Here is a 60,948-nt window from a genome sequence, read left to right on the forward strand (position 1 = left end):
GGTGCTGAAACATTCAGTAGATTATCTACTCTGAATTTCATATCACTTCCTGTCACTTTTCATGGTGTACTCACTTTTTCACTGCACTCTGCCAAACACTGCACAAAATGAGTTAAAAAGAAACCATCATGGTGCGGCTGCTGTAGAAAACAGTATGGCAGTTCCTCGAAATATTAAAGATACAATTACCATATGATCCAGCAATTCTACTTCTAGGTATACACTCAAAAGAATTGAAATCAGGGACTCAAACAGATACTTGTACACTCATGTTCACAGAAGCATTATTCCTAATAAACAAAAGGAAGAAGGAACCCCAGCATCCATCCACAGATGACTGGAAAAGTGGAAGACACACACACAATGAAATATTCTTCAGCCTGATAAAAGAAGGAACTTCTGACACATGCTGCTACATGGATGAAACTTGAGGACATTATGCCAAGTGAAATAAAACAGTCACAGAAGGACAAATAGTATATTCCACTTATATGAGGTACCTAGAGTCGTCAAATTCATAGAGACAGAAAGTAGAATGGTTGTTGTCAAGGGCTGGGGGAGGGAGGAATGGAGAGTCATTGTTTAATGGGCGTGGAGTTTCAGTTTTGGGAGATGAAAAATTTCTGAAGATGAATAATAGTGATGGTTGCACAACAATGTGAACGTACTTAATGCCACTGAACTATACATTTAAAAATAGTTAAGATGGTAAATTTTGTTATGTATATTTTATCACAATTTCTTAAAATATTAAACACATTTAAGAATGTAATAGAAGAAAATGTTCCTGAAATAAAGAAATATGGGGGAAAAAAAAAAGAAATCACCCCTCTTCTGGAAGCAGGTATTAAAAATTCATAGCAATGATGCAGACACAGAGCAAGACACACAAAGAGACCACAGGCCCGAGAAGAATCTTGTTGACCTCGATGGAGTTAAGCGTGTCTAGAGCATTACAGCTAAGTGTTTCAGCCTTGCTGTCATTATCACAGCCCCTAAGGAGCCTTTGTGGACATTTCTTCCCTAATTGTCTCCTGATGAAAGTTTAAAACCACAGATACTCTGCTGTTCTATGGTCCTTTAGAGGGTCCAAAACCATTGTAATATCTAACATATTCCCCCCAAAAAAACAATTTTCCCTCTTGGGGACAATATCACCCTTTTTGAGACAGCATGATTTACAGTATTAGCCAATCTAGACAATGAGTGTTATGACAAATAGCAAATTTGACTAAAATAATCAGAGGACTGTGGAGGCACACATACTAACCAAAGCTAAAATGTGTCCAAAAGTCTTACACCAATCTTAAAAGCATCTGCCCACAGCTAAACATCTAAACAAAAAGTGAGAAATTCATTTTTAATGTCTCTAAACATCTGGATCGTATAGATATAACATCGTATAGATATATAGATGTAACATATGTAACGTATAGATATGGATCTATATCATATAGATATAACATCCAGGTGATTAACAGAATTTCGAGAAGTTAAATTCAGATATTTGGTATCATTTATATAGAATGTAGCATTACCATTGTTGTTTATAACAATGACAGAATTTACTTTCCTACATGGTAAAATGACATATGCAGATTTTATAGAAAAACAGCATAATTTTTCTTATTAACTGGAACTTAAGGAGCCTTATAATTTTGCTTTTCAAAGTGTAGACCTTGGGCCAGCAACATCAGCATCACGTGGGAGATTGTTAAAGATGCAGAATTATAAGCTCCACCCTAGACCATCTGAAACAGAATCTGTAGTTCAACAAGATCTCCAGGTAATACTTACACATATTAAAATTTGAGAAGCACTGCCTTAAAAGATGAATATCAAAGTCTTTCTTAATTCATGGGAGCATTTTATTTTTTCAACCATCCAAGTAGATTTATTTATTACTGCACTCATCTTACACTATAAAGTCTATAGGAAATGCAAACTAGAAAAGTATAATGCGAAATTTAAAAAAAAAAATCACCAGATACAAAACATGCAAATTTCTACCCTGGGGGCTACCTCTGACAGAAGTTAATTTGGGGAGTTAGTAACTCACTCTGCAATAGCAGGGACGGTAGAGAGCAGGTGAATGGGTCTGCCAGGTGCCCACAGCTCCTCTCTTCAGAAGCAGCAGCAGGGCCCTTCAGCAGGGGTGTGACTAGAAATGCCCTTCCAAGCCTCAGCTTTCCCGCCTGGAAGGAATTGTCCTGCAAGAAGCCAGTGACTGAGCAGCAGGATTCCCCTTTCTTTATAATCCCAGCTGTTGTGTCCAAAAATGGCCGAATAAGTCAGAGGCTGCCTCTCCCCAAACATCAGCCCAACCACTCCCAGCAATTCCACCATATTGCTTCACTCTTTGAGGTATGAAAGATTGCCCTGTGGTCTTCTTAAAATATGAAAGGTTATGTATGTATCAACTAAAATTTTCTCAGTTAAATCTGAACAGGGAGTAGGCGTTAGCCAGGTGGGAGCCAGGGAAAGGGAAGGACCCCAGGGAAATCAGAGCCCTGGACAGAGGTTGACCTCTGTTAATATCCCAGCGGCCTGGCAGCAATGGCACTGGCTATAGAGAGAAGGCCCCTCAGATTCAAATCTAAGCTCTGCCACTTACTATCTGGGGGACCTTGAACCAACTGCTCAATCCTTCTGAGCCTCAGTTTCCTCACCTATAAAATAAGGCTAATTACATCTACCTCAGATGCTATTCTGAGGGCTAAATGAGACCGAGCTGGTCAACTCCCAAAACAAGGGTTTAATAAGTGTTATTTCCCTATCCGGTAACTCCTCCGAGGAGCAGTGAAATATTTTCACCCACTAACTTTGGAGGGAAAGTGTTTTACCTCACAGACGGTCCTAAATTAAAAGAACAGGAAGTGCTTTACTCAGAAACCACATTTGCCGGCTTCAATGAGTGAATGAGTGTCTTCACCGAAACTGCAGGGGGCACGACGCTCTCTGAGCCTGTTGAAGATTACATAACTCTGAAACTGTCAGCACAGAGCTGAATTCCCCTCTTAGACGTTTTCATGTGTCCTCCTCTCACAGAAAACAGTGGAAATTCAAATTGGTTCAAAAAGATGCTAACCCACCAAAAATTCCTAGTTCACAAGAAATCACAGTAAAATGCCTATAAGTAAAATTCATAGTAGCTTTGAGACCATTTCAAAATTGATTGATTTAAGAGATCCAAGAATCTTAGAAACTTTAGAAAACATCACACTGCCCATTTTGACGACATCGGCCAAGGCCCAGGTAGCATCGGATCCTATTTGTTTAGAAATATCTGCCTTTCTCACCCTCAGGAGTTCAGCATCAGGCCAAGAAAGCCAAAAGGTGACGTTCAGCCTCCTGGTCTTCCCGTTGACCTGGGGGAAAATTAAGAGACCGCCAGATCAGTGCCAGCTATGAGCCAAAAAGAAATGGTTTTCTCAGGAGCAATCCATTGTGGGTCTCAGAACACTTGGAAAATTGTCCCCTTCGGTAGTGCTCTCCACGGCTCTTCAAATTCTGAGAGTGGGACTTCTTTCAGGACAAAAGAGAATGAGAAAGGTTTGCCTCCATCTCCTCGGTGAGGAAAAGCCTGTCTCCAGACTAGATTATTCTGACCATGTCATCACCACCATTCTGGAAAGGATGCTGCCAAATGTTTAACATTATATGGGTTGCGCCTGATTTCTTGGGCTAACTGATCCCAGACTCACTCTTCAGTCACCCCCAGGGCTCCTTACTTGCACCCTGCCCAACTGTCTCTTCAACCTAAACAAAACGATGTTAGAAAAACGATGGGGAAGGGTCGTGGATCATACATTGTATTCTGAAGCCAAACAAGACTTGAGGGTGATCTGCTTGTTTCCATGGTCCGGGTGGCTGATCCCTCCTCTATCAGGGACTCCCATGGTCCAGGTGGCTGATCCCTCCTCTGTCAGGGACTATGGAAGGTAGTGAACAAGCCTGGGAAATTTTCCTCTCCTTCGTCTAAACAACCTACTGTCTAAGAGGGGTAAAAAATATCCCACCTGACCAGATAATATATGTCTTTAGATGCCAGATTTAAAGTGGGGGAATATACATTACCAGGGGCATAAAATTTACATAATAACTGTCATCCTCTTCGGGACACCCCCACCACACTACAGCCAGTTCACTAATCCCTGGGAGAGAATCTCTAATCCATCATACCTAGAAATGTGCTTTTATTAGCACAAAATCCCTTAAAATACTTTATTCAGATTGCTATAAATCTGAGGATCAAGTCATCAAATTTCAGGTTGTCCTCATTCATAAAATGGTCTTGTAATACTTTAATTTTACGGAAGTAATATAAGAATAAATGAGAATATTCTGTATAACATTTCCATCTACTCAGATATATTTTTCCCTAAGATATGGTTTTATGCCAAGCCTTGGTGAGAAAGTAGGCCTCTAAATCCACACTCCAATCTCCTGGGACATTTCTGCCTTGAGGCATCACAGTTGTACATGACTGACAGAACATAAATTGTTACACTGCTTTCATCACCCATCCTATCTACCTCCTCCATCAGCATCCTAGTCCTTCCTGGGCCTTAAGGCAAACAGACATGATTCATAGTCATTACTGAACTATAAAAACATCCCAGATTTTGTTACCCCAAAAAACTGCCCCCCAATATTTTGCCCCCAAACAAATATGATTACCCAAATATCAGAAAGTGACTCCAAAGGAAAGAATTTGAATATGGGGGTGGGGGGAGGGGAAGCTTAGCATTTAAGATACTTTTTCATACTAAATATCAAATAATAAAAATATACCTCTGTTTGAAGAGTCAAGTCATACAAATACGTAAAGGCAAATCAATTGTTTCCAGTTGTGATCAGCGATAATCGCCCAAGTACGTGAGAGCATGAGAGAGACGATCAGTTTCCTTTTGAGGTTACATGATAAGCAGAGCAGCTAAGCAGCCTTTTTCTCTAAGAACTCGTGGCCAGAGGAGGCCAGCCCCGCTCCCCGGCCCCCTTTATAGGGTTCCTGCGTGCTCTAGGGGGTGGGGGCGGGGAGAGCTGGGGACCCGTTTCTAAAACACAGTAGACGGTCAGACTCTGGTTGGAACCGGGGTGCGTGGGCACAGAGGAGGCGGGAGAGGCAGCAAGGACGAGGTTCTGGATTTTTTTCTGCACTCTGGAAATTCCCAGGCCGAAAAGGTACCAACTCGAGTCCGGACATTCCCCGCGAGGGCTGGCTCCAAGACCCGGACTGGAGCCGCGCACAGGAGTCAGCAGCCCATCTACAGACGTTTTTCTTAGGGATGCCTTTTGAAAATGTCTCCCGGAGTCCACTGCCGGGCATTACGGTTGCCTCCACATTAGATTCACCTTCTTCTCCTTTCGCCTTTTCTGTAAGGCCCCTAAATGTGCGCGCGGGGGCGTGGGGGAGGGGGCAGGTACTTTCTACAACACAGCTTTTTAAACGTGGCAATCGAAAGGGAGGATCGCTGTCTCGCGCCTTTACTGACAAATCAAAGGACCAGGAATCTGTGACATAAAAAGCAGCGGTCCTACAACGTGAAGATCACGTAATTTTCATGGGGGAGGGGGAGAAGGGGCGAACTTAACAGAATGAATGATCCATTGCACGACAATGAAAGGATTTCTCCTGTGACATTTAGTTTCACTGTGGCTTCTTTCTATTTTGGGACACTTGCTCCTGTCGTCTCTGTACTGCTGCCTTTTCTCCCTCAGGCAGTGTTAGAATCCAGCTTTACAATAAAGACCAGAAATGTCTGGCTTTCCTACAGGAATGGGCATCTAGAGCCAAACATCAGGTCCTTAAAACTTCAACACAACAGAAGGTCCTTCTCAAAGAAGCCTGACTTCCTCTCATTTAATGCAGAATACTGAAAAGCAAAATATGGCACACTTAAGGGCACACTTTTTAAAAACCTTAAAATGTAAGTGCACTTTCAAGAGACAGGTTAGACTGAAGCTGGTGAGGAGCGTTGTACCCTCCTACCTTCTGTATCTCAGAAACTTCTGCCCTCAACAACCCTCGCATCTACCGCCATCCCCCACACGCCCAGGATTCCTAAGTGACCCTAGCACACAGGCGGGTACTGCGGTCTTTTTCACAGAGAAAACGAGCACCTTCGAGGGTCCAGCCTGTGGCCAAGTAAAGTTCCATGTGCTCCACTTGGGCGGCCCAGGTTTGCAGGCTTGGATCCCGCGCGCCAACCTACTCCTCTCATCAGCCCTGCTGTGGAGGTGTTCCACGTACAAAGTAGAGGAGGATTGGCACAGATGTTAGCTCAGGGCGAATCTTCCTCACAAAAAAAAGAGCACTCTCGAGATCACGTACTTACTGCACACTGAGTCGTCAGGCGCTCTAAGTGCACGAGACTCCACCGTAGGCATAGACTCCGGGGAGAATAATGCTTAACACAAGAGAATGAAGATACTTCAAGTGGAATTTCTGCCATAAGCAATTACTTAATGTTTAACAGCTGAATTCACCTGGACCTGCAAAGATAATCCTGAGCAGCTTTTTTGGGGGGGAGGGGGGAGCTTGTTTCTGCTGTTTCCTTTGGGTGTTTATTTTCCTGTACCTCTCTTGGAAATTGCTGTTTCCTTCAATAGACCCACCAGAAACAGACTCACCTCTGGCATATTAACACATAGACAGGTACAGGCTTACCATATATATTCTTGTCAAGCACCCCAATGTATCATTCTGAAACTTAATACCGGGAGCCAGGAAGTGTCAGTCAATTGGTATTTAATAAAATGATGGTTGTTCAAAATAATAAAATGGATCATATTGGAACACCAAAGGTCTGTTTTCTATCTGCTAAAGAAATGTTACTTTTAATAGGATAACTTCTATGAAATCTAATTTGCATAGAAGGACCTTATTATGGATTCTGTCTTTCACAAGTAGCATCAAATCAATCATTTGAGTTCTAGAATATGAGGAGATCCACTAAATGAAATTAATGCTGTTGTTCCAAAATAAAAATCCATATGCCAACCCATGAAATTGTATATAAACCACTGTTATAATATCTTATTATAAACCTAAATGTCCAACCATAATGGCCAACTTATGTAAATAATGGTAACATCATTAGCTGAACTGTTAGGCAGATTTTTATAATTAAGTTATGAAAAAATACTTGTATGTTAAATTAAAAAAAACAGATATAAATTACATATTCCCTGTGATTATAGCTATGTGGTCAAAAAAACCGGGAAGAAAATATACTCAAGTGCCAATGCTCATTGCATTCAGATGACAGAATTATGGATTCTAGTCATAGATTTTCTTCCTCTAGATTTTAGTTTTTAAAAATTATGATGCCCTATATATTTACAATGGAAAATATATACTTAAAACAAACTATGTTATATGGCTGGCATGCTAATATTCACAACTATGTGGTACTGGCCTAAAATAAACTTTTCAGAAGAAATTAAAATATTGTATCTAGTTGTCTAAATCTGAGATAGATTTAGGTAATATTCCAAACTCCACACTTAGGCATTTTTTTAAAACCTCCACACCAGACAGTAGAAAGACAAATAAGAAGAGGGACAGAAGTGAATGAGAATACTTCAAGAAACTATGTCATCAAATCTTTAGGACCTTATGTCACTAAATCAAAAAATAAAAAGTGGACAGGGTTACAAGAAATCATTTGCACAAACAAGTAAAATTACTCCAAAGCCCTGGAGAGGAAGTGGAAATTGAAATTCCCCTGGGAAGATGATGACTCAGCCTCCTCTGGCAATGCTTTAGAAAATGCTCAGAAGTTCTTTCATGAAAAAGAAAACCTCTCTTTACAAAAGTCAACAAGTTGTAGCTGAAAAGGACTATGGACTCTCACCCACCTTAGTTCAAATCCAAACTCGAGTTCCTTGTCTATAAAATGGAGCTAATGTTACCTGTGCTATTAGATCATGACAGAATTAAACGTGATGGGGAAAGCCCCTGAAACTATAGAGAAGCAGTATTATTTCTTTAGTTCTATCTTTTCTCTCCCCTTAGTGTCTCTTCAAGTGTAGAATCCCACCATTCCAGCAGAAGCACCCAAATTCTTCGACTCATTCTTCTAAAGAGTACATTTTTTCATCTTTAAGCATCTATCTTCTCTCTAAAGCCTCCCCAGTTTCTGCACATGTCCATTTTGGGATAAGAAGACTAGACTGTAACTGTGGCTCAAAAAGAAAAGAGTACTTACTAAATGGCCCCAATTAACTTAAACTCATTTAAAATTAATAAGATAAAGATAGTCAAGTAAAATTGATAATTCAGTTATTTTAAGATAGCCAGTAGGAATAGCAGCTTTTTACTTCCAAGCATGAGAGAATGTGTGCCTTATGCCCAAATCAAGAAATACCTGCCCTAGATTTCAATATCTAACTTTAATTTCCAATTAAATTGTAATGGCTAATTTTAGTATGCAATTCAAAATAACCGAAAAAGAAACACTTGAAACTGATGGAAATAATTTCCACAACTTTATAACAAACAATAGCATTCTTTACATAAAAGTCAATTCTTAAAACCCTCAAACTTCAGAACACAAAAATAGATTTCCCTTTATTGATTCCCCCCTTCCAGTTCCAAAAGTGGTTATTTTAGAATAAGGATTCATCACGTAAAGTTTAGCTGAATCAAATAAATAATAATCACCCGATGCAAATGTCAATTCAATGCACAGTTTTTACACGTACTTCTTTCACATTTCCCTTTTGCTTCTTTTCCAGACAAACACAGAACTGTGTAAATATTCTCACTATAAAATTCTGACCAAGGACACTGGCCTTTGCAAGTAATTCAGAAAAAGCGGGTCAAGAGAAACTCCCGAGACCCAGAGTCTTCAGTGTGGTACAGGAGCCACTGACTATGAGCCTCGTTAGTTCACCCCGAGAAGGTGGACCGACTGTGCTACTCATGCAGATGTGCACAATTTCCTCTACCAGATAACCTACCCACTCTCCACTGCCAGTCAAACATGTCCCTTCCAGTTGGGTCAGAACATTTCTCGTACGTTTTAGCCCGGTGATTTCCCCTCCAGGAGAAGCTAGTTCCAACACACTCCCTAGCATCTTTGGTACAAGGGCATTACAGTGCAGATGCTGTTAATAGTAGTTCTCCTAAGGCTGAGCCAAGATTGGAAAAAATCCTATAGGTAGATATAAACGTAATCTGCATTTTCTAAGCTCCTTACAAGTAATTAAAGTCCACCTCTTTTTGAAATTTTGTACATATCAATGGCAGCCATCTCTCCATGGGGCCACTCATAAACTTTCTGTAATGCAGGTGGTAGAGGTCACTGAATGTGATTCCACCAGTCTCCTCAGGCAGGCTAGGTCTCCAAGGGGCACACAAAGGACAAGAACATGTCCAGTTGGTTCTTCACAATAACTTCATCTGGATGTAGCTTGTGGGGTAGATAATGGGCCAGGGTCATCTCCCAGGCATCAACAAGATATACTCCAACCCCTGAGAACATCTTCCGAAGGATGGTATCCAGCTGAAAGTTGTACCAGTCGCTGTTGAAAAGGCTCACCTCAGGCCCCAGCTCTTGGGCGTTGGCTGTCCGGATGACTACCACAGTCTTAGGGCTTCGATCCAGGAGCTGGACCACTGCTCGACGGATGTTCCTGAGCCGCCGGATATACACTTCCAAGGGGAAGGTGCTGAAATGAGACCATACAGCTATGGCCACCACCGTGTTCTTCCCTCCCACGATGCCATTCAGCTCATTTGCCACATAACGGAGCTCATTGCTAAAGACGGTAGTGAAGCGGATGGGGGGACCGTGGCAGCGGTATCTGAGCAGGATGTTGTGCTTCTGGTCCACTGCAAGGAAGGGCCCCACGTTCTTGGGACTACCCAAGTTAAACTCCACCAAATCTGAAACGAGGAAAACTCAATTCATAAAATTGTTCAAACCAAGCACATATATTTTGATTATTCTTAGTGGCTTCAAAGAACAGTTTTTAAAACAAAAGTACAACAGAAAGGTACAATACAAAATGCACAGGGAACACCTACATTCCTTCCTCCTGGCCCCCTGGCCTGCATTGGCCCTAATTCTAACGTTTATTATTTAAATCACTCCATAAACATGACATTACAAGTAATACCATCAGGGATAGATTCTATACCAATGTCAATACCTCAGAAGCAAATCATCTGTTTACCTCTACTAGGCCAAGAAATCTTCCTGTTTGCACTGACTGTTGAATATCTAGAAGTCAACTTGGCATTTACACATTATTGTTCTAACAGATAAATATTATTTCTTCCAGGACAAGGGCTATAACTTTAGCTTAAATTTTATGAGCACATAATAGTAACCAAAACCTCTTTTTGCAATAGGTGAAAGAAAGGAGCAACCCTGTTTCTTTGACTTTGAATTGGATGGGAAATCATGCTCCAGCCTGAGAACTTCCATCTCTGTCCTAAGAACACAGACAGCAGAACAAGTGAGAATCCTTCGCTCCCTCCGCTTTATCTAGGATGTGTTTCAAAGTCCAGCTTCTCCAAGATCTTCTGAAGATCCCCCAGGAATCAGTGATTATTCTCCCTTGTAACTCCCAAAAGACTGTCTGTACATTCATCACTTGACACATGCCCCATGAGGAAACAGGGTCTGTCTCATACCCCAAAATATTCTCATAAGTGCCTTACAGAGAAATGACTAAGGAACTTTTGGCAACCCAATCCAACTAACATTTCCTAAGCCCCCATTCGGTGCCAGCCACTATCGTGCTATAAGCCAGCAATGCTCAGAGGGATAAGTCATGGTCCTCAATCTCAAGGGGTTTACCGTCAGTTCTAAAGAAGTAGCCTCAAAATATGACTATCTTATACTGTGCTTAAATGTTAAAAGTAAGGTTTCGCTTTTTCCTCTGTGCAGTCCCAGGCTCCTCATCTAGACATTCCTACCTAATTCATTACTCCTTAGCATTTGGCCCCACGTAAATGGAATAGAAGCTCAAGCAACCCTTCTTTCTTTTGATTAAGATCAAGCACCAACATAAGGCTTTATCAGGTGAAAATCTTTCTGCACAGGGTAGGTGGAAAACGATCAAGACACTGAATGTGAACATTACTGTCAAGCCACATCATCATAACTTAAGAATCAGGCCGTTATAGACCCCTGGAGGGCCTTCCCGGTCAGCGTCAAACTGTGCTTTGCATCACACCACACAAATTATTTCCCTTCTCCTAACTTTTAATTTATGCTCTATCAACTAAAACTGAGCTATGTCTCTTTCAAGTAAAAAAAAAGCAAAACAAAAACTGGAATTAACTTTCTAATTTTGGGGGTCATATCTACTTCCTCCTTTCCTCCTAAAAATTAAATTTGAAACTAAGTTGCTGTAATAAATAAGAGAGAAAAAAGAAAAACATCACAAACAACAACTCACAACAAACCATAGGAATTTGCTTTATGAATAGCCCCGCCCATATACAGCCATCAAAAACAGTTTCCACAGAACTATTTGTCAGCTCCTTAAATTGTAAGCAGGGTCCTTAGTCCTGTTGCCTGGAGTCTACCCATCCTCACCCCATCCACACCTCTTCCAGGAAGAGGAAAAGGCCCACTGTGAATAAGGGATGGCCCTCCAATGAGTGGGATTTTATTCCAAGTCTGGAGGGCAGCCCCAGAGCCCAACAGTGATATCAAGAATCTAAGAATGCTGGAGCATACCCAGCTTCTCCCAGTAGGAGCCAGCTCCATCCCAGGTCACACCAGTGGACTGCCCAACGGATGAAATCCAAGGATGGCTCTGCTGCATGGATGCACTAACAATGACCACAGTCAGTTTGGCTGCTTCCTTCCAGTTAAGTCTATTATAACCTTGGAGTTGAACCAAAGAAAACTAGGAGAAAAGCAACTGGAAACGTCCACCTCTATTTTACAGCCCAGAATATGAGAAGTGAAAGGCACCCGTGAGGTGATAATTGTCCAGCTGCCTCATCTCTCACACGGAGAAATGAAGCCCTGAGAGGTAAACGTCCAGGGTCACACAGCTAACCAGTGCAATGAACTTCAATGAGAACCCAGTGCTTCCAACAGCACATCACAACCCCACTGCTGATGAGAAACTGTCACACATCTCCAGGGTTAGGACACTCTTCAGTCCTACAGAGAAGTAACTGCTTGATGGTCTGACGCCTTTCTTCAGGCCCCGGAGTGAGCCTGCTTGTTTCAAAGCTGATTTTGTACATGTGGGAAAGAGTTATGAAACAAAAAGCAAAGCACCAACCTGGAACAAACGTAGTAAGGTATTCAAACCACTGCCTGATTGTCGAGTCACCAAATAAATACACCACTTTTCTCTGTAAGCATTCTGTAATGTTGTCAGGGTCATTAAACTGGCGCATCTTAAACTTTCTGGGCATCCACTGATCTTTGTAATAATACCCAGAAGGAAAAGTTCCTGAGCCTTGAGATAGTTCGAGGTTGTTAGTTTCTGAAAAGAAAAAGGAAAAAATAAGATATTCTGAAATTCTCCTCTAATAAACCATACATGGAAAATGTTCTAAGAAACACAATTATGCCCCTACATTTGTTAGCCTGCTGACATATGGGTCACATTTCCTGCTGTCACATCTCAAAGAAATCCCAGACTTTCCCCTCTCTACAAAAGGTTCTCTTTTGCACAAAAATGGGAAGATCTGACCTGGGTATGAGGGTACTGGTGGACAGAAGGAGCAAAGGGGACTTTGAGCATTCCCTCTGATTATTCACATTTCTATCTAAGCCAAAAATAAAGGCAGGCAAAAACTGAGGAAATGTGTTGCTATAAGCATTGTCCAGCGTTATCCCAGGAGAAGAGTTTCTCATCCAAACACCTGTGAGGCAAGCAACAACTTAAATTCATATTTTACACATGCACGTGTGTATAATTTTACACATTACACATGTAGTAATATTAGTCCACTGCTTCTCCGCCCCTCACAAGGAGTTTTAACCCAGGGTTCCTACAATCAACTGTTAATTCAGAAGACCACCACTTCATTCAGAGACAAGCCAATAACATACAGTCTCAAGGATTAGTCCCCACAACACAAAAGGCTCAGGAGGTCTTTACACACAAAGGACAATATTAAAATGCATCAGTAGCGTGTACTCATGGCTGTAGCCTAGCTACACACCATCGCACAGCGCCAGGACACCTTTCAGAGGGAGAGTCAACATCCTTCTGCCCTAACACCTCCCCTGGAAAATACCACTGTGGAACCAACAAGCTCACATGCTTCAAAACAAACAGACAGGGAGAGCTAATATTTCCTGCAAGTTCACTTTGCACCAGACACTGTTCTGAACAATTAAACCTATTATCTCAGATGATGCTCAAGATAACCCTTTAAGGTAGGTCCTATTATTATCCCTACCTTTCAGAACAGGGAAGCAACCTGACCTGGGCCCCAGAAACAGCAAGTGGCAAAGCCAGGACCCGACCCAAGCCGGAGAACCCTGAAGCCCGTGCTCTTAATCACTGTGCCACATCGCCTCTCAAAAACATGTCTGTCTATGCCAGCCATTTTCTTTTTGGCTTTTGTCCTGAAGGTGTACACTTACTCATTTCTAACACTTACTCAAATGTACGGTCTTCAAAAAAACCACTAATCATTTTATATCACTTTCTTACACATCCCAAGGTTCGAACCTTGATCATTATCCAGTAATTCTACAGTCTCACCCATTAAATACAATTCGAAATCCAAAAGGTTATACGACTCAGAAATTTAAATGAGTCCCCTATTTGTGACTATTTTCAGCTTATTTAACTTCTTGATATTATCCATATTACTCAAAATTATTCTGGTTTTATTCCCTTCAAAGAAGATGCCCTATTTGACAGATAGTGCAGATTTAATCTTTTTTCTTAGGCATCTAATTCTTTGCAGGTTCAGGGCCAAAACTGTAAAGTAAACAGCATTTTTAAAAGCTTTATTTGGCAAATGTGATTACCAAAGGAAAAATGGGCAGTAAGGTAAATATTGATTTGGTTTATTCAAAAACAATTTCTCGGGGCCAGCCCTGTGGCCGAGTGGTTAAGTTCACGCATTCCACTTCGGAAGCCCAGGGTTTGACTGGTTTGGATCCTGGGGGTGGACATGGCACCGCTCGTCAGGCCATGCTGAGGCGGCATCCCATATGCCACAACTAGAAGGACCCACAACTAAAATATACAACTATGTACTAGGGGGATTTGGGGAGAAAAAGCAGAAAAAAAATAAAAACCAATAGTTAAAAAAAAAAAATTTCTCAACACGTTACCGAGTGTGGCTTCACCATGGTACTACACCACGCACGGAGCTCACGCACCACAGCAGCACGGCAAGGATGCACAGGCCGAGGGCTCCCGGCCAGAGGCCTATGGCCCGGAGAAAACATTTACTAAGACGGCAATTTACAGTGATTTTGAAGTTTCCAGTTTTACTGTCTATTCTGAGTGAAATATATGTTATAAAGAAAAGTGTACATCAACAGGAAACAATTACCATTTCCATTCAAATGTTAATTAGATTTACTGCCAGAGTTAACTCAAGCAAAGCAGATCAATGACTGAACCTGACATTAATCTTTAAACAGGCAGCACTGGATAACAGATGGGACCTTTGCAGTGAAATGCATGAGCCTACACTGCCCTCTTAGGGTCGGCTGGGACCAACACACTTCCTGACTAATGGGATTTTAAGCAGGCTGAAGCTGTTCAAAAAGTCAGCCTTTCTGGGAACTCAGATGCATTTTCATATAAGATAACTGAGATATGAAAGCCTCTGAAATCGATAATATAACCCCTAATGTACTATACATGTGGAATAAAAATAATTAAAAAACAGAAATGTGTTATTACTCAACTTTCTGGTTATCCTGAATATTGATGGTGAAGGAAGAAGTGTACAGGCAGGTGGCTGGAGAGGCAGCTATGAAGGTATTGATGCGAACTCAGATGGGAGAGTTTTCACTACTTGCAAGTAAGGTCCCTGCTTCTCTTTAAAGCCCACGGCTTACATTTTCCTCCAAAGGGCATCATCCCATGTCATTCATTAGCCATAATGAGGGTCATTTGGGCCACAAATGGGACTAAATGAGAAAAAGGCAGAGAGATAAATTTCCCTAAACTCTTTAGAAAGAGCTGGACGAGGGGGACACAGTGTGAATTAGGGGTGGGAGAGGTGTGTGTGCACAGGTCCCTTAATTTTGAAGCATGGAACTATCAGTAGATGTAAGAACAGAAAAGGAGGCCAAAGGAGAGTGCGTGGTTCCTGAAGGGACAGACAGACAAGAAAGAGAAGAAATGGAGTCAAACAATTCCCTGACCAAGGGACAGGAGCAGAGGAATGCCTGCTAGCGAGAGGGAGATAAGGAAGGAGGAGAGCACGTCCAGCTGTGTGGCACACCCTGTCCAGTGCTGGCCACAGGAGCAGGTCCCAGCTACACAGTATTACAGTGGCTTGAGTCTACCCTTGAACTCCCCCCACCGAAACCTTGCAAATTTGGTTTTTTCTTTATATTTTAGTCCCCTAAAAGCTAAGCATTTTACAGAGGAAAGCTAAAAATGCATAGGTAGGAATACATGTAGATTCAGAGAATGTTAGAAGGGAACTCAGAATAGCTAGTCCAAGTATCTTTTAAAGGTGAAGAAAGCAAGTCAGAGTGACGGGCCAAAGTTTCTCAGACAGTTGTAAAGACAGGTAGTGGTAGAGACAGCACTCAGTACAAAGATCACATTTCTCATTGTTATGGCTGTGGGAGTGGGCTTCCTTCCCCAAATGACATCAGTCAGTGGATTTTATATGTAGGCTATGAGCCCTTTGATTTTCAAAGTTAACTGGGCCTGGACCTTGATTTCATTATCTATAAAATTACTAGCTATTTAGAAGGGTTGCTGTGAAAATTCAACGCTGTAATAGAGTGAAAGCACATTTTTAATAGTAAAGGGCTACACTGGAGTGCTGGAAATATTCTTTATGTTCTAAACATTCTATATCTTGATCTGGGTGGTAGTTAATATTTGTTTACTATTGCTGTGTAACCAATCACCACAATAAATGGCTTAAAAACAGGGGGCATTTATTTCTTATCCACAGTTCTGTCGGTCGGGAGTCTGGGGCACGGCATAGCAGGTTCTCTGCTCAGGTCTCACAGGTTGAAATCAGGATGTCAGCAGGGCTGTGTCCCTTTCTGAAGGCTCTGGAGAAGAATCTCCTTGAAGCTCATTCCAATCGTTGGCCAAATCCCATTCCTTGTGGTTGTAAGGGTGAGTCTCTCATTTCCTTGCTGGCTGTCAGCCAGGGAACGCCCTTCAACTCCTAGAAGCCACCTCCATTCCTCACCATGTGGCCTTCATCTCTAAAGCCAGCAATGAGAATCTCCCTCACATGGAATCCTCCTCACACTTTCAATCTCTTTCTTCCAGAAGAACCTGGTTCCTGTTAAGGGCTTATCTGACTAGCTCAGATTTAGCCAGGATAACCTCTTTTTTTTCAAAGTCAACTGTGTCATATAACACAATTGAAGGGAAGGGATTGTACAAAGTCATGGATACTGGGAGTCATCTTAGAATTCAGCGTACCACAAGTTACAAAGATACATAACAAACGTAAAACTCCATTGAACTTTCTGCTTATGATCTGTGTGCACTCTTGTATATAAGATGTATTTCAATAGATAAAGAAAAACAGTAAAGAACTATAAAGATGTTAATATTATTCTATTGCTCTTAGATCTAGTCCTATCCTAAACTCTCAGTGAGCTCCCCAAAAAATATGAGTTCTGGTTTGGTTACTGTTGGAGTTAGAAGCCATCAAGGTCCCTGAGCCATTAAGGTATGATGGTCTGGGGACCACAAGATGGGTGCTTATGAAAATTCAGCAGTAATTCTGACACCGGGAAAATGTCAGAAACCAGACACTGCCGTTGATAAGGTGGTCTCGCCTAATTAAAAGCTGTTTCTTTGCTTCTGACTGGAATTACACCCATGCATGGGGGTAGCACTGGCAATCTCAAGCAATCCCCCAGACTCTAAATATGTATCTTAGAATAATTTTACCTTGCAGGAAAATCAATTAATACATAAATAACAAAATTTCATAGCGGAAAAAAAGCCTTCAAAATACAGGATTCACAAGTGAAACAATAAAAGTGGAAAGACTACGAACCCTTCCAAGGCAGGGCAAAGAAGGTACACGATAGGCCTGAAATATCTTGTGATGCCAGAAAGTAAGGAAGTACTTAAAAAAAAAAAACAACAACAAAGGATGAGAGCACGTCGCATGTCAAAAGGACACAGAAGCCAAACTGAAAAAGTTCCCAATTGCCAAAACTGGAACAAGCTGAACAACAGAATGGAATAAATAATCATGAATTAATAGTGAGGTAATTAAACAAATGGGAAAGAAGGGACAACTCCTCACAGAAAAATTCCAACTAATAAATGTCTCAAGAATGAGATAATAACAAGTCACTAGAACACCACAGAAATCACTGCTGCAGGCAAGATCTACTATGAATGCTAAAATTAGTGCATGAAAGTTTAAGCAGAAACAGAATGTTTACAGTCTGTTTTAGTTTCCTGTGGCTACTGTAACAAATTACCACAAATTCAGTGACTTAAAACAACACAGATTTATCCTCTTGCAGTTCCGGACGCCACAAGTGCAAAATCAGTATCACTGGGCCAAAACCAAGGTGTCGGCAGAGCCGTGCTCTCTGGGGGGTCTGGGGAAGAGTTTGTTCCCTTGCCTTCTCTGGAGCTGTATTCTTGGGCTCACGGCCCCTTTCTCCATTCCTAAAGGCAGCAGCACGGCATCTTCAAACCCCTCTCTGCTTCCATCTGCACACTGCCTCCTGTCTTCTGTCAGAAATCTCCCTCTGCCTCCCTCTTAGAAGGGCACGTGTGTTTGCATTTAGGGCCCATTTAGATAATCTCTCCCCATCTCAAGACCCTCCCCTTAATCACACATGCGGTTTCTGTTGCCATGTGAGGTAACATTCACGCCTTTAAGGGATTAGGATATGGATATCTTTGGGGGCCATTATACAGCCTGCCAGTCTCAAAGTCTCTCCCCACAATACTGAGTAAATGCAAACATAAAAAAAGTTAACAGTGGAGAGCGCTGGCAGACACCACTTCAATCAAGTGATCACGGTTAACATTGTTCTCAAGACATACCAACTCATGTACCCCTTAAAAGGACACAACATCATTTCTGCGCTATTCTTTCCAAAAACGCATGATTTCAATCTAATCATAAGAAAACCCCCAATTTAGAGGCATTCTAAAAAATATCTGACCAACGCTCTTCAAGAGTATTGAGGTCATGGAAGATAACGAAAGACTGAGGAACTGCCCCAGAGAAGACCAAGGAAACAGGGCGACTGAACGCAACGCAGGATCCAACACTGGCTTCTGGAACAGAAAAAAGTACATTAGCAGAAAAACTAAGAAATCCAAATAAACACTATAGTTTAGTTAATAATATTGCACTGATGTTAAATTCTTAGTTTTGACAAGTCTTCTGTGGTTACTTAAGATGTTGGCATAAGGGGCAGCTGGGTGAAGGCTATATGGGAACTCTGTACTATTTCTGCAACTCTAAGTCTAAAATTATCTGAAAACAGAAAATTTAAAAAGAGGATGGAAGGAAGGAAAGAAGGAACAAATGGAGGGAGGGAGGGAGGATTCGAGCCCTTCATTTAGGATCTTTGAGTGCCCCCTGCTGGTCACTATGGTGAACTTCAGTGAAGCTCTGCCAAACTGACTACTTTGATATCATATAGAGCAATTGTCCTCTTTTCTTTCCAGTTGTGCACCTGATCCAAGATGATTTTCTCAAAGCCTGGCTATTCCACTCCTACAGATTCGTGGTTGCTTTCTTCCTCTAAAACTCCATCAGAAGCCTCACTAGTTACTGAATCTGCCTTCTCCCTAAATAGAATAGTACATCACAAACCCGCAACCACTTGCAACTGAACCCCAAGAGCTGTCAGGTGCAAGTAAACTTTACTAAGCTCCTCCCTCTGACCATGCCCTGGACACCCAGGGACATCACACGGCAGGCAAGCCAGACAAGCAGGGCTGTGGGAGAGAAGGACAGACGCGGCCGTGGGCCAGGTCTCCTGAGGCATCGGACACGAGGGAGTGTGCGGAGGGCAGTAGTACTGGGGGTGCCACGTCTACCAACAACTCGGCACAGGGTTGAGGGCCAGGCAGAGAAAAGATACATAATTTCCGTTAATGATGTTTCACATATGTATCCTCTAAAATTAGTGACTCACTGGGTTCAAGTAAATCAAATAGAGCTCTTCATCAGGAAAAGACCAGGATTTCTTGTGGCACGTGATAGCGGAGACCAGTGACACAGACTGGTAATTCCTGCCTACATCTGGGCCACAGACGAATTCTAATTAGCCCACACAATATTTTAAAAGTTTTGAATTAAATGCCAATGTTTTGAAATCTGCAGACATCACATTTAGAAACTAAGATTTCTGCATTTTCACGGGGAAAAAAATCTACAGATGTCGCCAATTGGGTCTCCATTTCCACATGGCAACAATGCAGCAGGAACTGAGGAGAGGCTGCCCCTTTAGATGGTCCTTGCTCTTCGGTTCCTTCCCCACCACTCACATAAGGTAGGCATACGCTGAGACCCACCCTGCTGGATTCACATGTGTTAAATACCTAGTCCCTGTGGCACTAGTGTTTGCAATATCTGCTGTGGCGGGATACTATATATGTGCTTTGAATTATATACATAAAAGGACCTACCTGCCAGCTGCACTTGATCTTACCAAAAGGCTGAAAAGTGATTGCCTGCCATCCTCATAAGCCTCCTTAATAATGTTTATCCTTTCTTTCTAAAAGTTATTAATTATATCTACTTTGCAAAAACATAACACATACATTTACTCTTCTGAATTTCATTCTTTTACTTTTAAAAATATCCTCTACCAATGGATCAGAATCACCTGGGAAGTTTGTTAAAATACAGATTGCTGGGCCCACCCCACAGAGTTTCTGATTCCATAGTCTGAATTTACAATTCTAGCAAGTTCCCTGGTAAAGCTGATGCTGCTAGTCCAGAGACCACACTTTGAGAACAACAGCCTTTCACTAATCCAGTGCTTTTGATTTTAAAAATTTCCATGGGGGCCAGCCCAGTGGCGTAGTGGTTAACTTCACATGCTCTGCTTCAGTGGCCCGGGGCTCACCAGTTTGGATCCCGGGCCTGGACCTACACACTGCTCATTAGCCATGCTGTGGTGGCATCCCACATGCAAAATGGAGGAAGACTGGTACAGATGTTAGCTGAGTGACAATCTTCATCAAGCAGAAAGAGGAAGACTGGCAAGACATGTTAGTTCAGGGCGAATCTTCTTCAGCCAAAAAAACAAAAAGTTTCCATGACAATTTTGCACACATTTCTTGAATATCTCTAGAGCAGTGATAGCCAACAGAACTTTCTGCAATGATGGATACATTCTTTATAAAATGCTGTCCAATGTGGTAGCCACTAGCCACATGTGGCTCTTGAGCATATGAGACTGAAGAATTGAATTTTTTATTTTATTTAATCTCATTAATTTAAATTTATAATAGCCACATGTGGGTAGATACCATATTGGACAGCACAGCTCTGAAGGCTCCTGAGGGAGGGAGGAAGAAGACAACTTTTACATGAGCATAAACAGCAAAACCCAAGATTATGCAATAAGATCTGATTTATGTTAATCAAACAGCTCTTTCAGTATTTTCAATTGTGCCCAGAAGTCACCATGGCAAATTAAAGGGAAAAAGAAGTTTTTGTAACATCAGTGAAACTACAGGGCCTCAACCCACTTAGCAAGAACCACTGTCAATCCTGGAGCTCATTCCTGTTTACCTTTCGTCCTCCTGGGAATCACGGTCACCCAGTCAGGTCCACTGGAGTTGATCGGCACTTTGATATTGACACCACTTTAGGAGGAAGAAAAAGAGCACAAGCTTAGATTCAGGAACATTTATTTTCCAATATGCATCTTTATTCACAAATAAAAAAATGGATATGACTTCACAGAGCCTGATTAAGATGAAATATTCTTATAATGTTCATCAACACAGTTAATACTTAATAAACTAGGTCTCTTGTAATAAGCAGGTTATATAGATATATAAACTGAATAAGAATTACATAGGTTCCTATGTTTTCACTGCTTAGCCCTAAGAGTGCAAACTCCAGAATGACAAATACTGGTTTGAATTACTTACTCCCCTTGGACTCAGAATGGCTCACACTGATGAAAGTGTCTATTTTGTCACTATTTGTTTTCAAGCTGCAAATCTATGCAGCATTGAGTCACAGCAGATTCCTGATGCCCTGCCAAGAAGGCAGATAAGTCCCCCTGGGGACATGTGTCCCCAGACACACACTCACGTGGTACTTTGTTCATCATGAGTATGGCTCCCTTACTAAAATGCACGCTCTTCAACGACATGGACTGTGTCCCACTCACCTTTTGTCTTCAGGACTTAGCACAGGCCCTTGACTAGAGTCCGTGCTTGGAAAATATCTGATGGAGGGCTGCATGAGAAAGCAGGGCAGAGTGGAGTCCAGGAGAAGATACAGAAAACTTAGAGTAACTGTTCCAGACACTGGGTCACAATAATTAGGCCTCTTACACTTAGACCAAAAACAAACAGACAAAAAATGCTAAGTTTCCAAACTCTTGATGTAGGAACTTGCAGTCATGATTTTTTGTTTCATCAAAAATCAATTCAAAAGAGATTTGTTCTTAACTAACTCTTAAGCTTCTATTATGTGCCAGGCACTGTCTTAGAAGCTAGTAAACAAAACATGCAGCACCTCCGTTTCTCAGAAGAGACATTCTCATGGGAAGGAAGGAAGGACAGGAGCTACATTAGAGGATATCCGGATTTCACAGCTTAAATCAGTGACACTTGAGAGAGAACAGGCGTTCTAAGAGAGCACAGATAAACTGCTTGCACAAGTTTAGCACTTTAAGGTAAAAATGAAAAGTTCACCTCTGCAATTTTCCTGTAAAAATGTTTAACCTCAATCTAGTTATGCAGGAATCATAAGGCAGCAAATCCAAATTAAAGGTCAGGACAGACATTGCTTTATCCTTCTGGATTCACAGGTGCTTTTTTGGTTTTAACGGTGGGATTTACTGTTAGCAATATTTTTAAATTTTACACTAACAATTCTCTAACCTTTCTCCCACTTTTTTCCACACGGAATTTCAGTAAATTACAAGCTACACTCCTCCTCTTTGCTAGGCCACTAAGTGGACTGACAACACAACTCTAAAAGGCTGTAACTGAGCAGTCTTCACACAGAGGCAAAAAGTGCACGGAAATGAAATAATCTGCTCCCAGTCATCAATAAATAGCGTGTCTGAGGTCTGAAGCCAGGATTCAAACTACAGCTAACGTCCTTTTGTCCTGAGCTGTGCAAAAAAGTCGGCAGCCTTCTTGAGAACGGTACAGTAAGTACCCTGAGGCATGCTCCCCCTGCCGGCCTTCTAAAGCATGGCAGGAGTCCGCCAAACGTGCACAGACTGTTTTGACCAAAAGTTGACTCCAGGAGAAGTGGAAATCCGAGGGTTTTATTTTAGAAGCTCCTATAGTCCACACACCCTATGGTAGGAATCTTCCCCCACCAAGTAATGAGTGGCCACAGAACAAAATTTTTTAAGGTGTTCCGATATACTCAGCAAAAATCCCTCTCTACCAGGGAATGTTTAAAAAGTACATATTTCATTAAAAAATAAAAAACATTTTTACATCCTTACAAATAATGGTACTTTTTGACCAGGTAGCTTTTCTAACTTTGTTTCTTAGGAATGTTGTTTTACTTCAGAACTATATGGACTGTTGAAGAAAACAGAAATTCTAATTCACACTGACTCCACACATTTGGCTCTGCACATTACTTCATGTATTGATCATTATGCTAAAAAGTTTTACATTTAGTTTCAAAAATAGGAATTTGTGCACAATGATGTAGTAATTTCAACAACTGTTAACTTAAAAAATGTAGTTTGCTATGGTGTTCCTGGTTTGCCATGCTTACCATTAAATCAGCAATATTGCCATAATTCATCTTTTCCCTGTCAATCAATTTTTATATGACTTTAACAACTGATAATATATCACTTAAAAATGTTTTAGGGCCGGCTCCAGTGGCCTAGTGGTTAAGTTTGGTGTGCTCTGCTTCTGTGGCCCGGGTTCAGTTCCTGGGTGCAGACCTACACCACTTGTCTGTCAGTGGCCAAGTTGTGTCAGTGGCTTACATAGAAAAAGAGGAAGATCAGCAGTGGGTGTTAGCTCAGGAGAATCTTCCTCAGCAAAAACAGAAAAACAGTTTTAGTTTATTAGACATGAAGCTAAAACACCAACCTGACTACCAGCCCTCTAGCTGCCCTGTTCTTGGATGGTTCTTTCATCTGTGAATAAGTGACCCTGCTTATACAGCTACAGACATGCTATGTAGTTCTGAAGTAAAACATAGATAGGAGGGTAAAAAAACAAAAATTCAAGGGTAAAAGGTCTTTAATTTGAACTGGAACAAGTACTAAACTTCACTTTTAAAAAACAAATCACAAAATATAAATCTGTGTTTATTTTCTTATTGACCATCTCTCCTGAATGGGGCCAAGTTCAGAGAGAGAAGCAGCATATAACCAAAACCGGAAAGTCTCCTAAACAGGATAAGGACGGCGGAAAGCGACTCTTCCATCAACCGAGAATGGGAGCGCACCTCTGGAAGAAGGCATTCTCGGCAGCGGTGACAAGGCCCTTCAGGTACCCGCCTTTGAAATGGTTAATCCTGCTGCTGCAAGGCAGCTTCTTCGGCTTGAAGCAGAACCAGGGTTCTCCAGTGTAGAGATCTGTGAAGTTACACAGGGGCAGGCTCCCAGGAAGACACACGTTGCATTCAGTAGTCTCAGAAATTCTTCCTGAACGGAAGAGACTCTTGAAATAGACCCTGTCTGGCTTCTCTTCCTGCAGGTGCTGAAGAACTCTGATCCCTTCACTGGGGTGGACCAGAGATACAGACACTTTAACTTTGCCTGGCCAGAGCAATGTGAAAAAGACCTTGTAAGACCCATTCTGGTAGTCTACCACTCTGCCCACAGCACCTGCCTGCAGCTTAGGAGAGTGGATTCTGGCCTGCAGGTAGTCTCCACCATACTTCTTGGGCTTTCTCTGAAAATCCTGTACATGAACCAGCACCTCTAGCTGGCTTCCCACCTTGAAGAAGGCTGCAGAGTTCAAGATGACAAAGTAGCTGGAAGAAGGGTCAGTGCTCTTCAAAAATGGGACTGGGCCCATGTCAGGCACCTGCCACTGTAAGGCGGCCAGCAAGGAGTCCTCTTCCATGCGCTCCCGGCTGGACAGAGTCTGGTGCTCATAGCCACAGTAAGGATTCCGGCTAATTCCTGACACCTGGGAGGAAACAAACTGCCCACTACTGTCGATGAACATGGCCGAAACAGTCTCATGATCCAAGTACTGAAGAGAAAGACACAAACGACAGAAACCAAAGCTACAATGAATTTCCTCATATTCAACCAAATAAATCTCTGCTTCAGTTTAAACTTTAATAAAACTACATGCAATGGCATTGTTTCAAAAACCAGCACTCACGAGTTTTACAGGGCTATCTCACTGTAACACGGTGAAATCAAGATGAGGAATAAAGTCACAGAGGGATCCCCACACTTTTGTGAGTTTTACCTCCTGGAGCTCAATCAGGTTCCCACAGCAAATATCAGAGAAAAATTTCCTTGTGCTTCCAGCAAGAGAAGGGGAAAAAGGAATTATTTTGAAATACACCAGAGCATTCTGTTCTTCTTAACAAGGCCTGCCCTCAAGAGAAACTATTTTACCAGAGTCTAACCTATTGGGGTAAGGAACATACACAATTCCAGCCCATTCTAACCATTCTGTCCAACTTAAGGTGTGTGGGGAGGACTAAGAAGCACTTTCAGAGCTCACAGCCATGAGCACAGGGTCACTAAAAGACCAAGATTTAATCGTAGAACTAAAAGACACTTCACCTCCCCAACACCTTACCACCACTAAAAGCCTATTTATCAGAGTTCCTTTTACCCAATACATCATGTCCAGCTTTCAACAAAAAATTACAAGACATACTAAAAGGCAAAAAACAAAGTTTGAAAACACAGATCAAGCATCAGAAGCAGACTCAGATATATCAGGGATGTTGGAACAATAAGACCAGGAATTTAAAACAAGTGTGATTAATATGCTAAGATTTCTAATGGCCAAAGCAGACAACATGAAAGAACAGATGGGCAATGTAAGGAGAGAGATGGAAATTCCAAGAAAGAATCAAAAAGAAATGCGAGACAGAGCAGAGAGGATTTTTAGGGCAGGCAAAAAACTCTGTATGATATTATAACGATAAACAGATGTCATCATACATTCATCCAAACCCAAAGAATGTACAACACCAAGAGTGAACCCAAATGTAAACTACAGACCTTGTGTGATTATGACATGTCAATTGACAAATAAAAATGGCAAGCAACAGGATATATTGGAGAATATGAGGAAGCCATTTGGTGTAAACCTAATTCGGCCTGACCTTGTCTTTCCAAAAGGGCCTGACCAAGGCCGTTGAGCATGCATTGTATATCTGCTTTAGATATTCCCTATGGCAAGAACAAAGGCCCTTGAGATAAAGGTGCAACTTCCCTCCCTCTCCCAACGCTGGCATTTCCTTAAGGATTAAGCATCTTTCCTTAGGCTAGGAACTGATTGCTGTGACCACCCAGCTCGAGACAATAAGCTTGCCTCCTGCTACCCCCTCTGAGATAGCAGACCCACTACCTGCTGTGTCCATCAAGTGCTGTGCCGACAGGGCAATCTTGTGACTATTGTGGAAGGGACATTTCAATCATATGTGAAACATCCTGTTTGGGGGTATATAACCACTCTGTATACCTCACTTCTTTGGTGCCCTTTCTTACTTCAGGAATAAAGGCCCCGGGCCATGGTCCTCAGATTTCAGCTCAGAATAAACTCACCCAAATTTTCATTTATAGATTGGTTATGGATTATTTTCGTCGAGACAATGTAGGTTCATCTTTTGTAAAAAATGTACTATCCAGTAAGTGACATTAACAACGGGGAAGGCTATGCATGTGGGGGATGCATGTGGGGGTAGGGAATATATAGAGAAACCTCTGTAATCTTCCTGTAGTGTAAGTCCTGACAGGTGATCTTTCTTTTTTGAACTTTGATTGCCAAGACATCCATTTCAAAGAGGCATCCACTTCAAAGACAGCTATGTCAAAAAAACACATTGCCAGCCACATGACTAGATAAAGAGTCAGATTACCCCACCACTGCTCCTTTGTTTGAGAGATCTTGGTTGATTTAGATAACTAACCACTTACACTTTTTTTTTTTTGAGGAAGATTAGCCCTGAGCTAACATCTGCCAATCCTCTTCTTTTTGCTGAGGAAGACTGGTCCCAAGCTAACATCCATGCCCATCTTCCTCTACTTTTTTTTAATATGTGGGACACCTACCACAGCATGGCTTGCCAAGCGATGCCATGTCTGCACTGGGGAGCTAAACCAGCAAACCTGGTGCCACTGAAGCAGAACGTGCAAACTTAACTGCTACACCATGGGGCCAGCCCCTACACTTATCTTTAAGTGAAATGAATGACAGCAATGATACGAGGGACAGGAAGGAGAAATTAGGAATATTTTATAACTGCACTACCCAGGAAGCGATATACTGTTGTTTGATAGTAGACTTAGATTAGTTGGAAATGTGTATTGCAAACTCTAGGGTAATCACCTAAAAAAGTAAAATAAAGGCCCGTCCCGTGGCCAACTGGTTAAGTTCGCGTGCTCCGCTTCGGCAGCCCAGGGTTTCACTGGTTCAGATCCTGGGCACGGACATGGCACTGCTTGTCAGGCCATGCTGAGGCAGCACTCACAACTAGAATATACAACTATGTACTGGGGGTGCTTTGGGGAGGAGAAGAAGAAAAAAAGCAAAGATTGGCAACAGATGTTAGCTCAGGTGCCAATCTAAAAAAAAAGCCCTTTCTCCTTCCTTAAAAAAAGAAAGTAAAATAAGAAGTATAATTGATATACTAAGAAAGGAGAGAAAATGGAATCTACAAAATGCTCAGTTAAAACCACAAGTCAGAAAAGTGCAGAAGACAAAAATAGGAACAAAGAACAAGTACAAGGAATAGAAAACAGTAACAAATATGGTAGATGTTAATCCAACTATATCAATAATCACTTTGAACATCAATAGGCTAAATGTACCAATTAAAAGACAGAGACTGTCAGAATGAATTAAAAAACAAGACTCAATTATATGTTGTCTACAAGAAATCTACTTTCAATGTAAAGACATACATAGATTACAAATAAATGGATGGAGAAAGACATACCACGCCAGCACCAATCAAAAGAAAGTGGGAGTAGTTATATTAATTTCAGACAAAACAGACTTCAGAACAAGGAAAGTCGTCAGAGATAAAGAAGGGCATAATATAAAGGGATCAATTCTCCAAGAAGACATAACAATCTTTAATGGATACGTGCCTAACAATAGTCAAAATATGTGAGGCAAAAACTGATAAAACCGCAAGGAAAAACAGATGAATTTGTTATTATAGTTGAAGACTTTAACACTCTTCTATCAGAAATGGACAGATCCAGCAAGTAGATAATCAGTAAGGACACAGTTGACCTCAACAGCACCATTAATCACCATCAATCAACTGAATATAATATACATCTATAAACTACTTATCCAATAACAGCAGAATATACACTCTTCTCAAGCCTCATGTGGAACACTTACCAAAACAGACCACATTCTGGGCCATAAAATACACCTTGAAAAATCGAAAAGAAGAGAAATCATATAATGTCTGCTATTAGACTACAATGGAATTAAACTAGAAATCAGTAACAGAAAGATAGCTGGGAAATCCCAAAATACCTGGAGATTAAACAACACACTTCTAAGAAATATAGGTTTGGTTTCAAAGGATCATCTTCTATATTGAGTAACATTTACATAAACATAATAATGTAAATGCCGTATGCTATGATGTTTAAGCATAACAATCAATCCATAAAGAATAGACATTAGCCTTAATTATAGTTAGAGCAATAAATCTAAAGATTATAAAACCCGATGATGCAAAAGTAATATTATAGGCTAACAGAAGTCAAACGTAAAATAACGCAGGAGTACTTTTCTTCCTCACTCACAGGAGGCAGTTAAGACATATTGTCTAATGCTTTTAGGGAAACAAAGACCTAAATACACTATTTAATGTAGAGAAATGAAAACAATTTTACAAATTTTGGAAAGAGAGTGACAGAAAGTGTGAGTCATCAGAAGATCTCACCTTTCACTCTTAACAAGAGGAGGAGTATCAGCCAACATTGTTGCACACTTATGTGCCAGACACTCTAAAAGACTTTACATGAATCTTTCAATACGATTTCAAACCATCCCATAAGATAAGTCCTATGATTAAGTCCACCTTATAGACAAAGAAACTAAGGCACAGAATGGCTTAGTAATTTGCCCAAGATCATGTAGGTTATGAGTGATGAGGATCAAGGCTGCCCCTGCCCCAAGGAGAGAAGTCCAAGGTGACCTGCCCTACATACGGATCTATATCATCCTCCGGGAAGCATAGGATGTCCTGACCTGATCCAATCCGATTCTTCTCTAAAGTTATAAGACCATCCAATAACCAGACCCCACCTACACTGGTACCATTTTAATGACTTTTTTTTAACATAATCTTTCTTTGCCTTGTAAAGAAATAACTCACATGTCTATGCTTTATAAATTTAGCCGTGCCCTCAACCCATTGCAGCTCTTTACTGCCCATGGGTCCTGTCCCCATGCCTGCAGCTCTTACTGCCCATGGGTCCTGTCCCCATGCCTGCAGCTCTTACCGCCCATGGGTCCTGTCCCCATGCCTGCAGCTCTTACTGCCCATGGGTCCTGTCCCCATGCCTGCAGCTCTTACTGCCCATGGGTCCTGTCCCCATGCCTGCAGCTCTTACCGCCCATGGGTCCTGTCCCCATGCCTGCAGCTCTTACTGCCCATGGGTCCTGTCCCCATGCCTGCAGCTCTTACCGCCCATGGGTCCTGTCCCCATGCCTGCAGCTCTTACCGCCCATGGGTCCTGTCCCCATGCTGCAGCTCTTACTGCCCATGGGTCCTGTCCCCATGCCTGCAGCTCTTACTGCCCATGGGTTCTGTCCCCATGCCTGCAGCTCTTACTGCCCGTGGGTCCTGTCCCCATGCCTGCAGCTCTTACTGCCCATGGGTCCTGTCCCCATGCCTGCAGCTCTTACTGCCCGTGGGTCCTGTCCCCATGCCTGCAGCTCTTACTGCCCATGGGTCCTGTCCCCATGCTACTCCATGCTATTCTCTGACTAAAAGAGCACTACTGCCAGACCTTCAGAGTCCAAGAAATCTTTCTTTCGACTCCTTGACTCACCAAGCCCGCATCAATGAGCAGTAAGCCAGGATTGGAACCCAAGCAGTCTGACTTCAGTCTGGGTTCTGAACTACCCACACTATCCTGCGTCAGGTGGAAGGGTCAGGAGATACGATGCAAACTTGACAAATCCAGATAAGTATGTGATACACAATTAGTGCTAATTCCCAAATAATTAAAAACAGCAGTTATATCCAAGAAACAACACTGAAAGTGAAGAAAGGGGAGGGAATTCAATTATATACTTAATATCATTCTCTACTCTTTGAACTTTTTTATATGTTTCATTAAGTGTTTTCTTAATACATAGAAGCACAGATGGACAAATGGACAGGAAAAAATAGATACGTGCCTTTGATATAGTGATTTATAGGAAGTACATATTTGGTCTTTGTCCACAGTTCCTGGCTCTCAGCTGCAAAACCCTTGGAATTTCCTGAGTGATAAGAGCAATGGGAGCATCTTTTGTTATAAAATTTGGTTTCTTCTCCTCAGTTCCTGAAAATGCTGCAGAGCCATAAAGGTGAAATGGGTGTCTTGTTGTTCATAACAAGCCCCTTTCCACCACAACTGGGTTTATGTTAATGAGGTGACTTTTGGAAAGCACCTAAGTGTGTTGGCTGGTTTTAGCAGAAGCAACCATGATTACAGGGTTGGAATTTATAGTCCCACCCTCTGACCTCTGGGAAGGGGAGAGTAGCTGGAGGTTGAACCCATCGCCAACAACCAATGACTTGATCACTCACGCCTACAGAATGAAGCCTCCATAAAAACCCAAAAGACAGGGTTTGGAGAGAGCTTCCAGGTTAGTGAATACGTGGAGAGTTGGGGAAAGTGGTGCATTCCTAAAGGCATGGAAGCTCCGTGCCCTTCCCACATACCTTGTCTTAACGCATCTCTTCCATCTGGCTGTTCCTGAGTTTTATCCTTTTATAATAAACCAGTAATCTAGTAAGTAAAATATTTCTCTGAGCTCTGTGAGCTGCTGTAGCAAATTAATCGAACCCAAAGCATGGGTCAATGGACCCTCCGATCTACAGCCAGTCTGTCAGAAGCACAGATGACAACCTGGACCTGCAACTGGCATCTGAAGGTGGTGGGGGGACAGTCTTGTAGGACTGAGCCCTTATTAACCTGTGGGATCTGATGCTATCTCCAAGTAGATAGTATCAGAATTGAGATGAATTGTAGGACCCCCTGCTTGTATCTAAGAATTGCCTAGTGGTGTGGAAAAAATCTCACACACACACACACACACACACACACACACACACACATTGGAAAATGGGTGCAGAAAACTACATCCTACATTGTACAATGAGTTAGATTGCAAGTGGGAAAAAACCAGTAACAACAACAAAGCAAAACGAAAAATTACTCTTCTCAATAGTTAGTATTACCTGTTATAAACCACCAAACCAAGGTCTCGACTCCCCAAATATGCTAAACCACTATGAAATCCTATACAAGGTAAAAATAACTCCATACAAGGTAACATTAACCCCAAAATACAAGAAGGTTTTTTAATGATCTTCTTAGATCTGTATTTTTTCCTTCTCATTTTACACTTACATACAGACATTTTCAGTTGAAAGGATTTCATTAGGAGTCTTCATTTTAAAGAAGCACATGGTATTATTTGTTCATTAAAAAGGGTAATGGGTTCCGCCAGGGCAGCAGACAAAACTCTCTGTCAGCCATTAGCGGAGGGGCCACGCCCAGCATTCACAACTCTGGGAAAGTCCCGGAGAGAATCCCAGAGGGCGAGGTGACCCCCAGCTGCCGTTGCCCGCCCCGTGGGGCTAGGGATTGCCGGAGATCTCGGAGAGGACTCGGGCTGGGTGAAGCTCCAGGGGCCGGCTCCGCAGCCCAGAGGGGAGGCTCCGGAGTTCCGCCCGGGCAGCAGACAGGGCTCTCTGTCTGCCATTAGTGGAGGGACCACGCCCAGCATCCACAACACTGGGAGGGTCCCAGAGAGAAGAATATCAGGCAGGGCAGCAGCTGACCACCTACCACTGAAATCAGGATCTCCGGCTATCCCCCAGACAGGGCAAAGGGCTCCCTGAGTTCCTGGGAAACAGGACTGGGGCTGGGTGGAGTTCCAGCGACCCAGCTCCGTAACCTAGGGGGAAACCCTACAGGCTCACAGCAGCCTCAGCGAAAGCCTCTGCACAGCACTAGTAGAGAGCACCCATCCGGGAGCCACAAGGCTGGAAGACCCGGAGACAAAAGTAGCATAGCTAGGTGAGCTAACCACAGACTGTAGAAGATGCCAATAGCTGTGCTGCGACCCATAGTGGACAAGTGAGATTTTGTGGGTGCCGACAGTGACAGAGCGGCAACTATAAGTGATCCTACCCCTGGCCGCTGGAAAAGCCCATAACACCGTTGCAGACCCCAAGGAGGGAGCACGTCTAGGTGGGCTGCAACAGTAGGCACCAGCAGCCTGAAGTCCCTCTGTGACGGCCCCCACGGCAGAAGAGGGAATCCAAAGGACCAATGTGACTACGAGGAGGGGCCCAGGCCCAGTTAGCAACTGTGGATAGGGTTCCTGGTTGGTGCAGTATAAACAGCTGCTCCCCCACCACACCAGCAGAAACAAGTGGAAGGAGCAACTAAACTCTATCTCTATGCAGAGGCACAAATCTACAACATCAAGCAATATGAAAAAATACATTAAATCTCCAGAACAGAAGGAAAATAACAAATACACAGAAAACAATCCCAAAGAAAATGAGATATATAACCTAAATGATGATGACTCCAAAACAGCCATCATTAAAATACTCAATGAGTTAAGAGAGAATTCAGATAGACAACTCGACGAGTTCAGGAGCTATGTCACAAAAGAGTTTGATAGGATAAAGAAGAACCAAACAGAAATACTGGAAATGAAGAACACAATAGAGGAGATTCAGAAAAATCTAGATGCACTGAACAGTAGGGCCGATAATATGGAGGAAAGAATTAGCAATTTGGAAGATGGGAATATAGAAATGCTGCAGGCAGAGGAGGAGAGAGAAGTAAGACTAAAAAGATATGAAGAAACTCTCCGAGAATTATCAGACACAATTAGGAGATGCAACGTAAGGATTATAGGTATACCAGAGGGAGAAGAGAAGGAGAAAGGGGCAGAAAGCCTATTCAAAGAAATAATGGCTGAGAACTTCCCAAATCTCGTGAGAGAGATGGATCTTCAGGTGACAGAAGCCAATAGATCTCCAAACTTTATCAATGCAAGAAGACCAACCCCACGGCATATAGTAGTGAAGCTAGCAAAAGTCAACGACAAGGAGAAAATACTAAGGACAGCCAGGCAAAAGAAACTAACCTACAAAGGAATCCCCATCAGGCTATCAGCAGATTTCTCAGCAGAAACTTTACAGGCTAGAAGAGAGTGGAATGATATATTCAAAAATCTGAAGGACAAAAACCTACAGCCGAGAATTCTCTACCCAGCGAAAATATCCTTCAAATACGATGGAGAAATAAAAACTTTCCCAGATAAACAAAAATTAAGGGAGTTCATTGCCAGAAAACCTCTTCTTCAGGAAATCCTCAGGAAAACTCTCATTCCTGAAAAATCAAAAAAAGGAAAGGGGCTACAAAACCAAGAGCAGAGGAGATAAGTAGAAGGACAACAACAGAGAGTAGCAGCTCTTCATCAGAACAGATTAAACCATGGAACAAGAAACAAAGGAAATTGAAGAAAACCGGAAAACAAGACACAAAATGGTAGTGGTAGGCCCCCACATCTCAATAATCACTCTAAATGTAAATGGATTGAACTCCCCAATCAAAAGACACAGAGTGGCAGGATGGATCAAAGAACAAGACCCAACAATATGCTGCCTCCAGGAAACACACCTCAGCCCCAAAGACAAACACAGACTCAGAGTGAAGGGATGGAGAACAATACTCCAAGCTAATAATGAACAAAAGAAAGCAGGTGTCGCTATACTAATATCAGACAAGGTAGACTTCAAAGCAAAACAGATAAAGAAAGACAAAGAGGGGCAGTATATAATGATAAAAGGGACTCTCCACCAAGAAGACATAACACTTATAAATATATACGCACCCAACACAGGAGCACCAAAATTTGTAAAGCAACTCTTAATAGAACTAAACGAAGACATCAACAACAATACAATAATAGTAGGGGACCTCAACACACCATTAACACCAATGGACAGAACATCCAGACAGAAAATCAACAAGGAAATAATAGAATTAAATGAAAAATTAGACCAGATGGACTTAATAGATATATATAGAACACTTCATCCAAAAACAGCAGGTTACACATTCTTCTCAAGTGCACATGGAACATTCTCAAGGATTGACCATATTTTGGGAAACAAAGCGAACATCAATAAATACAAGAGAGTTGAAATAATATCAAGCATCTTTTCTGATCATAATGCTATGAAACTAGAAATCAACTACAAGAAAAAAGCAGAGAAAGGTGCAAAAATGTGGAGACTAAACAACACGCTTCTGAACAAACAATGGATCATTGAAGAAATTAAAGAAGAAATCAAATATTATCTGGAGACAAATGAAAATGAGAACACGACATACCAAATTATCTGGGATGCAGCAAAAGCAGTCCTAAGAGGGAAATTCATCGCAATACAGGCTCACCTCACTAAACAAGAAAAAGCTCACATAAGCAACCTCAGACGACACCTAACAGAACTAGAAAAAGAAGAACAAACAAAGCCCAGAGTCAGTAGAAGGAGGGAAATAATAAAAATAAGAGCAGAAATAAACGATATTGAAACAAAAAAGACAATAGAAAGGATCAATGAAACAAAGAGTTGGTTCTTCAAAAAAATTAACAAAATCGACAAACCTTTAGCCAGACTCACCAAGAAAAGAAGAGAAAAATCGCAAATAAATAAAATTAGGAATGAGAGAGGAGAAATCACAACAGATACCAATGAAATACAAGGGATCATAAGAGAATACTATGAAAAACTATATGCCAACAAATTGAACAACCTGGAAGAAATGGACAACTTCCTAGACTCCTACAACCTCCCCAAACTGAATCAGGAAGAAATGGAGAATCTGAATAGGCCAATCACAAGTAAGGAAATAGATATGGTAATCAAAAACCTCCCCAAAAATAAGAGTCCAGGACCAGACGGCTTCTCTGGAGAATTCTACCAAACATTCAAAGAAGACTTAATACCTATTCTTCTCAAACTATTCCAGAAAATTGAGAAAGTTGGAGTACTCCCTAACACATTTTATGAAGCCAACATCACTCTGATCCCCAAACCTGACAAGGACAACACAAAGAAGGAGAACTACAGGCCGATATCACTGATGAACATAGATGCAAAAATCCTCAACAAAATTCTGGCAAACCGAATACAGCAATACATCAAAAAGATTATACACCATGATCAAGTGGGATTTATACCAGGGACACAGGGATGGTTCAACATCCGCAAGTCAATCAACGTGATACACTACATCAACAAAATGAAAAACAAAAACCACATGATCATCTCAGTAGATGCAGAGAAAGCATTCAACAAGATCCAACACCCATTTATGATAAAAACCCTCAATAAAATGGGTATAGAAGGAAAGTACCTCAACATAATAAAGGCCATATATGACAGACCCACAGCCAACATCATACTCAATGGACAAAAACTGAAAGCCATCCCTCTGAGGACAGGAACAAGACAAGGGTGCCCACTTTCACCACTCCTATTCAACATAGTACTGGAGGTGTTGGCCAGAGCAATTCGGCAGGAAAAAGAAATAAAAGGAATCCAAACAGGTAATGAAGAAGTAAAACTCTCGCTGTTTGCAGACGACATGATCTTATATATAGAAAACCCCAAAGAATCCATAGAAAAACTATTAGAAATAATCAACAACTACAGCAAAGTAGCAGGGTATAAAATCAGCATACATAAATCAGTAGCATTTCTATACACTAACAATGAACTAACAGAAAAAGAACTCAAGAACTCAATCCCATTCACAATTGCAACGAAAAGAATAAAATACCTTGGGATAAACTTAACCAAGGAAGTGAAGGGTCTATACAATGAAAACTACAAGACTTTCTTGAAAGAAACTGACGACGACATAAAGAGATGGAAAGACACTCCATGCACATGAATTGGAAAAATAAACATAGTTAAAATGTCCATACTACCTAAAGCAATCTACAGATTCAATGCTATCCCAATCAGAATCCCAAGAACATTCTTCACAGAAATTGAACAAACAATCCTAAAATTCACATGGGGCAACAAAAGACCCCGAATTGCTAAAGCAATCCTGAGCAAGAAAAACAAAGCCGGCGGAATCACAATCCCCGATTTCAAAACATACTACAAAGCTACAGTGATCAAAACAGCATGGTACTGGTACAAAAACAGGTCCACAGATCAATGGAACAGAATTGAAAGCCCAGAGATAAAACCACACATCTATGGACAGCTAATCTTCGACAAAGGAGCAGAGGGCCTACAATGGAGAAAAGAAAGTCTCTTCAACAAATGGTACTGGGAAAACTGGACAGCCACATGTAAAAGAATGAAAATTGACCATTCTTTTTCACCATTCACAAAAATAAACTCAAAATGGATCAAAGACCTAAAGATTAGGCCTGAAACAATAAGTCTTCTGGAAGAGAATATAGGCAGTACACGCTTTGACATCAGTTTCAAAAGAATCTCTTCGGACACTATAACTCCTCAGTTGAGGGAAACAATAGAAAGAATAAACAAATGGGACTTCATCAGACTAAAGAGCTTCTTTAAGGCAAGGGAAAACAGGATTGAAACAAAAAAACAGCTCACTAATTGGGAAAAAATATTTACAAGCCACTTATCCGACAAAGGGTTAATCTCCATAATATACAAAGAACTCACACAGCATAACAACAAAACAAAAACAACCCAATCAAAAAATGGGCAGAGGACATGAACAGACATTTCTCAAAAGAAGATATGAATATGGCCAATAGACACATGAAAAGATGTTCATCATCGCTAATCATCAGGGAAATGCAAATCAAAACTACACTAAGATATCACCTTACATCTGTTAGATTGGCAAAAACATCCAAAACCAAGAATGACAAATGTTGGAGAGGTTGTGGAGAAAAAGGAACCCTCATACACTGTTGGTGGGAATGCAAACTGATACAGCCACTATGGAAAACAGTATGGAGATTTCTCAAAAAGTTAAAAATAGAAATACCCTATGACCCAGCCATCCCATTACTGGGTATCTATCATAAGAACCTGAAATCAGAAATCCCAAGAGTCCCTTGCACCCCTATGTTCATCGCAGCATTATTTACAATAGCCAAGACATGGAACCAACCTACATGCCCAGAAACTGATGATTGGATAAAGAAGATATGGTATATATACACAATGGAATACTACTCAGCCATAATAAAAGACAAAATTGGCCCATTCGCAGCAACGTGGATGGACCTCGAGGGTATTATGTTAAGCGAAATAAGCCAGTCAGAGAAAGACGAACTCTCTATGACTCCACTCATAGGTGGAAGTTAATATATTGACAAGGAGATCTGATCGGTGGTTACCAGGGAAAAGGCGGGGGGGGGGGGAGGGCACAAAGGGGGAAGTGGTGTACCCACAACATGACTAACAATAATGTACAACTGAAATCTCACAAGGTTGTAATCTATCATAACATTAATAAAAAAAAAAAAGGGTAATGGGGGCTGGCCCTGTGGCCAAGTGGTTAAGTTCCCACGCTCCGCTTCAGCGGCCCAGGGTTTCACCGGTTCGGATCCTGGGCGCGGACGTGGCACTGCTCATCAGGCCATGCTGAGGCGGCGTCCCACATAGCACAACCAGAAGCACTCACAACTAGAATATACAACTACGTACTGAAAGGCTTTGGAGAGATGAAAAAAAAAAATGGGTAATAGGAAGAAAACAAAATGACTTTAAAAATTTTCCTTTAGCAGAGGACATCAGCATCATGACAGAATAAGACATTACTCCTTTTCATCCACCTTTTTAACAATTAATTAGGCATTCATCCACAAACAAAAGTGCCTCTAGGGGATCCAGCACCACATGCCCAGGAAGCCAGGAGGAGTCTTACCCACATGTGCATCTAGTAATAGGCAGACAGATCTCAGTCCAGGCTGCAGAACAGAGCCAGTGAACTTGCATTCACCCTTCTCAGCTGCAGTCAAGGAAAACCTGGAGATGCTGACCTGGGCAGATACTGATGGACAAGAAAGAATTTGTAGAAATCCAGCCCTCACAAAGGGAGATTCCAGATGCCACTGGAGCAGAAAATAAACCCAAACAAACGAGTTTGGACACACTGAGAGGGTAAGAGAAACTTTGTCAGCGTTGACCCTCCCCCAACATGACATAGCATGGGGCTGAACTATCTGGCAGCATCCTCTCTGAAGAGGGAAAAGGAGTGGTGAGTTCCTGCCCAGCTGCCCCTGCTGTGTGAGATGCTGCTGGAGGAACCCATTTCTCTCCAGCAGCACCCAGAGTACTGAGGCAGGACCTCCATGACTGGCAGGAGGGAGATTAGGCAAGAGGCAGATAAGAATATCACAAGGCATTGAAGGGACACAGTTCCTGCTGACTGTGCTCAGGACTTTAGCAGGAAGTCCACCCATGACCCTATTCTCCTGGAGGGTCAGAGGTAGACGTCCTGCTAAAGTCCTGAGCAAGGAGAACCTTACCTGACAATCTCCCCACCGAGCCCACAGGCACCCCCAATGCCCTGAATGCTAAACATATACCTCCCCCTACTGAGACTAGCTTCTTGTACGTGCTCCCAAGGGAAGCAGCAAGTCTGGTAAAAGCAGTACTATCAGAAAAAGAGACCAGTATCAATGAGCAAGAGAGAAACCACAAACCTGAGCTATAGTGCCACCTTCTGGAAAACAAAGGAGGTTAACAGCAGCTAGCCCAGTGGGTTGTAAGAACCAGAGAAGCCATAAAAGTTTAAGATTTGTGTCACAAGAAGAAGCAAGAAGAGTGGAGCAGGTATAACCATAGCACCGAGAAAACCCCAGATATAATAGGACCAATGAACAGTTTACCCAATCTGAGACAATTAGTAAAGATTTGAGGAGGTGCATGCTACTTCAAATGCTAAAGCAGCAATGCAAATCTACAAGGAACATGAAGAATCAAGGAAACATGTCATCACCAAAAGATAACAACAATTCTCCAGTAACTAAGCTAAAAGGCATGGAATTTAGTGATCTAGTTGATAAAGAATTCAAAACAGCTGTTTCAGGAAACTGAAGGAGCTACAAAAAAAACACAGACAATTGAACAAAATACATGAACAAAATGAGAAATTTACAAAGAACTAGAAACCATAAGAAAGAAGCAAACAAATTCTGGAGCTGAAGAATTCAATGAATGAAATGAAAAATGCAATAAAGAGCATCTACAACAGAGAAGATCAAATGGAAGACAGGATACGTGAGCTAGAGGACAGGAACTTGGAAATAACCCAATCAGAAGAGAACAAAGAAAAAAGAATGAAAAAGAGCACAGAAAGTCTACATGATCTATAGGATGCCATCAAACATACAAACAGTAGAATAATTGGGGTTTGAGAAGGAGGAGAGAGGGAAAAGGAGGCAGAAGGTTTCTTTAAAGAACTAGTAGCTAAGAACTTCCCAAACCTAGGGATATACTTGGACAACCAAGTTCATGAAGCTAAGAGATCACCCCATTACCTCAATGCAAAGAGACCCTCACCAGGATATATCACAATGATACTGTCAAAAAAAAAAACATATACAGAGAATCCTTAAAGCAACCAGAGAAAAAAAGACTATAATCTACAAAGGAACTATCAGTTCTTTTGGCTATCAGTGGATTTCTCTAAAAGAATCAAATGACATATTCAAAGTGCTGAAAGAAAAAAACTGCCAGCAAGAATACTCTCTCCAGCAAGTTACCTTTCAGATATGAAAGAGAAATAAAGGCTTTCCCAGATAAACAAAAGCTGAGGTGGTGCATCACCACTAGCCCTGCCTTAGGAGAGATGCTGACAGGAGCTCTTCAAGCTGAAATGAAAAGACACGAATCAGTGACACGGAAACATATGAGAGTAAGCTACATGCTGACAAAGGTAAATATACAGTCAGATTGAGAAAACTCTAATTCTGTACTAGGACGGTGCATTAACCACTTAACCATAATGTAAAGGTTAAGGGAAAAAAGTGTTAAAAATAACTATAGCTCCTATACTTTGTTGACAAACATGCAAAATAAAAAGAGGTAAATTGTGACATCAAAAATATAAAAGGTGGGGCCAGCCCCGTGGCCAAGTGGTTAAGTGTGTGCACTCAGCTTTGGCGGCCCTGGATTTCGCCAGTTCAGATCCCGGGCACGGACCTAGCACTGCTCATTAAGCCACGTTGAGGAGGCGTCCCACACAGAAGAACTAGAAGCACATACAACTAGGATATACAACTACGTACTGGGGGGCTTTGGGGAGAAGAAAAACCAAAAAAAGAGGAAGATTGGCAACAGACGTTAGCTCAGGGCCAGTCTTCCAAAAATATATACATATTTTTTTATATAAACATATATAAAAGGGTTGACCTTTGTATGCAACAGAAGTTATGAGCTTAAAGTGGACTGAGATGTTTTATGTAAGCCTCATGAAAACCACAAAGCAAAAACATAGAGTAAATTCACAAAAAAGAAAGGGAAAAACAGAGCATACCACAGTGTAAAATCACCAATTTACAAAGAAAGGAGAAACAGAGGACAAAAGAAGCAATGAAAAACAAAACAACCAGAAAGCAATTAATAAGATGGTATTAATAAGCCCTTACACATCAAAAAATACTCTAAGTGTAAGCGGACTGAATTCAACAACCAAAAGGCAGAGAGTGGCTGGATGGATAAAAAAACAAGACCCAATGATATGAAGCCTACACGAGGCTCACTTCAGATTTAAGGACACACACATCGCCTCAAAGTGAAGGGATGGAGAAAGATATTCCATGCAAGTGGAAACCAAAAGAAAGCGAGAGTACCAATACTTACATGAGACAAAATAAACTTTAGGCCAAAAACACTAACAAGAGACAAAGATCATAATATATTGGATAAAGGGGTCAATTCATCAAAAAGATATAACAATCATAAATCTGTACCCACCCAACATTGGAACACCTAAATATATTAAGGAAATATTAACAGAACTGAAGGGAGAAACAGACAATAATAGTAGGGACATCAATTCCCTGCTTTCAGTAATGAATAACCGAGACAGGAAATCAACAAGGAAACACTGGACTTGAATCATACATTAGACCACTAGATCTAACAGACATTTACAGAACATTCTGTCCACAGCAGCAGAATACACATTCGTCTCAAGTGCACATGGAACATTCTCCAGATTAGACCACAGGATAGGCCACAAAACAAGTCTTAGCAAATTTAAGACTGAAATCATACCAAGTATCTGTTCTGACCACAATGGTATGAAACTAGGCATCAACAACAGAGAAATGCTGGGAAAAATACAAATATGTGGAAATTAAACAACAATCCTGAACAACAAATGGGTCAAAGAAGAAATCAAAAGAGAAGTCAAAAAATATCTCAAAACAAGTGAAAATGGACACACAACATACTGAAACCTACTGCAAAACGAGTTCTGAGGGGGAAATTTATAGCAATAAATGCACAGACTAAGAAAACAGAAAGATTTCAAACAACCTACCTTTACACCTTAAGAAACTAGAAAAAGAAGAAGAAACTAAGCCCAAAGTTAGCAGGAGCAAAGAAATAACAGAGATCACAGTGGAAATAAATGACACAGAGACCAGAAAAACAATAGAAAAGATCAACAAAACTAAGAGCTGATTTTTTGAAAAGATAAACAAAACTGACAAACCTTTAGTTACACTAAGAAAAAAAGAAGACAAAATCAGAAATGAAAGAAGAACATTAAAACTGATACCACAGAAATACACAGGATCATAAAAGACACTATGAACAATTATATGCCAAAAATTGGATAACCTAGAAGAAACGGATACATTCCTAGCAACATACAACCTACCAAGACTGAATCAGCAAGAAAATCTGAACACATCAATAACTAGCAAGGAGATAAAATCAGTAATCAAAAACTTCCCAACAAAGAAAAGCCCAGGACCAGATGGCTTCACTGGTGAATTCCAGTAAAAATTTAAAGAAGAATTAATATCAAACATTCTCTAACTCTTCTAAAAAATTTAAGGGGAGAGAACACTCCCTAACTGATTTTATGAGGTTGGCATTACCCTGATACCAAAGCCAAATAAGAATACTACCAGAAAACTAAACTACAGGCCAATAGCCATGATGAATATACATGCAAAAATAAAAAATATTAGCAGGGGCCGGCCCCGTGGCCAAGTGGTTAAGTTCACGGGCTCCACTTCAGCAGCCCAGGGTTTTGCCGGTTCGGATCCTGAGCGCAGACATGGCACCGCTCACCAGGCCATGTTGAGGTTGCATCCCACATGCCACAACCAGAAGGACCCACAACTAAAAAAATATACAACTATGTACTGAGGGAATCTGGAGAGAAAAAGCGAAAAAATATATATATATTAGCAAACCAAATACAATATATTAAAAACATTATATCCTATACACAAAACAATAAATGTGATACATCACATTAGTAGAATGAAAAATAAAAATCATATCATCATCTCAATAGACGAAGAAAAAGCATTTGACAAACTACAACATCCTTTCATGATAAAATCCCTCAACAAATCGGGAATAGAAGAAACATAATAAAGGCCATACACAACAAACCCACAGCTAACACCATACTCAACAGGGAAAGACGGAAAGTTTTTATTCTGAGATCAGGAACAAGACAAGGGTGCCCACTCTCACCACTCTTTTCTTTTTTTTAAAGATTGGTACCTGAGCTAACAACTGTTGTTGGTCTTTTTTTTTTTTTTTTTTTAATTCTTCTCCCCAAAGCCCCCCAGTACATAGCTGTAGATTCTACTTGTGAGTGCCTCTGGTCATGCTATGTGGGACACCGCCTCAGCATGGCCTGATGAGCGGTGCCATGTCCGCACCCAGGATCCGAACCAGCAAAACCCCGGGCCGCTGAAGTAAAGCGCATGAACTTAATCACTCAGCCGCAGGGCCAGCCCCCTCACCACTCTTATTAAACATAGTACTGGAAGTGTTAACCAGAGCAAATAGGCAAGACAAAGAAACAGACATCCAAATCAGAAAGGAAAAGGTAAAATTGCCATTATTTGTAGATGATATGATCTTACATATAGAAAATCCTGAAGACAATCAAAAAACTGTTGGAACTAACCAACAAATTCAATAAAGGTGCAGGATATAAAATCAATGTACAGAAACCAGTTGCATTTCTATACACTAATAACAAAACATCTGAAAAAGAAATAAAGAAAACTATCCCATTCACTTTAGCATCAAAAACAAAATAATTAGGAATAAATTTAACCAAGAAAGTGAAAGATCTGTATAATGAAAACTACAAGAATTTGATGAAAGAAATTGAAGATGACACAAACAAATGGAAAGATATCTCATATTCATGGATTGGAAGAATTAATATGTTAAAATATACTATCCAAAGCCATCTACAGATTCAATGCAATTCCTATCAAAAATCCGAGTGCATTTTTCACAGCAATAGAAAAATCAATCCTAAAATTTGTATGGAACCATAAAAGACTCTAAATAGCCAAAGCAATCCTGAAAAAGAAGAACAAAGCTGAAGGCATCACATTTCTGATTTCAAATTATACAAAGCTATAGTAATCAAAACAGTGTGGTACTGACATAAATACAGACACCAGACCAATGAAATAGAATCAAGAGCCCAGAAATAAAGCCCCACATATACAGTCAACTAATATTTGACAAGGGAGCCACAAATACTCAATGAGGAAAGCACCGTCTTTTCAGCAAATAGTGCTGGGAAAACTGGATAACCACAAGCAGACAAACAAAATTGGACCCATATCTTACACCACTCACAAAAATGAACTCAAAATGGATTAAAGACAAATGTAAGATCTGATATCATAAAATCCTAGAAGCAGCAGCTCCTTGACAGTGGTCTCAGGAATGATTTTTAGATATGACACTAAAAGCACAAGCAACAAAAGCAAAAATCAAGTGGGGCTACATCAAACTGAAAAGCTGCTGCACAGCAAAAGGAATGATCAACAAAATGAGAAAGCAACCTATGAAATAGGAGAAAATATTTGTAAACTATATATCAGATAAGGAGTTAATATCCAAAATATATTAAGAACACATACAACTCAACAACAACAAAAAACAAACAATCCAATTAAAAAACGGGCAGAGGAACTAAGCAGACATCCAAATGGCCAACAGGTACATGAAAAGATGCTCAACAATATTAGTCATCAGGGAAATGCAAATCAAAACCACAATGAGATAGCACCTCACGTGTGTCAGAATGCCTACCATCAAGAAGACAAGAGACAACAAATGTTCATGAGGATGGGGAGAAAAGGGAACACTCGCGCACTCTTGGTGGGAATGTAAACTATTTCAGTCACTATGGAAAAGAGTACGGAAGTTCCTCAAAAAATTAAAAATAGAGGGGCCAGCCCCGTGGCCGAGTGGTTAAGTTCGAGCGCTCTGCTTTGGCAGCCCAGGGTTTCACCAGTTCAGATCCTGAGCACGGACATGCCACCACTCATCAAGCCATGCTGAGGCGGCATCCCACATGTCACAACTAGAAGGACCCACAGCTAAACATACAACTATGTACTGGGGGACTTTGGGGAAAAAAAGGAAAAATAAAATCTTTTATAAAAAAAAAATTAAAAATAGAACTACCATTGATCCAGCAGCCCCACTTGTGGGTATTTACCCAAAGGGAATGAAAAAAGCTATCGAAAAGATATCTGCACTCCCATGTTCACTGCAGCATCATTCACAATAGCCAAGACAGGGAAACGACCTAAGTGTTCACTGATGGATGAATGGATAAAGAAAATGTGGTATCACACACATGTGCACACGCACACACACAAACACACTGGAATATTATTCAGCCACAAGAAAGAAGAAAATTCTGCCATTTGCAAGAACATGGATGGACTTTGAGGGCATTATGCTAAGAAAGATGAGTCGGACAGAGAAAGGCAAATAATGTATGATACTACTTATATGTGGAATCTAAAAAAGCTGAACTGATAAAAACAGAGTAGGATGGTGGTTAACAGGGGCTGGGGGTGGGGGAAGTGGGGAGATCTTAACGGTACAAACTTGCAACTAGTAGACAAGTTCTGGAGATGTAATGCACGGTTCAGTGACTATAGTCAACAATACTCTATCATAAACTTAAAAGCTGCTAAGAGACAAGATCTTAATTGTTCCCACCACAAAAAAAGAAATAATAACTATGTAACATGATAGAGGTGCTAGCTAACACTACAGTGGTAATCATACTGTAATATATAAATGTATCAAATCAGCACATTGTACACCTTAAACTTATACAATGTTTTATGTCAATTATATTTCAATAAAAAAAAGAAAATTTTCCCTTACCTATTGGTTGTCTTTCAGGAAATATTCCAGCCTCCCTCTCCTTTTTAGTTGTTGTGAGGACATGACAAACCATTAAGGACCAAACCACGCACTATGTGCTCACATCATACCCCCTGTCATCCCTACCTTTTTCCTCTCGTCCTCTCCCATCACTCGTTCTTTGGGTAGCCACACCAACTATTCATGACTAGCTGATTGACCCATGCAGCCCAATCCAAGAATCACCAGACACTCCATGCTAAGCCACCTGAATTTTACTCACAAATGAAAAAGAACTCAAAAAGATCAATCTGCTTAATTTTCCTAAATGACAACTCTATTCCAGGCCAGTGACAGGGGTGACTTCAGGGACTGCCATCTTTTTAGATTCAGAGCCAAGGGGAAACACCAATGGTCACTCCTGGAGCCACTGCAAGCTGTGGACTGGAAGGAACATTATGGCTGCCTGTCCCATATCTGTTTCACTCCTTGCCTGCTGAAAAACACCACTGCTGTTTGCTGACCTGTCAGCTCAGGGGTGGGCCTGATTGATCAAGGGACAATCTCAAGTGACTGATTTAGGAATAGGCATGTGACCCAATTCTGGACTATGAAAAACCAGAAGAGGTTGCTGGAGGTTTCTGATGGATGCATGCAGCCAAACTCAGACACCACCAGTACTCTGGGAACAGCTACCTAAATTTTACTTGCAAATGAAAAAATGCAAATAATCTCTTAAGAGGGTTTCAAGGAAACAAACCATCTCTTAAACTGGACATGTACAAGGAAAGCAATCACCTGTTGCTATGGCAGCATCCTACAATCCAACCATGAAAGAGGACGCCACAGAAAAAAGCTCACACGCAAAGGACAGCATAACTGAGACGTTTACAGAGAAATAGCCTGAACTATGTCCAACCCACCTCCTGACTTCTATTCAAAATGAATAATATCCTTTAATATTAAAGTCAGCTTGAACCAGGTTTCTTTACTTGCAGCCAAAAAGCCCTAATACACTGGTATTTTTATAATCTTAACTTATCAATGAATAAAGAAAAAACAAATAAATATAGGCCATGCTCAATGAGAGCTTTTCAGATAACAGACAATTCTCCCTATAACCTTTTGCTGAATATTGATACACACACCTCCTTCTTATATTATGTGATATTTCTAATTAAAATTGAGTCGTGCTCGCTCTTTAGAAAATGCTCAGATGCTCTAATCACAAGAAGAGTATAGTCAGGATCAGAAACAAGATAGAAAGGGGGTTAAGAGATGGAAGACTGCTGGGTTTCACAGCCTTTCTCACCCCAAGCTTCTTTATCAACCATCATCTCAGTAATAAACTGAACAGATTAACAGTCATGACAATATTCTCATCATAGACAAAATGACCTCTTTAGATCAAAGGCCCTACTAAAAGACCTATTTATTACTTTCAATATCAGAACCGTCTTAATCATTCATTACTGCCATCTCCCTTCTCCATTATCATTCAGTTTGTGTTTGTACACATAATTAGACCTGCTAGCTGACATTCAGTCCAAAAGTTTCCAAGAACTCAAGCACGACTATTAGGGGAATTTTCTAACATTCCTTCCCAATCATAGTAACATTAATGATGTGGGACTCTGGCCCAGCCTCTCAAGTCTCTCCTTGTCCCTTTTCCTACCCCCTCCCCTATCCCAGACCTACACCACTATCTTTTTTCTCTATTCTTATACCCGGGCTGTGGAATGTGATGAAACAAAAACACCACTGACAAAACCAATGCAGGTGAGTGCCACACATACGTATGGTCTTGAAATCTATTGCCCCTCTGTCATCTATCTGCCAACCCCATTCTTTCACGCCCCTACACACAAATCTCCTGGCTCCACCCTCCTTCCACTTGCTGCCTCCTCCACAGGCAAGCACTCCCTCAAAGTCCTGCCCTCCAGCAGCAAAGGCATCTCCACTGCCAACCACCACAACATTTCCTTCTGACATCAGAGGACTGAGCATGGCCCTCCTACATCAATGATAAAACGACGAGAGCATTCACGACGTACCGTGTCCCTCATCTTACACAAAGTCATATGTGCCATTTGTGCTCAAGACCCCTCCTCTCCCCATCCCCTTGGCCACTAACCCTTCTCCTCTCCAGTTTCCCTATTATCCCTTTCCCCTCAACTTCAAGCCCCTCAGACTTACACTTCCAGCAGAGATAGAGAAACAGTGAGATTTATCCTTCCACCTGAAACCTAACAAAAAAGGCCAAAATACATGAAACAGTGGTTTTCCAGACACTGGACATCAGAAAACAAAAGACAAAGATGCCTGAAAGACGGGAAATAAGGGAGGTGACCCTGTAACTGCCCTTTGCTTACAGCCCTGAGAGCATTTCCAGGCTGCAGCACAGGGAGGGGAAGCCAGGTGTAGCCCGGTGAACCACATAAGTTGAGGAGATGGAGCTGAGAGTCTTAAAAGACTGAGCTGATCAGAATGCACAGGACAGAGTAATGGGAGGAGAGAGCCACACAGACAGAGAACTCCAGAGATCCACAAAGGGTCCCTCTTGAGGACTGCAGAGTACTTAAGGCACGTGTGTGTAATGAAACTACTGGAGGCTGGGAAAGAACCATCTGAGAGCATGAAAGAGAACGGTAACCCGAGCTCCCACAGGGCTGGTATGTTTGGAGGACACAAACATTCAGTCTATAGCAAAATCCAATGAGCAAGAAATACCATAATTAACTTGGACCTGTAAGCTGAGAAGCACGAGCCAACAAAATTAAAAGGGCAGCATCATTTTATATAGAAACTACTCCATACATTTTGAAGACAAATGAGTTCACGCAGGGGGTGCAGAGTTGGGGAGAGGGGAATACCAAGTACCTTCTTCGTGCCAGGCACTTGTGAGGGTTCCGTAAGTCTCCAAAACAGACTCATCATCAACTCCTCCCCTGAAATACTCCTCCTGCTTTTTGCCAGGAGTCAGCTAAACGGTTCCCTCCTTGAAAAGGCTTCTCTTCATCTCTAGAGCTACTCCAGAGCAGCCCGCTTTCCTTTCTTTATAGTGCTCTCCACAATTTCCAATTATCATTTATTATAATTATGATTATGATCACTTATTGCTGTTATTGTCTCCCATGCACATTCAGAACACGAGCTCCGTAAGTGAAGGCATCACGCCTGCTGTCTCCACCACTGTACCCTTGGTGACAAGCACAGGATACAAACACTGCAGGCTCTGAGACACTTACTGAATAAATGAAAACAACAACTGTGACCAGGATGAGTTTCCCGATGACCAGCATTTCCCAGGCTAGTTAGCCCCAAACCCTAAATGTGGTGCCCTCAGTTATGATGGGGTATGCTGAGTACTCACCTCTACCTGAGTGACGTTGATGACCAACACCAGCACCATCAACACTGCCAGCAGACAGCAGAAAAGCCGCAGTCTGAAGAAATTGATCCACATTGTCTGGCTGTGTCTTGACACCCATGGCCGACACCATGCTACCTCCACTCCTCAGAACTCCATGCCTTTGTTTCTCTGAGCTGCAGGTGAGCTTTCAGTTTAACATGCTTCTTTTCTCCTAGCGTCCTTAGAAGTTCTTTGTATAGAGGAGAGGCTGGGGTTGAGTGAAGAAGCACATTTTTCTTATCCTTCAAAGAGGGGAGATGAGAAAACAGATCACCAATTGCAACACCCTAGGGTGGGATGAGCGGAAAGACATCACATGTCCTCTTCCTTAACCTTACTGAAGGCCCAAAGTCATGAGGAGAAAGCAAAGAGCCAGGGCACAGTCACATCTATTCATATCCAGACAATTTACTCAAACTCAACCCAGGCTTCTGTGTAAACACACTGATATTTGACCAACTACCTATTTAGATCTTAACTTTTAGGAGAGCAAAGCATCTTCAAACTCAGAAATTGCAAAACTAAAGTAAGTGTTAAATCTCTACAGAGGTCTAAGTAAATAAAATCACTCCCCTTCCCTTACAGTTTAAGTTATATAACCTTACGAGAGTAATCACACATAAAGAGCATTAAGAGGAAACCTTGTGATTCTATGGGAGTTCTGGGATACTGTGCAGAACATCCTGACATCCTCTGGAAAAGAGAGTGCCATCCCTCTGTATGGGAGGAGACAGGAAACACCCTTAGGGTTTCCAGCTCCCCCACCACCTATGTGGTCTTGATGCTCCCTCAGCTGAGTAACAAGGCACAGGAGGAAAGACACCTGGCCTGAAGATGTAGGAGAGGAAAGCTAAGCTTGAGGCATTAGGAACAAGACACCCAAATCCTTCATCACACCTGCTAGGGGCAAGTTCTCCCGTAAGGAATTCACAATGCTCTCCCCAGGTGCTATTTTGATATAGCTAAGCAGAGAAAGTGCTGGTGCTTTGTTCCCAGCAAGGCCTTCCTTGGAGGACGGGGTGGAGAGGCAAAGGTGAAAGGGTGCAGAGGGTCTGAGAACACCTTGGCTGCACCAACACCCCCTGCAGCTGTGTCCTGGACCCGGGAAGTCCCCATTCCTGCACTCTTCTCTCCACTGTCTACTCCACTCCCACAACACAGGGACCACGCAACCCTACCTGCCCCCAGCTTCATAAGGAGACAAGGCTAACCTCTTCCACATGCTCTCCAGCCTTAGAATTCCCACAGCACTTAATATTTTCACTTCTCAGCTGATTTCTATATTTATATGTATTTGTCTCCCCTACTAGACTATACCAATTAGACTATATTTTTTTTAAAAAACCAGAAACCACATATCAGAGAAAAAGCAATTTAATGAGCACAATGTATCACAGTTTTTTGATTCCCTCACAATACTTAGCTCTTTACATGATACACATTGATTCAATAATCCACACAACAACAAAATAATCCTCACAACAAATAATTGTGGAGGCCTACTCTGTACCACACACTCTAAGTGCCAGAAATTCCCCTGGAAAAGCTTACACTCCTATTAGGCAAGAGGTAGTTCACCTCCTAAATTAAAGAGGAATAAATCCACCACTCCTGGCCACCCCAACAGGGATGCCAGGTAATGAGAAAGACTGCACTTAACCATTTCATGGTCCCCCAACACTGCCCCTCTCCAACACCCAGGCCCCCACCCACCCCAAAGGGCCTGTAAATTCTGCGAAGGAAATGGCTGTGAAATAGAGGCACTAACTCTGTCACCAGGGCCCAAGTGCTGCTCTGCAGAAACCTTTCTCAAGGAGTTGGCCGTAAGAATCAGAGGTTTCCCAGATGGCCAGAGAGGGAGAAGACCAAAGATGACACTCCACAGGAAGCCAGCTGCACCGTGGTAGGCGTGGTCTACATCCTGCGTGAACACCAGCAGCTGAGAGGACATGAGTGTGGTTCAGAGGCAGTCAGCAGCAGCAAAGCAGCAGTGGGCAGCAGCACCCAGAGCTAAAGGAACCACAGGGCTATAGGAAGCAATGGAAATATGCAAGTATGCAAATAAACAAGTCCCTCACGCCCAGGGACTTCTACTGAAAATCATTATAGAGGGTCCCCCCCGGAGCAGGCAGAGCACTGAGATCTGAGAGACCCATATGTACACTTCAATAGGTGCAGTCTAGGGTACATGAGACAGACCTCTCTTTGAAGAGACACAGACTAAAATGTTGACAGCTGTCACCTCCAGGCACATTTTGTTTTTCTCCTTCATCTTTATGTCCTAACTTTTCACCAGGAAACAGAAATCACAAAAATAAAGAATAAAGCTGGTTTCTAAAAGTAATAATTAAAGATGGGTCATAAAAAGAAACAAGGCAGTAAATCAGATATGAGAAAACAATTCAACGTAAAATGAAAGATTTCAAAGTGAAAGAACTCTGTAACAGATTTATGTTCTTTTCCTACAAATAGAAAACCTAGGCATTATATCAAGAAAGCTACTTGCAAAGAGAGCAGGAAAATATAATTCGTATCTCAAACTGCTTAGAAGTGAGTAACAAAAAACAGTGCTAGATGGGAACGACTCTAGAAAAAAAGTTTCCTAGGTCAACCAAAAAATAAAAATATATAACTGAACGTAATTTACCTTTTTTTGGAAATTTCCAGTTCCCAAGAAGAGATACTTATTAGACCTAAGAAATCAGAGTTTCACCTCACTTTCCTGCAGTGTAAAGGCCTGAACTCCAGGACTCGTGACAGCAGCCTTATTCTTTCCTTGCCACATCCGAAGCACATGTTGATGTTTTTTCGTTTTTATACCATTCATGCTGCAACAGAGATAAGCATATGATATACAAGTTAAAGATACTGAAGATGAAGTCAAAAAACAGAGTTCAAATCAAGAGTACAATTTTATAGCAAAGAGATGTATGTAGATTTCAGCAGAGCATAGTGGAGGAGTGGGGATAGGAACGTCTCCTTTCCTACTAATAGACACCAGCGACCAGGCCGGCCCAGTGGTGTAGTGGTTAAGTTCACGCACACCACTTCTGCAGCCTGGGGTTCAAGGGCTGGGGTCCCGGGCACAGACCTACACACACTCACCAAGCCATGCTGTGGCAGGTGTCCCACATACAAAACAGAGGAAGACTGGCACAGATGTTAGCTCAGGGACAATCTTCCTCAAGCAAAAAAACAAAAAAAACCCCAGTGACTAGCTATTTATATACATGAACTTAACATGGCAAATCACTCCCAGATCTGAGCCGAAGGTCAAAACTTTATATATATAGCAAACTATATAAATATAACTGAAAAAATAGAAACCAAAGATTAAAGCGCCATATATCTCTTTTTTCTTAAAGACTAGAATAATCACGTAGTTCAATGATCCATCCTACCACTACAGAACACTGGAGGTATCTAGACAGATCTAGAAGTGACACTTACTCTATGAGGAATCTAAACCTCAGCAGTCTTGTTTCTCTCTGAAGTGTCAATCCACCACTTACTCATGCTTCATATTTATGTTCAAAGGACAAGCAAAAAGTAAAACGCGTTGTCTGTTTTGCCAAATTTTGATTAAGACGACTTACCAGCCACCTAATTTCTTTACGGCCTGTGGCAATAACCCTAGACTGCCATTAGGCCCCATCTCACAAGAGAATCACAAAGTGATTGCTTCCGTCACTTGGAATTATAATTGTCAATAACATAAATTTAATACTTGAGTTTAGTACTAAAAAGAAAATGAGGCAGCAACCCCACCCTCTGGGGAGCTAATGTTCTTAGACAACCATTTCACAAAGACAATTTACTAGAGGACAAGCACACATGCAGTTTCTGGAACAGTCTCCATCCTAAGTACTCTGACCTACTATCCACATAAATGTAACTGTACTTTTCAGAACAAGTGTCTGGAATTTTAATTCAGAATACATGGACCCCTACATAAAAGACAGAAGCATAGATTTAAAGGAATATATCCAAACTGAAATGTTTGTATTTCAAACTTTCCAAAGAGCGGCTGTTTCTCACAGGGTGCTGAGTAAGACCTTGAAACTTAACAGGGCAGGGTACAGGGAAAGAACTGGAAACTCATCCAAGACCGTGACAATGATGGGTCAACCAAATAAGTAAGGTCAACCCTTGGACAAAGATGAAGCAGGACAGAGGCCTGCAGGGCTTCTTTCCCCAGATTCCACTTCTCTTTCACGTACCCCCACTTCACATGCCCAAAGTGCTGACTCACCCAGGCCTTCCAAAAATTTTGAAAGGTAGTGGTGTCTAACCTTGTATGCACGTCAATATCATCCCAGGAGCTTTTAAACACCCCAATGCCTGGATTACACTCAACCAACCAAATCAGAATCTGAGAGCAGGGTCCAAGAAACAGCTTTTCTAAAAGGTCCCCAGATTATTACAATATACAGCCAAGTAGGAGGCCACTAGTAACAGGGTGGCCAGGGGGTGTTATCTGTATTAATTGGTCAGGGATGGCCTTTCCGATATGACGTTTGAATTGTAATTTACAATGTCCTCTCAGGACAATCCGATTCCAGGGCAATGAGGCCAGCCAAGGCCACTCGAGTGGTCTATCCCTTCATTCCTTTCTCAGTAACAAATAACAGCACAGTATCAGGCCCAGAGATTGTGAGGATAACAGACTCAGAGATAAGACACTAAACATCGTCAAAGGAAAGCAGAACCCAAACACCACGGAGGAATATTGCGCCGCCGCCTCCACTGCGTGGAGTCAAACGACTCATTACCCGGGTCTGGGAGTCCCGCCAGCTTCCAGCACACCCAGATGTTCCAAACGATAATTAACCACGGCGAGGAGAGGGGCGCCCACCATAGCAGTGGGATTCTTGATCTTTAGGAAACGTGGCAACAATCCCCCTATTTAGACTAAATAATGAAAGGCAAGGACATTTTTACAGACAGTTGCACACACGTTTTGTGTAAATCCTGCCTGAGAATCCCTGACCACCACCCTAGTGGCCTCTGATCAAGCAGAGATGGGCGACAGGCCAGGGCCTCCACATCACACCTCGTAAAGTCACCCTCGTTGCTCCCCGCCCGACCTGAATGTGGTGTCCCGAGCCGGCAGCTCAGTGAGGCCAGAACAGTGCACCGCCGGCCAGGGGGCAGCTGGCCCAGCGCAGCGCCCGGCCGGGGGCCCGGGGGGCCGGGGCAGGGGTCCTCACGACCCCCAGGGAGGGCTCGGCGCCGCCGCGGCTCCCCTGCCCACGCCGTAGCAGGTCCGGAGCCGGAGGATGGAGATGCGCGCCGGCCCGACCCTCCCTGCCATTCCCGCCGTCGCTCGGGCGGCCCGGTCCGAGGCTGCTGCAGCCGCGGGCTCCAGCTCTGCTCGCCGAGGCCCGGGCCTCCCCTGCCCGGCGCCAGCGCCCCGCTCCGGAACCCCGGCTGCAGAGCCTCCGCACCGCGCTGGGGACGCGGGGAGGGGGCGGCCCGCACGGGGACAGGGGCTTCCCAGACGAGAGGCGCGCCCCAGGAGCCGAGCAGGGGGGTGCACTCACCTCCAGAGGCCGCGGCCGCCGCGCGCTGCCCCGCGGCAGGACACCCGGACGCCCCTGTCCGTCGCCGCGGCGCCAGGCAGTCCGCCCCCTGCTTCCTGGCCCCGCTACGACTCCTCACCCCCGACCCCCGGCTACGATTGGTCGAGCTCCGGGAGGGGCGGGCCGACGACGCTGACTGACAGGTGCAGGCGCCGAGCCCTGAGGCTAGGACGCGGGGTTGGCGCGCCCGGCCCCAGCGTGCGAGGGGTCCCCCAGTTCTCGCCCTGTGGCCTGAGCTCTGGCTGCTCCCGGGACCCATCCCCTGTGGCCTTCGGACATCAGAGTTTCCCCAGGGAGCATCTGTTTCCAGGCTTTCGTCCTGTCAGCGAAAGTGAGCGGGCCGGGGCCGCCCCTCCGGGGGCCGCCTGTGCTCTCGGGCCGGAGTGGATGTCCCTCCCTGGACCCGAGAAACCCGAGTGCCCAGCGCGGGCTCGGACGGCAGGCCCTGGAATCGCTCCTAGCTTCAAATTGGTCCACTTAATCCATTCGCCCTTGAAACAGCCGGTTCCTTTTACTGCCCCTGTACATGACGTGGGTCTTCTGGCCAAAAAACGCCTGAATCCCTTTTTTCCCCAATTCTGGGTTATCCTATTTGGGACATTCTTCTAAGTGGTAAAAGCCCGTGACAGCTGCGTGAGCTTCAGGACCTGAGAGGCGTCCTCAGAAAACGGGCAGCAGCCCCCACCCCCCGCCCCCCCAGGCGGGCAGCGGGGCCCGGGCTGCCCTGTGCTTGGCGCTCGGCCGGTGGCGTCACGACTTTACCCCGCAAGACGCAGGCCCTGAAGGGAGGCCTGCCCCAGACTGCTATCTCAGGGCCGAGGGAGACTTGAGATAAATTACTGGTAACATTAATTATTTGTACATTTACTGACCACAATGGGCTCTCCGTGCTTACTCAGATGTTTTCATGGCAGGACGGCATGCATGGGTGACCAGACGAGTGAAGGCAACAAAGGAGGCTCCACCTAGGGCAGGCTCTCCTGGACTAACCATTTCATTTTGCTTCTTCCTTGAGGAACTTCAGCCTTCGGGGGCCTTTTGTAGTCATACAAGGCAGCTTCCATTGCCTCAGTGCCTGATGATGAACAGCCCCATAGGATAGATTTCTGTTCTGATTAAATTGCATCTCCCAGGAGGTGGACTTCCCTCCACCAACCTTTCCAAGTTTGGCTGTCTGGCGCGTGGCAAGTACTTAAACAGGACGTGTGGACTTCTAGCTTACGGTTTTCTTACAGCACAAAATTAGGGTTCTCTTGCCCCATGCGCATCAAAAAGCTAATTATTACAGCATCGGCTTTTGGAAAAGAAGTCAGCTTTATTGCTCGATGGATCTGCATGGAGACATATGCTCTCAGATCTGTCTCCTGGATCCAGGGCTTGGGGCACAGCTTATGGGACGAAGGGCAGGGCAGTCTGAAGTGTGGAGATAGACCATTGGAGATGAGGAGAAGTGAGGTAATGGGTGATCTGCACAAGCCTAGCAGCTTCACTCCTCTTCCTAGGGCACGTGTTCACAAGATGGCGGTGTTACCATGATGTGAGGGTGGAGTTTTTGGCTCCTTGATGTGAAAAAGTTCACTTATGGAGCCTTTCACAGGCCAAATTGATGGGTTAGTGGTCTCAACCAGCCTGAACTGGACAAGGGGGGTCTCAGTTCCTGAAAAACTACTCTTAATTACTCTGTTGATAAGATGGGGACAGTTGAGCTGGTGTTGGAGGGCCCACGGTTACAGTTTAGACCACATTACTGATCTTTATTAACCCCCATTCATACAGGCACTCATATCCCTGAGGCATTTGAGTAATCTTACCTATATTTTACAGTCATTATAGCCACAAACAAGACTGGGTGGGACCAGAGAGGCCTATCCATCACTGCTAGATTCCACTGACATTGAATAAATAGACAGCCAGTTATTTCTCTAGCAAAAATGGGTTTACTTGGGATCAGCAAAGAATTGCAATTTTGAGTCTGCAACCGTGGCAAGCCACATGCAATCCCAAGCAGCAAGGGAAGGTCTCCCTTTTTATACTTTTTTAGAGGGGAAGAGAAAGTTGGGAGGGCTATCGTTATCAAAGAGTCCATTGCAGGAGACTGGGAGTTCCAGGTATGGTGGCTTTTCATTGGCCAAGTTTGTGTTTATTAATTTTTACATTTTCCCCTTTTGATCGAGGTCTTTCTCTGAAAGCATCGCTGATCAAGAGTCACGTTTTTCCAGTTTCATTGGCGTTTTGTCCCTAGATGCCAGGAAGGACCTTTCCTGGGTGTCGTGTCCCACATCAGAGGGAAAGTACACAGATTGGAAACCTATTGAGGTCACATTCAAGTAACAAGGAAGGGTAGGAGGGAGAATTCTCAGGCATTTCTCTTTTCTAAAGTCCATATGTTATCAAGATCATAGGCACTGGAGATCACCTGAAGCATTATGTTATCATCAAAGGTTTGGCAGACAAACTTCCAATAAGCCTGGTCTGGACATCTTGGGAGAGCTGTCTTATCAGATGTCTTCTGCTTCAATTCTGGGAAATCTTTACTTTTAAGTCACCAGATGACTGCAGGTCTTGTCAGGCTTTGGTGCTTTCCTTAGGGGTGTCATGTGAATCCAAGAGTCTATTCCCTAGAGTTTTGTGGCATATAACAAGCCACGTGCAAGCCCCCAGCAGCAAGGGGAGCAGAAACCCTTACACAGGGGAAGAGGAATTTGAGAGGGCTATTGTAAACAAGGAGTCCATTGGAGGAGACTGGGAGTTCTAAGTGTAGTGGCTTTTCATTGGCTGAGTTGTGACAGTCTCTCATTGGCCCAGATGTTGCTGGGCAAGAAGAGGAAGTCTCTTCTTCCTGTTGGGCTCTGCAGTTGTCATGGGGCATGAGAGCTCTTGCTTCTGGCCCACCCCTCCCCCCACCCCCGACTTCACTTTAAATGAGGTTTCTGTTTATTAATTTGCACAATTCTTAAAAGATTTCTGATTGCAAAGTCGCCACACTCCCAATGCAGAATACTACGGTACCAAGATATGTGCTTTGGATCCTAGCCTGACTGCCTGTGAACCACAGCATTGCTCTCACTAGCAGTGCCATCCAAGGCAAATTACTTAACTTCTCTGAGTGCGTTTCCTCAACTGTAAATTAGGGGCAACACTACCTGCACTTAGGAATAAATGAGATGACAAATGAAAAGTACCTAGCATAGCGTCCCAAATCTCTTCCTCCTGAATTTGCTATCTCCAGTTACAACACAGCATAAGGAATTTCTGGATGCTGCATTTATGATGACTTAACTTTGAGAGCTGGGAAATAAAAGACGAGAACATAACGTCTTAATGTTATGATATGAGACCAAAGGAACTAGTCATATTCTGACCTGTCTGCAAAAATGGCTTAGATGCTAATGTTACTAAATTTTATTTTTCTAAGCAAAACAAAGCATGGATGTTTTAAGGTTAAATAAGTAAAAGCAAATTAAGCCTATTTCTGATGTAGCTAACTTGGGGGATATTCACCAGCAAATCTGGCTCTGTCTCTGATGGCAGTAGCTTGGGGCACAAGCACTCCTGAGCCCATCTCAGTTCCTGATTCAGTTCCTTTGCTTCCTGCCTTTGAACAAGTGACTGAAATTTGGGCCCCAGGAACCATCAAATCATTGTTCAAAATAAGTGACTGTTGTCACATTAGGTACCAACCACCCTATTCCAAAAACACCCAAGACTGTGAGAGGATGCTGCCAAGGTTAGGAGACAAAAAGAAGAGGTATTTGGTACCTGTATTAGTCTGCTCAGGCTGCCATAATAAAATACCATAGACTGGGTGGTGTGAACAACAGAAATTTATTTTCTCACAGTTCTGGAGACTAGAAGTCCCAGATCAAGGTGCCAGCTGATTCAGTTCCTGGTGACAACTCTCTTCCTGGCTTGTGGATAAACACATTCTCACTGTCTTCTCACATGGCAGGGGGAGAATAAGAACTCTCTAGTGTCTCCTCCTCCTCTTATAAAGACACCAATCTCATCGGATTAGGGCCCCACCCTATGACCTCATTTAACCTCAATTACCTTTTGACTCTTGAGAAAGACACTGTTTTCCCAGACTCTGTTCGGAAAGAGTCTCATGCATGCAGTCTTCCATGCATGCAGCCTTAGCCTGGAACACCTCCTTACCAAGAGATACAAGAGTCCTCACAGCATGTGCTGGGCTTGTCATCTCGTGTAGGAATATCTTTATCTATTTCAGACTCAATGTGTATTTCTTTGTTCCGCTTAAGAGATCCCAGAGGACCCCCTTGCCCTTCCACCATGTGAGGACACAGCAAGAAGGTGGCCATCTATGAATCAGGCCATCTATCCCTCACCAGACAGTGAATCTGCTGGTGCCTTGATCTTGGACTTCCCAGTCTCCAGAACTGTGAGAAATAAATTTCTGTTATTTATAAGCCAGATTCATTTGCCATAGTCCACATTCCATCCTAAGAGCCCTTGACATCCTAGTTGAGATTTTGGGGTTAAAATTTACATATAGTAAAACTTCAGTCTCATGTACTGTTCTATGGGTTTTGATAAATACATACAATCATGTATCTACCATAGTACCATACAGAATAATTTCGTCACCCTAAAAATTTCCACGTGCAGCCCCTTCCTCAACTCCCAGCAACCACTAATCTGTTTTCTCTCCCTATGGAAAAGATTAAAAATCGAAGAGTTGGCTCTTTGAAAAGATAAACAAAATTGACAAAGCTTTAGCTAGACTAACCAAGAAAAAAAGAGAGGACTCAAATAAACAAAATTATAAATGAAAGAGGAGATAGTACAACTAATGCCACACAAATACAAAGGATCATAGAGACTACTATGAACAATTATATGATGACAAATTAAATAACCTAGAAGAAATGGAGAAATTCCTAGAAACGTACAACCTACCAAGAGTGAATCAGGAAGAAATCTGAACAGACCAGTGAGTAAGAAGACTGAATCAGCATAATCAAAAACCTCCCAACAAAGAAATGCCCAGGACCAGGTGGTTTCACTGAGAATTCTACCAAACAATTAAAGAATTAATGCCAATCCTTCTCAAACTCTTCCAAAAGACTTAAAAGGGAGATACACTCTCCAACTCAGTTTATGAGGCCAGCATTATGCTGATCCCAAAGTCAAATAAGGACACTACAAGAAAAGAAAACTACAAGCCAATATCCCTGATAAATATAGATGTAAATTTCCTGAACAAAATACTAGCAAGCCAAATTCAAAAGTACATTAAAAGGATCACACACCATATGAGGATGATTCAACATAAACAAATTAATAAATGTGATACATCACATTCATAGAATGAAAGATAAAAATCAGATGATCATCTCGATAGATGCAGAAAAAGCACTTGACAAAATTCAACATCCATTCATGATAAAAACTCTCAACAGATTGGGTATAGAAGGAACATATCTCAACACAATAAAGGCCATATATGACATGCCCACAGCCAACATCATAGTCAATGGTGAAAAGCTGAAAGCTTTTCCTCTAAGATCAGGAACAGGGGTGCCCACTCCCATCACTCGTATTCAACATAGTACTGGAAGTCCTAGCCAGAGCAAGCACCCAAATCGGAAAGAAGTAAACATTGCCTGTTTGCAAATGACATGATCTTACGTATAGAAAGTCCTAAAGACTCCACCAAAAACTGTTAAAACTAAATTGATGAATTCATTAAAGTTGCAGGACACAAAATCAGCATACAGAAATAATTTGCATTCCTATACATTAACAATAAACTATCTGAAAAAGAAATAAAGAATCCCCTTCACAATAGCATCAAAAACAATAAAACACTTAGGAATAAATTTAACCAGAGGTGAAAGATCTATACACTGAAAACTATAAGATACTGATGATAGAAACTGAGGAAGACACAAATACATGGAAAGATATCCCATGTTCGTGGATTGGAAAAATTAATATTGTGAAAACGTCTATAGAACCCAGAGCCATCTATAAATTCAATGCATCCCTATCAGGATTCCAATGGAGTTTTTTTACAGAAAAAGAAAAAAAAAAATCCTAGAATTCATATGGAACCTGAATATGGAACCAAAAGACCCTGAATAGCCAAAGATGAGAAAGAAGAACAAAATGGGAGGCATTACAATTCCTGATTACAAATTACACTACAAAGCTGTAGTAATCAAAACAGTATGATGCTGGCATAAAAAAAACAGACACATAGACCAATGAAACAGAATCCAGAGCTCAGAAATAAACCCTTGCATATACAATCAACTAATATTTGACAAGAGAGCCAAGAATACTCAGTGGGGGAAGGAGAGTCTCTTCAATAAATGGTGTTGGGAAAATTGGATATTCACATGCCAAAGAATGAAATTGGAACTCTACATTACACTACTCGCAAAAATTAACTCAAAATGGATTAGAGACTTAAACATAAGACCTAATACCATAAAACTCCTTGAAAGTTGCTAAGAGAACAGATCTTAAAAATTCTCAACGCACATACAGATAAAATTGTAACTATGTGAGCTGATGCTTATGTTAACTAACCTTTTTGTGGTAAACATTTTACAATATATACATCAAATCATCATGTTGTACACCTTAAACTTACAGTATGTCAACTATTTCTCAATAAAGCTAGAAAAAAATTTTAATAAAATTGAAAAAAGCAAAAAAACAAGTCATAGCAAATACATACAAGGAAATACTATTCAGCAATAAAAAGGAATGAACTATCAGGTGAATCTCTAAATAATTATGCTGAGTAAAAGAAACCAGATAAAACAGGAGGAGGAGTTATGAAG

The 60,948-nt window shown here is 42.2% G+C and overlaps 1 protein-coding gene across 9 annotated transcripts; it reads right to left on the reverse strand.

Moving 5' to 3' along the window:
• Nucleotides 1-8,480: 8,480 nt before the first annotated feature.
• NXPE3 (neurexophilin and PC-esterase domain family member 3) lies at nucleotides 8,481-54,890 on the reverse strand. 9 transcript variants are annotated; one of them, XM_070581984.1, is made up of 8 exons: nucleotides 54,098-54,890; nucleotides 51,202-51,382; nucleotides 50,359-50,493; nucleotides 48,516-48,796; nucleotides 23,774-24,528; nucleotides 20,897-20,970; nucleotides 12,262-12,468; nucleotides 8,481-9,895 (listed from the first exon to the last, which is right to left on the reverse strand). In XM_070581984.1, the coding sequence occupies exons 4-8, from the start codon at nucleotides 48,606-48,608 to the stop codon at nucleotides 9,345-9,347; spliced, it is 1,680 nt and encodes a 559-aa protein (XP_070438085.1). In that variant the 5' UTR covers nucleotides 48,609-48,796; nucleotides 50,359-50,493; nucleotides 51,202-51,382; nucleotides 54,098-54,890; the 3' UTR covers nucleotides 8,481-9,344. The 9 variants fall into 9 exon arrangements, with proteins under 9 accessions (XP_070438085.1, XP_070438082.1, XP_070438084.1 ...); XM_070581981.1 differs by having other exon boundaries at nucleotides 50,323-50,493; XM_070581983.1 differs by having other exon boundaries at nucleotides 50,359-50,581.
• Nucleotides 54,891-60,948: the final 6,058 nt, after the last annotated feature.

Source organism: Equus przewalskii, chromosome 18 (assembly GCF_037783145.1).
Source record: "Equus przewalskii isolate Varuska chromosome 18, EquPr2, whole genome shotgun sequence".
In the NCBI taxonomy this organism is placed as follows: domain Eukaryota; kingdom Metazoa; phylum Chordata; class Mammalia; order Perissodactyla; family Equidae; genus Equus; species Equus przewalskii.

Coding starts and splice junctions, on each gene's coding strand:
- NXPE3 (XM_070581980.1), bottom strand. CDS start 48,608: ATGTGGATCAATTTCTTCAGACTGCGGCTTTTCTGCTGTCTGCTGGCA. Junction 24,529..48,515: donor TCAACGTCACTCAGGTAGAG/GTGAGTACTCAG, acceptor CTTTCTCTTCAG/TACTTGGATCATGAGACTGT. Junction 20,971..23,773: donor GAGAATGCCTTCTTCCAGAG/GTGCGCTCCCAT, acceptor TTCCTCCTAAAG/TGGTGTCAATATCAAAGTGC.